Here is a 62,849-nt window from a genome sequence, read left to right on the forward strand (position 1 = left end):
TCTACTTTTTATGGCAGAACCGCCTGGAATAACACACTTTCAGAGGTGCTCGTCTTCCATTAGACACTAAGCACCCCAAAAGTGGGCTAAAATGGGCAGTTTCGTCGAGCACAGCCCACGGGAGAACTCAAAACAATCCACGTTTTACATCCAAAATCCAATAATGAGTACGAGCTTACAATACTTAGTCCATTTCATACAACATAGAGTCTTGAAAATTATTTATTACAATACCAGAGTTTAGAGTGTGATAATTAAACAACGGAAATGTAATAATCATCTAGCAGAAATGATACGCAGATCCATCTGTGTCCACCAGAAGAATCCTCCACACAAGAGCTAACTCCTCAAGCTGCACCTGCAACTGGGTAAATTAAACTCTGAGTACATAATATACTCGCAAGACTTACCCGACTAGTGGGAATAGTTTCCCAACTCGCAAGGAACATGATATGTAATATGGCCTGCTGTTTTCTTTTGTTTGAGAAAAGCATTAGTAAAAGTACATCCTTAGGGTCAAGTTTTATTAGTAGTCATGATTACTTAATTAGCTAACCATTCTAGGTAACCACCTGTTCTACTTTCTAGAAAGGGTTGAGCAATCAGAACCAATTCACCATCTTTTATCTTCTAGTTTTTACAATGGTGCTAGACCATAGCCAAGTCGTACTGTCTCACGGAAACAGCAATTTGTGAACCAATGTATCTCAGCTAGGTACCCCGAAACACATGCCTCGCTTGTACCCCAGGCACAAACGAGACCAACCCATTTCACTCCTATCGAGGGGTCCAGGTCCTCGTCCAAACTTGGACTCTAAGCCCCCACACTTGAGACCCGGTCTCAGCATGGTGCTTAGACCTCCACCTTTCCCCGCCTCCTATCAATCGGACCGAAAAGAGCCAGAATCCACGACAAGAGCGCAACGAGCCTTCCTGCTCTCATAAGCAAGTATGTGCTCAGGATAATAAGTCTGTGACCTAACTACCATCCACAGCAACGGATGGTCCTCAATTGACACGGACAGAGAAAATAGTGTAACCAAGCTAAGCCCCATGGCCACGGGACACAACTTGTTACATCCACCAATAACCCATGCCATATCCCCGCTCGATCTCCATTTTCTCTTTATCATTTTTATTATGAAAGTAATAATAATAACCTATTGTGAGTAACGGCAGGTTACTCACGCTACCGACAACCTAAGCATAGCAGCTACTCGAACCTGCACTAGTAGAACTCATAGGGTATATATATATATATATATATATATATATATATATATATATATATAGGGAGAGGCTATTCAGCAGCCGGCTACAAAATAAGTTATTCTGTAGCCACCTCTATTTACCATAATTTTATATACTAATTTACCATAATATCAATACATATTTACAATAGTTGGGTTACTATAACACATGAGAATATTTACCATAATGTTATAGTAAACCACTTAGTAAGGAGTTACTGTAAATTAACATAGTAATTATCGTAACTCAAAGTGGCTACAGAATAAGTTATTCTATGGCCAACTACAGAATAGTAGTTATATATATATATATATATATATATATATATATATATATATATATATATATATATACACACGGTGGATATGAAAAATAGAGGTTATGCACCAGGGCTTGCCTTGGGTAGGTGCAGTGTTAGCTGAGTTAGTCAGTGGCGGCTCTGGGACCTTCTCCTACATGAGAATCTCCTCGACGATCTCCTCGAACTCAGGATTGCCGGTGGTCATGATCTCCGCCGACTCGTTCTCTATATGCATGCGATGACGATGATGCAACAACTTAGTATTTATGCAACAACTCTTAAATAAGAATACACATGTTAAGCTACTAAGCTAGCTCTAATGACTAAGATACTAAGCTAACTATCATCTTCATCAAGCAAAGTGTTGTGTTCAACTAACAAGCACCTAGTTTCGCAATTCAATGGTATGCCTTTATTTCTATTAAAGATTTAATGTATATTTAAACAAAGGACATTTAACTACCCAAATGTTTAGTCTAGTCTAAGGCCACAAAAATTACAGTGAGCACATAATAATACAATGAAGCTACAGTAAAAAAATTAGGATTAAAGCTATCACCAATTTACCACAAAAAATCCTACAATAATTATCCTAATAATATTAAATGTTTTTAAACGATTTAATAGCCCTTAGTATCAACACAGATATGCATGATCTATCTATACCACTAGATAGATCACAATTTTAGGAACCTAACAAAATTTGTTTCACAATTTTTTGGACACCTAAACGAATTTATATTAATTATACAAATCTAGCTCAGAAATTGAAATGGAAAAACTATTACTAATTCCTAAGAAAAAGAAAAAGTGGATTCAACCGTACGGCCCACCTATGCGCGGCCAGCGCGAAAGCGGCCCACGCGTGAGACGGCCCATGATGGGGCAGCCTACGCGAGCTGGCGTTTTTGCAAAAGAGTCCTCGGACTTCTCCCAAACTACACCTAAGTCCTAACATTATTTCTTCCTCTCTCTGATGAATTCATTTAACCCCCTGAGTTTTTCCTAATTTCCCCGCCACACCCCCGAGCAACTCTATGCATAGCGGCACGGCGAGCAGCGGCACAGGGTGGCTACGCCGGCCACCTGGGACCTACGCGGACCCATCAAGCGGGTCGATCGCCATCCCCGACCTAAACTACTGTGCAGGGTGGCGATAAGGGGTGGTAGGGCTCACTAGTGAGGGCTACAGCGACGCGCGGCCATCCATGATGGCGGCACAACCGTTCTGGTGAAGTAGGGCAGCTCCAGCTATAGACCTAACCAGCTAGAGGGTGAGCATCAGGAGCTTACCTTCGACTCAGCCAAAGTGGTAGGTGGAGTAGAGGATGGTGGAGGAGGGCTTGATGCGTGCAACTGAGCCGTGCGGCGGTGCACCATGGTGGACACGGCCGCATCAGCGGTGCTAGGGTAGCGGTAGCGGTTCAGCTAATGAGCGTAGGGTGAAGAGGGAGTCAAAGCAGAGCTAATGGTGCAGCTGGACCGACCTCTCATGGCTTCGTTAAGGAGTTGCCACCCGCCCTAGACGAGAGCGGCCTTAATGGCCTGGCGGCGGGGAAGTGGCCAAATTGAGGCTTGGCCGGCCTCAACTCAAGGCGGGATGAGGTCGGGCGGCTCGGTGGCTTAATGGCAAGGCCGCAGACGAGTTGAATCGAGTTGAGGTGATCTCTCTCTGGAGGATTTCGTGGGCGCGGCTCAGACGGCAGAGACGGCAGGGAGGAGGGTAGGTCCAAGCTCTGGCCATCCTCGCCTTAGCGGCAAGCGGCAGGCCGAACCTAAGACAGCACCTGCGCGCATGCGTAGGTAGCTGGGGAGCGCGACATGTGCGACCACAGCGCCATTAAGGCGAGGCGATGGCGCAAGGCAGTAGGGAGCCAGCCCACGTGCATGCGGCGACGAGGCGAGCAATAGCAACACAGCACGGTGCCATAGCGGCAGCAGTAGCAGTACCAGTAGCACCGTGCGGCAGCAGGCCAGGGGCGGCTAGTGGCCCACGGCCAGCTAGGAAGGCGGTCAGCGGTAGGCGTGGCAGCCAGCAATGCGGCAGCGAGGTGGGGCAGCAGCACGGTGGCTCACAGCGTCCAAGCCACAGCCAGGCTGAGGATGGCCTCGGCCGGCCAACACGCGGCAGCACGCGGGCGCACAGGCGGCCAAACATGGCGACGTCGTGCTCCCGAGTGTGGTGACCGCGCCCACTCGGCCAACCAGCCCGAGATGATGTTCGTGCATGGATTTTAAAGCGTTTGCCAAAACTAAATCGATTTGATTGAGGCTCGACCACCTAAACCATGCTAAAGAGGGTACATCAAATTACCATATGGAACAAAAACATAGCACTGACATTTAGCTAAATTTTTCAAAATTAATTCACCAACATAGCCTTGTCACATTGTTTTCAAACTTAAGGATTTTTCTGTCTTGAGTTGGATTTGATTTCAAGTTCTATTTCTAAGCTATTAGAAATACTAGCTAGCAATATTATTTTCCTAAGACAAAAGTTGCATTGTCATCTACAAAGTTTGTACTTCAAACTTTATTTAAATGTCACATACATGTTTTATAACATTTTTGCTTAATAAAAATTGTTTTATAAGCCTACTCGATAACACACAAGCACTAGAACCTTTCGTAACTAAATCTTCGTTGGGCATTTTTAGTACAACCAAAATTCTATTTTCACTTTCCCACATGTTCTAACACATAAACATGATGCTCATGAGGTGGTTTAGTAGTTGGTTTAGGGCGTAACACCGAGAGTGTTACACTTTTGAAACATCTAGATGAAAACACTAGCAACATACGTACGGAAACAACTAAAACACTTGGAACATTCATCTCAAACACTTACAAAAATATATGCAACATCCAGATGAAACACGTGCAAACATACGTCTGGAAAAACATATGAAATATTCGAAACATACACTTGAAACATACGTGTATAGCCATTGCAACATATGAAACATCCCGATCTACTTTTGCAACATCAAAATAAAGCACTTGCAACATCCAGATGAAACATCTGAAACACTTGAAACATACACTCGCAACATGGGCTTTCAACGCAATGTCATTTTGTTGCTCGGACGAATGGAGGCTTGTCATTGTGGAGCTCGATGACGGCACTGAGGTTGACGACGGCACACGGAGCTCGACTGGACGGCTTCACACGAAGCTCACCCCATTGCCTGCTTGCTGGAGCATATGTCGTGGAGGCTCACCGGCTCGGTGGAGGCGGCCATAGGGAGCAGGCCAGCCGTGGCGAGCAGGCAACATGGAGCGTAGCCACGGCGAGCACGGCCGCTGTCGACGAAATATGGTCGGCAGTCCACCGAGGGGGGTGCCCGTGGTGGTAGATTATCGGTAGACGGTGCATGTAATCAGGAACCAGATGGTTACAGAGGCACAAGACACAAGATTTATATAGGTTCGGCCGTCGTGTTGGCGTAATACCTACGTCCTGTGTCTCATTATTCTGTATTGATTGAGGTGATCCATTGTAGATGTTCCCTGAGGGGGACCCCTGCCTCTCCTTATATAGTCTGGAGGAGGAGGGTTACAAGTAAAGTATCCTATTTGGTACTATTACAATATCTAGTACAACTTATAATCTTCCTGTGCATGCCTCAATCTTATGGGCCGGGCCACCTCTGATGGTGCGGCCCATGTCTTAGTCTTGAGGATACCAGGGGCCATACCCCCATAGCTAGTCCCCGAGCGCCTTGTATCCTTCGAGTAGCGTCGTCTTGAGCTTGCCAGAAGGATGTAAGGGGCTCAAGATAAAATTTGAAAAATATTTCCCTTGAAGTGTGCCCACTTTGACTCTGAGTCAAAAAGAGACACCATCGTCCTTGTAGAATCGAAGGTGTTTGAACCATCAGAGTGAGCACATTCACCGCAAGGTGAAGTGTGCCCACTTAGTCCCCGAGCCTGGTAGTAGGTGACGTAGGCACGTGGTGCCAGGGTCTAAAAAGAATTCCTAGTTAAGTTGAGAATCTAATCGTCGTATAGGCGATACAAGATGCACCGGCAGGTGCATCGTACCAATGTAGTCCCCGAGCTTGCTGGAAGGCGAGGTATAAGCTTTGTAGCAAGGTCTAAATGAGAAAGAATATCTCAACTGTATGCGAGTCGCCAGTCGCATGTAGTTGAGACGCAAAGTCCCTGAGCTGTGGTCGGAGAGTGGTTGAGGCAGTCCCTGAGCATAGGTCGAGAGGTGAGCGGTAGAGCCCACGAGCTGTGGTCGGAGAGTTGTCGAGGCAGTCCCCAAGCATAGGTTGAGGGGTGAGCGGTGAAGTCCTCGAGCTATGGTCGGAGAGTTGTCGAGGCAGTCCCCGAGCATAGGTTGAGGGGCGAGCGGTGAAGTCCCCGAGCTATGGTCGGAGAGTGGTCGAGGCAGTCCCTGATCACAGGTCGAGGGGCGAGCGGTGAAGTCCCCGAGCGTAGCTCAAGATCCCTGCAATATAAATACATAGAACGGTAGTACATGATGTACAAAATAATAAATTATGGAGAAAAATCAGCGGTGAAGAAATAGCGTATGACGCTCAGTAGTCATTTGCAAATGAGCATGATGTGATAAAGCAGTTGGTGCTTTGTAGACATCAGTGTTAATGTGAAGTTTGTGTTTATACTTAATATAAACTGCCCGACCAGTTAGTATGTAGTTGAGTCTCTAGCCCTAGCTAACCCGTTAACCATAACACGCGGCGCGGAGCCCGTGCACGTGTAGAAAGAACAAAGCGTCGCTAAGGAGCCGCTACCGACCACCCATAACGTAGAGGGCAGACGCTCGTGCACGTGTAGGGAGGAGCCGGAGACAGGGCCGTCTCTGGAGGCATCGAGCGTCAACATGACTGGTTGAGGATTTGCATTAAGTATAGCTATATGTTATATTTAAGATGGTATACATGGACAAACGTTATTTGAAGAATAATCATGACAAGGACGTTGTGGAGAAATGTTGTAATGAAAATTATATTAAATATAAATATTAGAAGTGTACTTATCTTTGGATAGAAATCTGGTCGATGGCGATAAAGTTGTCCGATCCTCGTACTTTTTGGCCTGTTGTGACGGTGGTCACGGTTGTCATAGCGCCGTTCTTCGTGGCGATCATCATTGCGACGTGGTCTGGTGGTTGAGGTGGTCGGAGCTCGGCGGAGCCGCTCGGGACATGGTCGACGTGGTCTGGTGGTTGAGGTGGTCGGAGCTCGGCAGAGCCGCTCGGGACGTGGTCGACGTGGTCTGGTGGTCGAAGCTCGGCGGAGCCACTCGGGATGTGGTCGACGTGGTCTGGTGGTCAGAGCTCGGCGGAGCCGCTCAGGACGTGGTCAACGTGGTCTGGTGGTCGGAGCTCGGTGGAGCCGCTCGGGACGTGGTCGACGTGGTCTGTGGTCGACGTGGCTCGCTAGACGGCTCGGTCAGCTCACTTGAAGGCTCGTCGAGACTTGCCAGACAGCTCGGATGGTTTGCTTGATGGATCGGCATGGTCGGACGGCCGCTTCCTTCCATGTAGATGTATATACGTATATACAAACTACATATGTTGTTGGCTTTTGCATGGCTTCCCTAGATCATGCACGTCTTCTATTGATCGAGTCTTCACTCTTGAGGCTATCGGACACCAGGGCATCATGCATGTAGGCATGCAGTGTGGCTCGATTGGATCTTGTTGTGTGACGACCGCAAGTGCAGTTGGAGTCCGGACAAAATAATCATACGCACATGTAGATATCTAGACACATATATCGTAGAATATTAATTTAAAGATTAAATAATTGACTTAGCTTATGTGAAGTAAAGGCATCGCCTGATCAGCACTGATGGAGAATCTCTCCATGGATGCATGCGTATATGCACCAGCCAATCAAATATCTTGGACCAAATATCTTTGATGAATTAAATCTGACTTGCATATGTATGCATGTGTACGCGTGCATGCAGCAGCTAGCCATCTGATGGATCATGAACGTGGTCGTGGTCGTGCTTGCTTGACGCGACGCCGATGCTTGTATGTCTTGATCGTCGGACTTTGATCTAGTTCGATGCTAGACCAAAACTCACGGAAGTGTGTCAAAGATGAACACAAAGTTGTAGTCGACTTGTTCCCAGTCGATGACGCATCAGCCGAAGCAAGTTGCCGTGAGGTCACGTCGTGTCGCCGCGGACGATGTTGATGAGAAAATCGCCATCTGATTCGCCGAAAGATCAGCACGCACAACCCCTAAAGGGGTCCCCTACCTGTTGCGCCACTGTCGACGAAATATGGTCGGCAGTCCACCGAGGGGGGTGCACGTGGTGGTAGATTATCGGTAGACGGTGCGTGTAATCATGAACCGGATGGTTACAGAGGCACAAGACACAAGATTTATACAGGTTCGACCGCCGTGTTGGCGTAATACCTACGTCCTATGTCTCATTATTCTATATTGATTGAGGTGATCCATTGTAGATGTTCCCTGAGGGGGACCCCTGCCTCTCCTTATATAGTCTGGAGGAGGAGTGTTACAAGTAAAGTATCCTATTTGGTACTATTACAATATCTAGTATAACTTGTAATCTTGCCGTGCACGCCTCGATCTTATGGGCCGGGCCACCTCTGATGGTGCGGCCCATGTCTTGTCTTGAGGATACCGAGGGCCATACCCCCACAACCGCGTGGTGGAGGCAACCATGAGCGACCAGGCAGTGTGGTGGAGGCGGGCAGGAGCAAGAGAGGACGCGGTGGAGAATTTTATTTTTTCGGCAGGGTGTGGACGAGAGGGAGCGAAGACGTGATAGCAAATGGGGGAGACGCGTCCGTCCGCACGGATGCCCATGTGGAATCATTATCATTGTTTGTTTGAAATTAAGTGGGCATCGCATTCATTTTTTTTGTCTGCATGTGTCTTGTATAGCTGCTCTGTAGATAAACAGCAGAGCCGTTTTTAAAAGAAGTCGAAGCCCCAAAAAAAATTGCTCCTCTTCGAGCGTTCAGCCTCCTCTGGAGAAGTACATGCGAAGGAGTTGTACTAAATGGGCCATAAAAGTGTTGTGACATCTCAGGCTTTTTTCATGTATGCCCCTCTTGAAAAAAATCTACTCCCTCCATCTCATTCAAATTGTCGTTTTTGACTTTTAGCTTCTTATTTGACCGTTCTTCTTATTCAAATTTTATATAAATGTTGAAACTGGCAGTCTCAGACAATGTGGAGGAGGTAGAGGCCTCCGCCCCTCAGACAGTATGAGGAGGTAGAGGCCTCCGCCTGCTATGCCGCACCCCACGGCGGAGGCACGGAAAACAGGCGCGACGGATGGGCGAGTAAGGGAAAGGCACGGAAAGCTATGGTTTCATTAATTCATCCACCAACCAACCCTTTACTGTTACAAGTGTTCCCTATTTATAGGGCTCAACTACCACATTCACAGAGTTTACAGTAGTATCCCTCAACTGCTACAGTACATTCTTGGGATATTCCTCTACTCGCCTTCTGTCTCAGGGGTAATCTTGCCATGCCGCCATCTAGTACTGGGCCGGCATGATCAACCGGCCCATCGGGCCTCAAGACTCGGTGATGGGCTTTAGGGCCTCCGCCATGGGTCTCTGCTCTATCCGGCCTCAGGATCCGACGATGAGCCTTCGGGCCTTCGCCTCTGGGAGTGCCAAAGCCGTAGGCCTCCGGCATCCTAGGATCGCCGATCTTTGGCTTGGGTCTTTGCCCCGATGGGTGGAGACCATGCTAGAGCACCCGCACAGTCCACGAGCGCCCTCATCTGGTTACCTGCACATACCCAAACAATGTTGGCATTTAATTAGTCTCCTGGCAGAGCGGCCTCCGCCCCATCGGCTGGAGATGCCTGCGAGCCGGCTGGGCGGAGACCGCATCAGGGCCGTCGCCCGCAACCTGCAAGCTCAATCTAACCAACCGTTCTCTTTCCTAGGTTCAGAGGCATGGGAGCACAACCTCCGTTTTGGTAACAGGTCTGAGGTGCCCTCATAACCTGCTGACTGCGCAGGTCTCCGCCACTCGCGGTGGCCATGTTACAATAGTTCCCCCCTTTTGAGACCGCGGTCTGCCTGAGCGTGCCGTGAGCTCAAAACGCCCTAAGCAAGGACGTCCGCGGGGGTAGAGACTGCGCATAGTCACGTCTCCGACCGATCTCTGCCGGTTCCCCCCTGGCCCGCTCTGGCGCGGCCGTCGGTCACGTCTCCGACCAATCTCCGCCGGTTCCCCCTGGCCCGCTCTGGCATGGCCGTTGGTCTTGTCAAAGTAGCCGTTTGGCTGCAAATATAGCCGTTGTGCATCTTGCGACTTATCCAGAGATGACCGTTGCCTGGCAGGCGAGTTCTTCGGGGACGACCGTTGTATGGCGGGAGGTGGACCGCCTGGCCACGGCCTATATAAGGGTGTTGTTGGTGGCGGGGTCCCCCCCGCCGCATTGCTCATTCGCTTTCGCTTGCTCTGAGTAATCGCTCTTTGCCCTCTTTGCTCTTGCCTTTTGCTACCCTCGCGTGTTCTGCCTGTGTCTCGCGCTTAGGCTACTGTCGCGGTGGCTTTCTTTTCCGCCTCTGCCCAAACTCGCCGGCCCGCCTTTTTCAGTCCCTATCACCACCTTCTCAACGTTAGGGCCATCGGCTCGGGCGCGCGCTTTGAGGAGTGCATGCTTGCCTCTACCTCCGCGTTGGAGCTTGAAAGGCTAGTGGAGGAGGATTTGGGGAGCGTCTCTGTGTCTGTCGGAGACCTAGTCGCCGTGGATTCCATAGATATGGCGATAAAGTCTTGGGAGTTCGGCCCCTCCTCCATTACTGAAGAGGCAATCGCGGAGATGTTGAAGGAATCGTGTTTTCCTTCCTCGAGGGTAAAAATCCCTTCGCCTGGCCAGACTGTTCCGAAACCGGAGGAAGGATATGCAGTGGTCTTTCAGGACTTCTTCACATGCGGCCTCCACCTTCCTTACATCCCCTTCCTTCGCCGGGTGTTGGAGACCTTCAATGTCTAGCTCCATCATCTGACCCCTACTGCTTTCCTCACGCTTAGCAAATTCTACTGGGCGTGCGTTTCTTACGGCGTCGAGCCAGATGTGGACACCTTCTGCACATACTATGAGCTACAGAAACAGCCGAAGAAGAAAAAGGAGGTGCAAGAGGGCAAGGAGGTGGAGGTGACCTACCAGTACGGTAGCTGCACTTTTATGTCTAAGAGGAACCAAGGCGTGGACCGCCTGGAGATCTCTTTTTGCCAGAAGGGTAAGTGGGACCGCGGCTGGCTCGAGCAATGGTTCTATGTGAAGACCTATGGGGTCTGCAGCACTACCGAGGATTGCGTGGAGCTCTCGGAGTATCCATTGACTTCTCAGATGGAGGAGATGGCGTCGCACACGCGTGTGGATCCACCGGAGGAGGTGTCTCCGACGAGGGAGGCTTGAGATTAGGCTTTTGCGGCAGTGTGCCGCTACTCTGGTGGCCGTGATCTAGTGGAGGAGATCATGGCCTCCAACTACTGGCCCTTGGGCAAAAACAACCTAGCCTTTCGGCTAGAACAGGTCAAGGTTCCCGTTTTCGGGCCAGAGGCCAGGATTTCGTTCCCCCGCTTCGGTCGGTCCTTGGGGGAGGGGGTGACGGAGGACGGTTTCATCTCCGAAGTTGAGGAAGCCGCCATAGGGTTGGTTGGCAAGATTTCCGAGCGTGAGTACACGTCTCGGATGGCCGTGGCAGGCACCATGCCGTGGCTCAATCGAGTTTATGAGGAGGTCAGGATCATCTACTGGGAGCGTGAGGTTCCCGCTGAGGTCCTGGCTTCAATTGAGAACAAGAAGAAGAAGGCCTTCGCGAAGAATGTTACAACGGAGGCCGAGTCTAAGAAGAGGAAGGGCGTCGTCGGCTCTCGGGCGCCTACAAAAAAGAAGAAGAAGAGCGGTGCTCCGTTGATCGCACCGGCCTTGTCTTCTGCTAGTAGCGTGGGCATTGCCTCTGCCGGCAGTGAAGACGTTGAGAGCTCCTCCGTCCCGTCAGCTGACGCGTGGGTTGCGAGTGGAGATGACCGTGGCTCTCCTTTAGCTCCGGTGTGCCCTGCGAGCGGTGCTATGAGCGGTGCTGGGCATCCGGAGGCCAGCGCTGCTCCTGCGCGCTCCTCGCATGGTGCTGTGAGTGTTGGCAAACAGCCAGAAGGTAGCACCATCGAGCCTATGCCCGACATTCTTGGTGGGCTATGCTCGAGCTCTAAAGAGGACACGGAGGCCATCCCGTGGCATGCTCCTTCATCCCCTGCCATTGTCACGCCTTCGCCCATGCCGGCGGCCGACGTCGGACAGGTGGAGGCCGTGCTTGCTGAGCAGGCCCCAGTGGCTCGGCCTTCTTCGAGCCCTCCGCCCACTGGGCCGCCGGCCAAGGAGATCTAGCCCTTTGGGCCTTCGCCACATGATATGGCAGAGACTTCTGCTTAGTGGGCGCAGCAAGCTGCCCAGCCTGGGCTTTTTATGAGTAAGTCAGTTTGGTGCACATTTTTGTGTTTATTGTCTTCGCCCGGTTCATTCCTTTACATATTGTGCCGCGTGCTAATACTGTGTATGTGTTGCTTTGCGGGTGATGTCATGGCTGGGCTCCTCACCCCGGAGGAGCGAGCAGCCGCTGCCGGCGCTAGGTTTAGTCCAGGGCAGCCGGGGCTGACGGCGCCGGGTCCGAGTGAGTATAGAATGTTTATTTTGATCAACATTCGGCCTGTTGTTGTTGCCAGTTTCTGATCTGCCCTCTGACCTAAGCTATTGTTGTTTTCTTTACATAGGCTCCTCCGACACCTCTATCTCAGGTTGGGAGGAGTGCTATCTTGCTATTCTTGGAGACATCGGAGGTGGTCTTTGGCTGTTGGTGTGTTTAACGTGAGATCTGCTTTTCTCACCTTATCGTTTCGTGTTTGTTTGTTCTTCTTTGAACAGATCGCTTCAAGCAGCATTTGAGGGACATGGATTTCTTCCAACTTCTCCATGTTCATCTAGAACACCAGAGCCTAGTGTGTCTCCGGCGGTTTTGCCTCTTTCCTTTTCTTTATTTTTTTGTGTATGCTCGCTTCTAGACTTGTTTTTTATTTCGCTGTCTCTCCGGTCGTAGGGGTATCACATGGGCATTGTTATGGAAGAGCGCTGTACCCGCGAGGTCTCCAACTAAGATGCTGCGATCGAAGCGCTCAAGGCGAAAATCAAGCGCCTGGAAGGTGAAAAAGGGGGTCTGTTCGACTCTCTTACAGCTCTCCGCCTGTCTCTGGCGGAGAAGGAGCGAGAAAAGGATGGCTTGAGGGCTGATCTCGCCAAGGCCCGGGATGCAGAGGTTTTGTCCGTCAAGCAGGCCCGTAGGGCGAACGAGCTGGCCAAGGGTCTCCGACAGGAGCTTGCCTCTGAAAAAGAATCCGCAGCAGCGGTGAGGGAGCAGCTGTCTTTGACGATGAGGCGTTTGGACTCGGTCAAGGGAGTCCTCGCTGCAACCGTTGGCCACTACCGGGCCACCATCGCCGAGCTCAGAGGCAAAACCTCCGCTCCTCTAGATGAAGATAGTGCGTACGCCCTCGCCTCCTGGCTAAAGCATCACCTTGCGAAGCTCCCTGGTCTGATCAACGGCTGCACGGACTACGGGGCGCTAGCGGGAGTGGCGAATTATGCCAAACTTTTGGCACGCGGCGGGTGTATGCATACTGAGAGTATTCCAGAGGGAGCGCTGCCTGGTCTGGAGGAGCTCGGTGAGACTTCTCTTGGTTTGCGAAAAACCTTAAGAAATTTCATTAGGCACTTTTGGGCTCCATTTGGGAGATCTGCTGCCCGGAAAACTGGCGGAGGACAAGAGGGCGAAGGTATTTGTAATCTTTGTAGCCGCCCCCTTTTCTTTTTGTTTTTTTTGTGAGGCTACAAAGGCTTTCATTGCTTTTTGCCCCTGACACTCTAGCCTATGCTGTACGATGCGCAGAAAAGTCTTGTGGGCAGGCCTCCGTCAGTTCCGCGCTCGGCGACTGCGGTCGGTGCCTCCACCGCTGGTGGCGCTCTAGGGGGATCTATGATCGGCGGTGGTGGTGGTCGGAGGCCGCAGGCGCCGTGCCCGCCCACAGTTGACTCGGACTCCGTTTTAGGGACTTCCGCTGCGGCCGATGCGCCGGAGGTCTAGGCTCTTTGTAGCACTTAGTTGTTTTAGCGTGTATGTTGTAGTCCAGTTGGACTCTTGTGAATAAAGTTTATTTTGTTCTGAATGGTTTTGTGGAAAACTTTAACCTTGCGCAGGTTCTGAATCGGGAGCCTGCGCAAGATGTTGCGCCTTTGACTCTCTACGATGATGGCATTTACGTGAGCGGAGAGCTTTGGGAGTATTGGCGTTTGTCCTTTCCCCACAACGTTGCACGCGACGTGTTCGAGTCGGTTAAGTTTGACATAGACGACGAGCGCGCTGGGTTTACTCGCGCGCTTGCTTGGTGTGGACCTCCACCATAATAGTTAGGATTCTATTGCAAGTTGGTGTCCTATAAGAATGCTTCTTGACGTTTTATGGAATACAAGACAGGTTCACTTTCTTGATTGTTTGTGTGGTCGCTTGAGCCTGTCGTGCTAGTTTACATATCTCGTCTAGTCCTAAGCTTGCGCACTATTATTCTTTGTTTGGGCGAACATGCGCGATACAGAGGTGGTGGCCAGGACCTTCGCCCCATTTTCTCTCCTTCTCTGTGCTCGCTTGATGGCTGGGGTAGAAGTCTCCGTAGTTTTTTGACCGGCGGAGGCGTACTTGAAGTCCGCCTGGCAAGCCTTGCCGAATCGGTGTTTGATTCGACTGGAGGTTTGGCGCAGCTTGTGCAGACGGTGGAGACTTTTGATATTTCTTTAGCTGTGTGTTTTAGCTATCTGGAGGTATGGGTCTCCGACACTACACACCCATGGGACATGGTTGATCTTTGGAGATGGCAGGTTAGGTCTCCGGCATCAGGGGGATGTTATGAGTTTTCGTGCGATATCCCCCTTCTCCCATAAGCCTTCGCTGTTCATCATTGTGTCGTAGGTCCTATCTCTTTTCCCACTGCCTCCGACTGTCTACTGTTGCCTCTGATATTATGAGTTTTCGTACAATATCTACGGCCGACTTGGATATCTAAGGAGACCCCTGCCTCCATGGCTATCACTATGGCTTTTGCCTGTGCTATGCCTTGCTCCCCCTTGCGCCCTTGCGCCTTATGCTGACTAAGTTTCTTAAGGGCATGGGGGGAATCCATTTTTATAGTGGGGTGGTGGCTTTCGGGTGTTAACATTTTTGTACGTTGATAGTTGGAACGTATCTTGGCTTTAATAGCCTGTATCATGCCTGAATTATTCGTTCCCCTTGAGATCTTTTTGAAGTAAAGAGGCCTAGCGCTGCAGTGGTGGCAGTGTTTTGTCAGGCACTTTCTATTTTTCCTATTTTGGATGGCGGAGACCTTTTTCCTGGTTCTAGTGCCACAAATTTGTTGCCCCTGATGCTAGGGGTGTTTTTTTGTTAAGGTCGGAGGCCTGTTTAGCCGAGGTTGTTTTTTCCTTGGCGCCTGAACTTGTTCAGGTCTTCTTCGAGGGTCGGAGGCCTGTTCGGCCAAAAAATTTTGCCTTGATGCCTGACTTTGGTCAGGTCTTTGTCAAGGGTCAGAGGCCTTTTTGGCCAAAAATTTTTGCCTTGATGCCTGACTTTGGTCAGGTCTTTGTTAAGGGTCGGAGGCCTTTTTGGCCAAGAGAAAATTTTGCCTTGATGCCTGACTTTGGTCAGGTCTTTGTCAAGGTCGAAGGCCTATTTGGCCATAGAGGTCGTTTCAAATTGCCCTTGTCTATGGCTGGCGCTTTGAAAGGACCTGTAGTTTTTGTTTACCAAATATTGCAGCGCCAGAGCTGGCCGCTTTTGGTTTTGGGGTTTTTTTGGGGCGTTCTTTTAGGGAATTACCTCTTTATACTTGTAGAGGATTTTTACATTGAGCCTGCCTCGTTAAAAACCTCACCTCCACTTGGAGTTCCCCTATGAGGAAAAGAGTGCAGGCTCTTTTACATTTTGTTTTGATTGAAGTAAAAAAACTAAGGTAAATGCATGGAGGGGCCTCCGCTTATATTTTGCGGAGGTTGCCCTTTGGTACATTGCCTAGATGTAGTATCTGCGAAGGCTGTCAATATTCCATGTGTGGGTTGTCGTGACACCTTCGTTGTCGGTCAAGTGGAAAGAACCAGGTCGGCCTGCTGCCGTTGCTGTGTATGGGCCTTCCCATTTTGGTTGCAACTTGCCGACAAGTTGTGCGTTGGGTTTTCTTCTGAGGACGAGGTCTCCGTGTTTTATGTCTTTCCTTACCACCTGGGAGTCTCTCTAGTTTTTGGTTTGGGACTGATATTTTGTAATGTTTTTGACTGCTTCCAGTCTTATTGCTTCTATTGTTTCTTTTGCATATTCTTCATCTTGCAACATCAGCTGACTCGTTGTGCGGAGGCTTTTGTGCTTTTATTTCTTCTGGCATCATGGCCTCTTCTCGATAAAGTAGTTTGAATCATGTGAATCCTGTTGTTCTTGAGACGGATGTATTGTGTGACCAAATAACTCTAGGTAATTCATCTATCCATTTTCCTTTGCGTAGGCCCAGCAATGTTTTTTATATTACTAAAAACACTATTCTGTTTGCTCTTTCCACAGCGCCATTAGACTCTGGGTGGTATACCGAGGCGAAGGCTAGTTTTGTCCCTATGCTTTTGCAAAATTCTTTGAAGTTCTCTGAATCGAATTGTTTTCCATTGTCTACTGTCAAAATCCTCGGTACACCGAATCTACAAATGATGTTCTGCCAGAAGAATTTTCTGATAGTTTCTGAGGTTATCTTCGCCAGTGGCTTTGCCTCTATCCATCTTGTGAAATATTCCACTGCTACTACTGCGAATCTGTTTCCTCCTTAGGACGGCGGTAATGGGCCAACCAGGTCCATACCCCATCTTTGCAGCGGCCATGTCGGAGGTATAAGCTGGGTCTCCGACGATGATTTTCACTATCCTAGAGAGAATGTTTGGCATGCTTTGCATGTTCTGACTGTCTGCTCTGCGTCTTGTATGTGTGTTGGCCAATAAAAGCCTTGCCTTATTGCCTTTGCTGATAAAGCTCTAGAGCCAATGTGCGACCCACAAATTCCTGAGTGTATTTCTTGAAGCAACTCTATGCCTTCGCTCTGCGATATGCATTTGAGGAGAGGCTGGACTACTCCTTTCTTGTACAGTACACCATATATGATTGTGTAATTTCTTGCCCTGGCCTGTATTTTTGCTGCTTTTGCTTCATCTTCTTCGGTGGTTTTGCCTTCTAGGAATTCTGTTATCGCCTTTCTCCAATCTTCATTTTGCAGGTGTAGTATGGGCTTTAGTGCCTTAGATGTCTCCGCAGTTGTCAGAGACTTCAAGATCTGGTAAAAAGTGTTTGGTGGCAGTGGCAGGTTGTTTGCTGCAGCCTTTGACAATTCATCTGCCTCTGCATTTTCTGATCTTGGGATGTGCTTCAGGGTGAAACCCTCGAATCTCCGCTCCAAATTTCTGACAACGGATAGGTATTTGATGAGTTTTGGCTCTCTTGCTGTGTATTCTTTCTCTACTTGGCCAGTGACCACTTGAGAATCTGTTTTGACTGTCAATGTTTTTGCCCCTAGGGCCTTTGCTTTGCTCAGCGCTAAGATCAGGCCTTCATATTCTACTATGTTGTTTGTTGATTTGAACTCTAGCCTTGCTGCATATTTCAGTCTGACGCCGGAGGGTGCCGTTAGGATGGTGGAGGCTCCTGCTCCAGCTTGGCCCCAGGCTCCATCTGTGAATGCTATCTAGCCTTGAGTTGTTGGTTGTACCTTAGGCTCTGTCGAAGGTGTCCAATCTGCTACAAAATCAGCTAATGCTTGTGATTTGATTGTTGTTCTGGGGACATACGAGATACCAAACTGTGATAGCTCTGTAGCCCATTTGCCTATTCTGCCGGAGGCTTCTTTGTTTCTGAGCAAGTCTTGTAGTGGCAGCGATGTTGGAACTGAGATTTTGTGGGCTTGGAAATAATGCTTTAGTTTTCTTGATGCCATCAGCACTGCGTAGGCAACTTTCTCTACCTCCGTGTAGTTTAGCTTGGCTCCGGACAGTGCTTCTGAGATGAAATAAACTAGTTTTTGAGTTTTGCCTGATTCTTTTTCCAGCTCGTGGACTAAGACTACACTGACTACATGGTTGGATGCCGCCACATACAGCAATAGGTGGCTGTCCGATTCTGGGACGGAGACCATCAGTGAGTTTGCCAGATACTCTTTCAAGTTATAAAATGCCTCCGACTGCTTGGACCCCCATTCGAAGTTGCCTCTGCCCCTCAGGGCTTGGAAGAAGGGTAGGCTGCGTTCTGCTGATTTTGAGATGAATCTGTTGAGCGCTGCTATTCTTCCCGTCAGCTTTTGCACTTCTTTCTTGTTTTTGGGCTCTGCCATTGTCATTATTGCTCTGGTTTTGTCTAGGTTCGCTTTGATGCCTTCGCTGCTTATGATATAACTGAGCATCTTCCCTTTTGTGACTCCAAATATACATTTCTCTGGGTTGAGGCGGAGGCCAGCTGTCCTGAGGTTGGCGAAGGTCTCCTATAAGTCGGAGACATGATCATTCTTATTCTTGCTCATGACCACTATGTCGTCGACGTAGGCTATGATGTTTATATCTAGTTGTGAGCCTAAAACTTCCTTTGTCATTCTGGCAAAGGTTGCTCCAGCATTTTTTAGGCCCTCTGGCATTCTGGTGTAGCAATATGTCCCGAATGGAGTGGTGAAACTTGTCTTGTCTTCGTCTTCTTTTTTCATCCAGATTTGGTGATACCCAGAGAAACAGTCGAGGAGAGAGAACCTCTGGCATCTGGCTGCCTTGTCGACGGAGGCATCTATTCTTGGCAATGGGAAAGGGTCTTTTTTGCAAGCTTTATTCAGATCTGTGAAATCTATGCACATTCTCATTTTGCCATTTTTCTTTGGTACCAGTACTACGTTTGCAAGCCATTCTGAATACTTGACTTCCCTGATCACTTTTGCATCTAGCAATCTTTGCACCTCCGCCTTTGTTGCCAGGATTCTGTCCTCTGACATTTTTCTCTATTTCTGCTTTCTTGGTCTCATGTTTTCATTGATATCCAATTCGTGTTGTATGATGTCCCTGCTGACTCCCTGGAGGTCAGAGGCTGACCAGGCGAAGATGTCCTTGTTTTTTACTAGAGTTTCCATGAGCTCTTCCTCTTTTGCCTTGCTCAATTGTGAGCTGATTGTTACTTTTTTGTCTGGTAACTCCTTTTCTAGAGGGATCAGCTTTGTCTCTTCTTGACCTGCCATATTTGTTTCTGCTCTGGGCATATCCAGAGGCTCTAGTTCTTTATTTGCCGACTCAACTACATTGATGTTTCTTTGGGCTCTGTAGATAGCTTTCTCTATGTTTCTTACTTCTTTCTGGCTACCTCGGACTGTGATAATACCATGGAGTGATGGTATTTTCATGCACAGGTAGGCCATATGCAGGGCTGCGTTGAATTTGGTTATGAATCCTCTGCCCAAGATGGCATTGTATGGGTAATACAGATCGACGACGTCGAAGGTTATGTACTCGGTTCTGGCATTCGCTTGGGTTCCGAACGACACTGGGAGTGAGATTTTTTCCTATTGCTTGTATCTGCTTGCCTCCGAATCCTATTAAAGGGGATTTGGAGGGCTGTAGTTGATTTCTGCTGAGCTTCATTTGGTCAAAGGTATTTGCAAAGATGATATCTGCTGAACTGCCGGTGTCGATCAGTATTCTGCTTATCTCGCATGCTGCTATGTTGGTCTTGATCACCATTGCGTCTGTGTGAGGGTAGCTCTCTAGCTGGAGATCTTCTTCTATGAAGGTGATTGGGACTCTAGACCAATCTGTGTGTTTCGCCGGGCCTTGGACTGCTACATTGTTTACCAGGCGGAGGTGACCCTTTTTCTGCTTTTTCGTTTGAAACTCCATTGATGATCCTCCGGCGATTGGCAATATCATGCCTATTGTTGGTAGTGCTCCATGAGGGTTGACTTGGTTTTCTGGGTTTGGCTCATTTTTTGGTGTTGGGGGTTGGTTGTGAGGTGGTGGCAGAGGCAGTTGCTGCATGTGGTGCTATGGCGGCGAAGGCTCGAACCTCATTTGGTTTTGTTCCGGTGGGTTTGTTTCGAGGTAGGTTATATGGGGAGATTTTGGGTTTATGTAGGTCAGGCTTGCCTCCGACCTATAGTTGCCTACCGAAGGCTGCTGCGAAGGCGATGACCGCCATGCTGGTAGGAAGTTTGGGTAATAGGCAGAGGCCAGTGTGGAGGGATGTATTTGGGTTGCGTTTAGCGCTGGGTACATTGGGCAGTACTGCTGGTGGCTAGTTGTGTAGGTGGTGTTGACCTCTCTTGCGCTCTGCTGTGTCGGAGGTTGGGCAGTCTGCTTGTTCTTCATCCTTTCCTGTGTTTCTTTTGTCTCCGGACAATCTTTGGTGCTGTGCCCTGCGTTTTCGCCGTGAAAAACGCAATATGACCTACGTTGTTTCTAGCTTTGGTTTCTGTTCCAGTTTTTGCCTTGGTAACCTTGCCGACCTTAGTTCCTTGTCTGGGTCTCCGGCCGTGTTGGCGCAGCCTGTTGCCCTTGCTCGGGGTGAGGTTGACCCTCGATGCTGAGCACTTGCCCCTGGCCTGGCTTCTGATTTGATACATTCTGGTTCGTATAGGTTTTCTAGAAATTTTTACTGCTGTTTTGTTGTCTGTTTTGACCTTGCTCCTCCAGCCTTTTGCGGAGGTCATTGTCTAATCTGCAGTACTTCTCGAACTCATCATACAACTGCTGTATGGAAGTTGGTTTCTTTCTTGCTAGGTGTGCTGCGAACGGCCCGATTCAGAGGCCTTTGATCGCTGCTTCAATGGCGATCTCGTCTGGGACATCTGGTGCCTTCGCCTTTAGTTGCACAAATTTTCAGAAGTAGTCGTGTAGTGTCTCTCCTTGCATTTGCTTGCACTAGAACAGATCTGTGGAAGTTAGCGACTATGCTGTTAGTCCCTTAAAGTTTGCCAATATCTTGTCCCGGAGGTTCTCCCAAGAATAGATTGTGCTTGGTTTGAGCATAGAATACCAAGTCAGCGCGTCGCCTTCGGCTGCAATGACAAATGACTTTGTCAAGACGGCGTCGTCTCCGCCGGCGGAGGCTACTGCTGCCTCATAACTCATAATGAACTAATGGGGGTCTGTCTTTCTGTTGAAATTTGGTAGTGTGATTGGCTTGTACGCTGTTGGCCATGGCGACTGTTGTATGCCTTCAGATAGTGGGGACTTGGGATCGATAGGCCTCCGCATCACCTGAGATGGCATCATCGGCTGGCTGTTCACTGGCATAGGGCCTTGTAGCATGGTTGCAGTTGGTGTTGCTACGGAGGCTGGGATTGCGGAGGTTGACGCTGGTACTGCATGCTGCATACTTAGCATCTCAGCATGTAGGACTGCCAATTGCTGCCTTATTTCTGCTGCTTGTGCTGACGCTTGAATAGCTTGCTGATTAGCTGCGAATGTTGTTGCCATTCTATCCCTCTCTTGTTGCGCTCTTTGCAACTATGCTTGCAGCTGTTGCAGTTCTTGCTCGGGTGTTGTGGCTGAGTTTGGTTGGGCCTCCGGATCTTAAATCTCTGGATCTTGGGGTTCCAGTGGTTGACCCTGGGCATCTGCTCTGGTGTCATCCTCCACTGGCGAGGTTGTGTAGGTGCTACGAATGTTGCGCCTAGGCCTTCCTCGCTGACCCGTGGTCACTGCTGCTCTGGTGGTGGTTTTTCTTTTTCCTGCCATCGTTGGTTTGCCTTGGCTAAACCACGGTGGGCGCCAATGTTGAAAGTGGCGGTCTCAGACAATGTGGAGGAGGTAGAGGCCTCCGCCCCTCAGACAGTATGAGGAGGTAGAGGCCTCCGCCTGCTATGCCGCACCCCCCGGCGGAGGCACGGGAAACAGGCGCGATGGATGGGCGAGTAAGGGAAAGGCACGTAAAGCTATGGTTTCATTAATTCATCCACCAACCAACCCTTTACTGTTACAAGTGTTCCCTATTTATAGGGCTCAACTACCACATTCACAGAGTTTACAGTAGTATCCCTCAACTGTTACAGTACATTCTTGGGATATTCCTCTACTCGCCTTCCGTCTCGGGGGTAATCTTGCCATGCCGCCATCTGGTACTGGGCCGGCATGATCAACCGGCCCATCGGGCCTCAAGACTCGACGATGGGCTTTAGGGCCTCCGCCGTGGGTCTCCGCTCTGTCCGGCCTCAGGATCCGACGATGAGCCTTCGGGCCTCCGCCTTTGGGAGTGCCAAAGCCGTAGGCCTCCGGCATTCCAGGATCGCCGATCTCCTGCTTGGGTCTTCGCCCCGACGGGCGGAGACCATGCTGGAGCACCCGCGCAGTCCACGAGCGCCCTCATCTGGTTCCCTGCACATACCCAAACAATGTTGGCATTTAATTAGTCTCCTGGCGGAGCGGCCTCCGCCCCATCGGCCAGAGACGCCTGCGAGCCGGTCGGGCGGAGACCGCGTCAGGGCCATCGCCCGCAACCTGCAAGCTCAATCTAACCAATCGTTCTCTTTCCCGGGTTCGGAGGTGTGGGAGCACAACCTCCGTTTTGGTAACAGGTCGGAGGTGCCCTCGTAACCTGCTGACTGCGCAGGTCTCCGCCACTCGCGGTGGCCATGTTACAACAATAAATAATAAAATAAATAAATTATTACTAAAGTATCTCTAATGATAAAATTAGTTATAACAAAATAAATAATATTTATATAAAAATTTTGAATAAGACGAACGGTCAAACAAGAAGCCTAGAAGTAAAAAAACAGCATTTTTGATGGGACAGAGGGAGTAGTATTGAGCATCTTGACTATACATCCTCTAGCTTGACATGACCAATGAAAACTGCCTGGTTTTAGATGTTGGCCTCATAAAAGAAATCCATAACATAGTACACCATGAAATTTCTTGAGCTACCACAACAAACATCATCACTAGGCCTTATTTAGATTGCAAGTTTTTTCACTCTCTCTTCATCACATCAAATCTTTGGATACATGCATGGAGTATTAAATATAGATAAAAAATAACTAATTACACAGTTTGATTGTAAATTACGAGACGAATCTTTTGAGCCTAATTAGACCATGATTGGACAATAATTGTCAAATATAAACGAAAGTGCTACAGTGCCAAATACTGATTCCTAAGCTCAATTTAAACAAGACGTGGCAACAGCAATGACATGACTTCTGTACCTTCCAGCCCTGACCTCCATGCTCCTTTGCCTCACAACATCCGCCGCCGGCACTGCATCTGACACGCTCAACAACGGTGGCAACGTCACCGATGGTGCAACGCTGGTCTCATCCGGCGGCACCTTCACCCTGGGCTTTTTCTCCCCGGCCGGCGTGCCAGCCAAGAGATACCTTGGCATTTGGTTCACCGCGTCCCCGGATGGCGTCTGTTGGGTGGCCAACCGCGACACCCCCCTCAACAACACCTCGGGCGTACTGGTGGTCGGCAGCACCGGGAGCCTTCGCCTTCTCGATGGCTCTGGCCACGCCGCGTGGTCTTCCAACACGACGACGAGTAGTTCCGCTCCAGCCGTGGTGCAGTTGCTTGACTCCGGCAACCTTGTCGTGCGCGAGCAGAGCAGCGGTGACGTGCTCTGGCAGTCGTTCGATCACCCATCGAACACCTTGCTCGCCGGCATGAGAATCGGCAAGGACCTGAAGACTGGCGCGGAGTGGTCCCTCACGTCGTGGCGTGCATCGAACGACCCGACGACCGGGGAGTGCAGGCGTGTGATGGACACCATGGGGCTCCCGGACATCGTCTCGTGGCAAGGAAACGCCAAGAAGCACCGAACGGGCCCTTGGAACGGCCTATGGTTCAGCGGCGTCCCGGAGATGGCGAGGGTGTCGAACTCGGATCCGTACTCCAACCAGGTCGTCGTCCGCCCCCACGAGATCGCATACATCTTCAACACCTCGGCCTACGCGCCCTTCTCCCGCCTCGTGTTGAATGAGGTCGGCGTGCTGCAGCTACTGGCGTGGGATCCGACCAACCTGGTGTGGGACGTCTTCTCGCAGTCGCCGAAGGACATCTGTGACGACTACGCCAAGTGCGGCGCTTTCGGCCTGTGCAACGTGAACTCGGCGCCCACGCTGTTCTGCAGCTGCGTCGTGGGGTTCAGCCCCGTGAACCCCTCGCAGTGGTCCTTGAGACAATACGGAGGCGGATGCCGGAGGAACGTGCCGCTGGAATGCCACGGCAACGGGACGACGACGGACGGGTTTATGGTGGTGCGGGCAGTGAAGCTCCCTGACACGGACAACGCGACGGTGGACATGGGCGCGACGGTTGAGCAGTGCAGGGCGAGGTGCCTCGCCAACTGCTCCTGCATCGCCTACGCCGCCGCCGACATCCGAGGAGACGGTGATGGCAGTGGCTGCGTCATGTGGACGAATTACATTGTTGACATCCGGTACGTAGACAAGGGGCAGGATCGTCTCTACCTGAGGTTGGCCAAGTCTGAATTTGATATAGGTAAGCACCAATTTCGTTTGTATTAAAGAGAAATCCTATATTTTTTTCTAGGTAAATATTCTTGCATAAGAAGAATCATCCAGCCTCCTAAAAGTTTCTGGCTCTGCTACTTCCTATCAGCTGTAAACCTGTTTCATCATCTGTTCAACAAATTTCTGCAGTTAAAAGGAAGAGGAGGGTTGTGGTAAAGATCGTGCTTCCAGTCACAGCATCTCTGCTAGCAGCCATGGCTGCAGGCATGTACCTTGTTTGGATATGCAAGCTTAGAGGTAAACACACTTTGCTACAAGAAAGTCTAGTCTTTAGTTTTTTGGGCGTTTTCTTTTTTCAACAGTTCTTAGAACATGGGTTTGCAAGTCTTAAGTTAGTCCCCCTGGTGGTCTCCGTTTTCAGTGCTTTCTTTCCTTTTTGTAGTTTTATATGCTTCTCCGGGGGACGGCGTGTCGCTTTGTAAATAACCTTGTCCTTTTTATTCTACTAATAAAATCTCGGCAAAGCTTTTGTTGACCCTTCCAAAAAAAAATCATAGTGCATATATTAGATAATCTCCCTGAGATTAATTGACTAGTGGAGGTCTCTGTTAGAGTAAACTAGGTGAATTCCCCGCGCATTGATGCGGGGATTTGTTGGATAATTATAGAGATAAATTATATAAATTAGAATGATAATGAAAGATACATATAGCACTATTTAGAAACTCACACAGCGAGTTATTAATAGTTGATCACTGGCGGTGGCAGATAGTAGTTTAGTAGTAGTTCTGGATAATGATTCCATGAGAACCTTCAGATTCCATTGCAAAGGATGTGAAAGTGCATAGTTATTTTGAAAAATAGTTTAGCTCATCATCCGTATGAGAACAGTTAGCGGCTGACCATATATGGGCCTGTTTGACCGGGCTCCCGTGGGCTCCGGCTCCTGCACTGTAGCGTCATGTCGGCCGCCCACGAGCCGATAGGTGCCAACGGGAGCCGGAGCCGCGGGAGTCAGAAAAACGAGCTTCTCCTTCTCCGGTGGTGTAGGAAAGGAGGAGAGAGAAAAACAGCTCCGGTGAACAGTGTAGCGTCCTGTCGGACGCCCACGAGCCGATAGGTGAACAGTGCGGGAGCCGGAGCCGCCGGAGCCCAGCCAAACGGGGCCATAGATCATGACTTGAAGTTCGAAACCTGGAACAAATCAAAGATTCAATTAAACTCTGTTGGGGATAAAAAATTATAAGATATATTATCATGGAAGAAACCTAGAAAAAGTAATACTAAACAATTATTTGTTCTGATAGGCTTAAAAACAATGAGGATCTCGTTGTCCAATGAAAAGCGAAAGTGGACAATGAATTACGACCTCAACAACTGACGGCAGCAATGGTCGACGGAATAGCAGCCATGGGCCATGGCTGGTCAATCGTGCGGATTGATCTGCAGCGTCTTCTCGTCGCCTCTCTTTCTCAAGTTCTGACGACATGCTGAGCGTGCACTCTGCGTTCCCGTCCTGCCTCCAACTCGCGACGCGGCATGCTCGTCCGCCATGCTCGCACCTTGTGAACCCCAGTAGCCCCGGCGCCGCCCGCCCGCCCGCATTGCACGCTCGGTCTCTCGCGGGAGGTGGGAGAGACCCGTCTATCGCTATGCCTCGAGCCACTAAGCCTGGCCGACCGGTGCCGGGTGGGGCAGGGCACTGACTTGGCATCTCCCAACCCCGCTGCCCACCTGCCGTCTCCGCACAGCGCTGGTTCATGCATTGGATCGCTGGATGAGCACACGGAAGCAAACACCTTGCCGGCTTGCTTGTGTATTATATACCTTGGAAAAGCCAAAGTGACGGGACTTTTCAGATCCAGCAGTGGAGCCAGTTTTGCTGCTGGTCACCCCCTAGTTATAAACACCATTGAAACACTACGGTGAAGGAATAAGCAGCGGGCAGTCTCCAATCGGCAGCGTGTAGAAAGTACTAAATTGCTGATGCTTAGTGGATGAAAACTAAATGGCTGATGCTTAGTGGAAGAAAACACAAACCTTGCATGCATGCTTAGTGGCCAGGGTGGAGGATGATGGATGGCTAGTGGGGTGTGGATGACGTGGCTTAAGGAGATGCTAGAGAAATAAGTTAGTGGGGTTTTGCTTTATAAGAGTTATATAGATAGGAATAGTACACATTATGTACCCACGTGAGGTGTTAGTCCTATGTACCCTATATAATCAGCACATAAGGCTCAATGCAATACATCCAATATTCCAGCAATTATATTCTCCTTCATGGTATCATTCGCCTAGGTTTCGATCCTAACCCTAGTCACCCCCGCTTCCGCACCGCGCGCCCCTGGGGAGAGGTCGATCTCCACTGGGGGCAGCGCCCCCGTTTAGGCGCCCGATCCTATTGATCTGGCTGCCATCGTCGTTGTCGCGCAGCAGATCGGGATCTCCCCTACGTCATCGTCGAGCCACCGCCACCTTGTCCCCAGGCTCGTCGTTGGCTGTCGCCGTCACCACCTTCCTGATCTTCATCGCATGGAGGCAGATGGATCTCGCCCCGTCCCGTGCCGCCAAGGTGGTGGCCAGGCCCAGCCACACGCCCCGACCCTGCGCTGTCATGGAGGCAGCCAGATCTGGCGTGTCGCTGCTGTCGGGCGGATCTGCCCATCTCCACCACGTCAATCCGCGTCGGCGCCTTTAACCCTGTGCGTTCGCAACCCGTCGTGTGCCTTGCGCCGCCCGATCGGGTGGCACCGCCGCCGTCGTGTCGTCTCGCTGGGTACACCCGATCCCCTGTTGTTGTATCTTTTTGGTTTGCCCAATCACTGATCGGGATTGAGTCGCCCACCGCCCGTCGACCTCACGTGTACTACTCCGGCATTGGCATCAACTGGGCCATTGGCTGCTCTAGCACGCCATCAGCTGCTCCAGCATGCCATTAGCTGGGCCTATCGGCTAGGCCATCGGCTGTGCATCAGCTGTCCTAGCACGGCTGCACGGCCTATTGGCTCGTCATCGACACCATCGCCGAGTACTACGCGCATCTTCTCCAAGCAACAGGGCTGCTGTTATGTCGCCACATCGAGCCGCAGCATCGCCGCCCGTGTGTCCGCTTTGCCGTTGCATCTACATCACCATCACCTGTGCATCGACGACTATGTTGCGCCATCTGTCTGTACAAGGTCTTCGTCCAGCTGATTGGGTCTTCGTTATCGAGCTGCCGCTACCCGCTCCATCACTGAGCCATCCTCGCCGGTTGCACTACTCACGTCGTCGCTGAGCCCTGCTCGTCGACGCATCACTACCACACTGCTTCTTCTTCTTCCAGCACAAACCACGTTGTTAGCATCACTGTGGTTGGGGCCCTCTCCCTTCTAAGCCCGTTATTGGCAACATTGATGCGTGCTTTCGTCCCCGACGCGTTCACTGCTTCTTCTTCGTCCAGCACAACCACGTCGTTAGCGTCACTGTGGTTGAGGCCATCTCCCTTGTACGCCCGGTATTGGCAACACCGATGCGTGCTTTCGTCCCTGACGCGTTGCTGGGTCTGGCAAACCCAGCCTACGCCTCGGCGCTCAGGCAGCTTGACTGCATCGACTTCGGCATCGACCGTCCCGTTCCCACTCTGTCTGCCTCGATTGCGTCGTCGCCCTTCTTCTACGTCCACGACAGCCCTAACTGCGTCGACTTTGGCATCGCCTCCTCCCAATACGACTGCCTCAATGCGTCTCCGTCATCACCATGGCGTGTGCCTGTAGCTCCATCAACACGGCAACCCAACCACGGCTACTGTGCCCTCACGCTCGGCTACCTCGACATCGGCACAAAGGGCTACCGCCTTGCATGAGGAGTCATCAGCTTCTTCTTCAGCCGCAGCATACGCGACGCATCGACTGTTATGACTGCGGGGGGGGGGGGGGGGTGTTAACTTTATCATATTCTTCTCCAGTCTCACCGTTTGCAGCGCTCCCGCTGTGACTGTGAGGGATGTTAGAGTAAATAGGAATAGTACCCCATTGTGCACCCACGTGAGGTGTTAGTCCTATGTACCCTATATAATCAGCCCATAATGCCCAATGCAATACATCCAGTATTCCACCAATTATATTCTCCTTCACTCTCCCCTAGTCCACTTTTTTTATTGGAGTGCATATGTTAACAGACCACGCTAATACGACTTTCTTGCAAGGCCCATGTCGAAACAATGGTAGTGGGGAGAAAGTAATGCTAGAGAGCACGTCAAATGAACTTGGCGACGAAGAAGATCTCGAACTTCCATTTCTTAGCTTTAGAGAAATTGTCTCTGCAACAAACAACTTTTCTGATGGTAACATGCTTGGACGAGGAGGCTTTGGGAATGTTTATAAGGTAACTATAATGAAATTCCTATACAACACAAGTGTTGTTCGAAATTTTTTATGTTTCCTGACTGATGAAATCATGCAGGGTATGTTGCCTGATAACAAAGTAGTTGCAATCAAAAGACTTAGTAAGGGCTCTAGACAAGGGGCAGAGGAATTCAGAAATGAAGTTGTTCTAATTGCCAAACTGCAACACAGAAACCTTGTCAGACTTCTTGGTTGCTGCATTCATGGAGACGAGAGGCTGCTGATTTACGAGTATTTACCAAACAAAAGCTTGGATTGCTTCATTTTTGGTAGTTAATCTCATATTTTCCAAAAATAAATAAATGTTTGCTATCATTACCATGTAAAATTTGTCTGCTTAATTATATAGTACTACTGTACATATAGATCCTGCAAGTAAAAGAGCCCTCGATTGGCCAACAAGATTCAAGATAATCAAAGGAATTTCTAGAGGACTTCTTTATCTCCAACAGGATTCAAGGTTGACTATAATTCACAGAGATATCAAAACAAGCAACATACTGTTGGATGCAGATATGAGCCCAAAGATATCAGATTTCGGTATGGCAAGAATCTTTGGTGGAGACCAACAAGAAGCAAATACTAATCGAGTTGTTGGGACATAGTGAGTAATCCATGCATCATGCTTGATATGTTTTTTATTTTGTTTTTTCCACTCTTTCAATTTGTTTATACTTAGTGCTAACTTTTTATGTAGTGGTTACATGTCTCCTGAATATGCAATGGATGGCGCCTTTTCAGTCAAGTCAGATACATATAGCTTCGGTGTCATACTCTTGGAGATTATAAGTGGTTTAAAGATCACTTCAACTCAGTTCACCAGCTTCCCTAGCTTATTAGCTCATGTAAGTGTTGTGCTATTCTTGAAATGTCCACAATTCAATAAAAACGTGCTGATATCCTATGAACTTGGTTGAATTGGTTCAGGCATGGAGCTTATGGAAAGATGGTAAAGCAATTGATCTCGTAGACTCATCAATTGTTGGGACTTGCTCACCAGTTGAAGCTTTGCGATGTATCCACATAGGACTCTTGTGTGTGCAAGACAATCCAAATAGTAGGCCACTTATGTCATCGGTTGTGTTCATGTTGGAGAACGAAACCACATTACGTTCAGTCCCAAAGCAGCCCATGTACTTCTCCCAATGGTATTTAGAAGCCCAAGGAACAGGAGAAAATACAAATAGCTCCATGAACGACGCGAGTGTGTCAGTGTTGGAGGGACGGTGAATATTGGTAAGTGGTTAAGTTACATTTGTATATTTATTAGTATATTGGGACAATAGTTTACAGTACAACTGATACGAATAGTATGTCATATTTTTAGAACAGTCATTACATGATTATTAGGACACCCTGCTCCATATTGCATGGAAATGGAACTGCACTTATTTCAACAAAGCTAAGGCTAGCTTTGGTGGCATAATATATTGCACAAGACGACGTACACCTTGTGAAACTATTATCTGTTCTGAGAATACGTTGAGCATGTACATGCTGCAATATGTTTTCGTCTGTTCTGCCACCGGGTCTTGTTTGCCGTGCGAACTTGCATTGTTCTGAATGTCCGGTGACTGATGTACAGGCTGCCATGGTGAACGCACGAGCGTTTTGTACCCGGCGCGGTGACACTGTCACACTGATTTTGTTTGTCTGACCGTGAGGTTGATTGGTCGAGTGATCGAGTCGAAGGCTCGAAACCATGAAACTTCATTGTCCAGTGACGCCTTGGCACCGTGCCGCCGTCGACGGAACGGGTTGGCTAGCTGTTGGCGCCATGGCCGCCGGGCGCGATCTGCTTCCGACGTTGTCGGCCTCTCTGTCTGGGCCTTCTCTGTCTCTCTCTTCTCTCTGTATATATGATTTCCTCTGGGCAGCTGGGCTAGGCCGAAAACACTCGGAGGTCCGAACACCGAAGCCCAGCTAAGTGGCAGTCTGGCAGAGTCGACCCGCAGTCTAGAAAGGAAGAGGAGCAAGTCCAACAAACACGATTTTTTTTTCTTTCTCGAGCATGCAAAAAACAAAAAAAAAATCACATCATCATTTTGTATTAAGGTACGAGTACAGTCTTACTAGCTACAGTAGATTGCAACAATGCGCTTTGGCAGAGACCAATCGCCCTAGGAAGTTTAGCTGATCATCGTCCTTACAACACGGTAACTTCCTAGGAAAAAGAACTCCCGGCTCAAGAAGGCTACTAATTACTCAGAAAACAAGCAGCCGAACTTGCTGCCGCCGCCGTGCCGCGTGCACCTTCTGCTCAGCTCAGTGCTTGATCGAGCGTGCAGAGGGGAAGTGTCGTGAATGTTAGATCACAGCAGTGCCTCTTAAACCGTAGATTGGGATAAGCATCTTAGAATTCCTCTAGATCGTCCTAGCGCAGCTGCGCCGTAGCCTCGTAGACGTCGGTGTCGAAGGAGCTCGGCGCAGTGGAGAGGAGGCGAGGTTCAGTGGCCCGGTAGTGACACTGCAGGGGCGATGCAGAGGTGACAGCAGAGTCGGTGGAGCTTTTCGTCGCTGGCAGCACTCACTTTAGATCGGATTAGGTTTCTCTGTGGGTGGTTACAGCGGCTCCGGTCAACCTCGTCGTCCGAGCCCTGGTCTCCACACCTCTCTTTATAGCTGTGCGACAGGAGCCCACCAACCATATTAGGGTTGGGCGTCCCCGATCAGGGCGTAGATCCAAGGGCCCTGGTGGAGATCAACTAACATTCTCCCCCTTAATCTCAATACCATCTTTTAATTTTATATCATTTACTTTTGTTCATTCCATTACAGATTAGCGCATAGAGCATGTTTCATCGTCACGGTCAATTGCCGATAGATTTAACAGCTACAACACACCACTCTGTTCTGAAATAGATACTTAACTTTGAGCCTTCTTTTGTCCAGGAATTTTAGGCTTTCCCTTAAACACATGCTAGCTACATGTTCTCTGAACACGTTGGGTGGTAAGCCTTTTGTAAGTGAATCCACGAGCATCTTTTCGATACTTATATGCTCAAGACTTATGACATGATCCCGGACTTTATCTTTCACAACAATATATTTTATGTCAATGTGTTTGGCAGCACCACTTGACTTATTGTTGTGAGCATACTGTACTGCCGGATTATTATCGCAGTATAACTTAAGTGGTTTATAGATGTCGTCAACCACCTTCAAAACCCGGGTATGAACTTTTTTAGCTAGTTCACCTGCCCCGTTGCCTAATAACACGCTACAAACCATCATATATTGTGGACGATGTAGTGATGGTTTGCTTTGAGCTTTTTCATGAAATAGCTCCCCTTACGAGAGTAAATACATATCCAGACGTGGATTTTTTATCATCTCCTGCATAATCAGAATCTGAATATCCCACTATATGGAGTGAATCAGATCTTCTATACGTCATCATGAGGCCTTTCGTTCCTTGCAAATAACGCAAGACTTTCTTTACCATTTTCTAGTGTTCTATTCCAGGATTGTTCTGGATCTGCCAAGTAATTCGGTAACAAATGCCAAGTCAGGGCACGTACATACTTAAGCATATTGCAAGCTTTCGACAGCTGAAGCATATGGAACCGTTTTCATTCAATCGATCTCATACTGGTTCCTGGGGCATTAAAATCCCCAAATCTGTCGCCCTTGACTATAGGAGCAGGTGAGGGACTACATTTGTGTAAACTGAATTTCTTTAATATTCTTTCTATGTATGCCTTTTGTGACAGTCCTAATACCCCTTTACTTCTATCTCGGTGAATCTCGATCTCTAGAACGAACGAAGCTTCACCAAGATCTTTCATATCAAATTTTGAGGACAAAAACTTCTTTGTCTCCAGTAGTAGACTGACATCACTACTACCAAGTAAGATATCATCCACATACAGGATAAGGAAGTCAAACTTCCCATTCTTAAACTTTGTATAGACACAATTGTCCTCTACATTCTCTTTAAACCCAAAATTCCTTATTGTCTAATCAAACTTTAAATATCACTGTCTTGAAGCTTGTTTTAATCCATAAATGAATTTCTTTAGGCGGCATCACATTCGTTCTTTTCCCTTCATGATAAAACCTTTCGATTGTGCTATGTAAATATTTTTCTCCAAGTCTTCGTTGAGAAATATCGTCTTTACATCTATCTGATGTAATTCTAAATCGTAATGTGCCACTAATGCCATTATGATACTGAAGGAATCCTTACATGAGACTGGAGAAAATGTCTTATTGTAATCAATCCCTTCTCTTTGAGTAAAGCCTTTTACCACAAGTCATCTCTCTATATTCCCTTGAGAGTCAAGTTTTGTTTTATAGATTCATTTTCAGCCTACTGTTTTGGCTCCTTTAGGAATTATTTCCAAGTCTTAAACTTTATTGGCATTTATAGATTTTATTTCATCTTTCATGGCCTCAAGCCACTTTGATGAATGATCACTTCTCATGGTTTCTTCAAATGAGGTGGGATCATCCTCCATTTTAAATTCCTCAGTGTTGTATACTTCATAGTCAGCAGGAATAGCTGATTTTCTAACTCTTTGAGACCTTCTAGGGGCGTCCACATTTGGCACATCTTCTGTTTAAGGCTGTTGTTGCTCCCCCTCATGTGTGGCAATAGGTTCTATAGGATCCTGAAGAATAGGTTCCTCGTCGTCATTCAATGTTGTCATAGGCGGAATAACAATAGGTGCTGGCACCACAGTATCTTACACTGTCGGTGCAGCGACAGCAGGTAGTGAGAAAAATGGCTCATGAATCATCAGAGTGGGCGCATACACTCGCTTCTCTTCAAGGTCAATTTCTTGAGCTACCATGCTCCCCCTCATCATTTCATCCTCTAGAAAGACATCGTGTCTCATTTCCATAATCTTTGTATGTCTGTCTGGAGTAGAAACAAAAACCTTTTTATTTTTCTAGGTAGCCAATGAAATGGCAACTTACTGTTTTGGGATCTTGTTTTTCAATGTTTAGGTTAAATACTTTAGCCTCAGCAGAACTCCCCCACACACGTCGGACCTGACTATCTTAATCTTTAAATTGCGTTGGTTTTCAACTTTTGCCTTAAATATCTACATTTATCCAATGCTTCTGTTCTTTCTTTGATTGGATAAATATAAACATAACGGAAGTGATCATCTGTGAATGTTATGAACAAATCATTACCATCCACACTTCTTATAGGAAATTGACCACAGATGTCTGTGTGAATAATCTGTAAAATTCCTGCGCTTTGTTTGTCATTTTCTTAATTTTCTTTACATATTTTTCTTTTATGTATTCTCTGTATTGTTCTAAATCTGAGAGCTCTAATGGAGTAAGAATATTATTCTTAACTGATCTTTCTATTCTCCTCTTTGAAAATATGGCCTAAACGCTAGTGCCATAATTTCGACGACGCATCGTGAGCTCCCTTATGCCACCACTTCTAGAGTAACTCTCTGTCACCAGCTGCTTTATCAGCTGGGTAGCATATGTCTTTGAAGAGCCAATGAACTGACTCTTTATTCTATCGAGGTACTCAATGATCGTATCACACTCTGGGATTGAGCCCACAATTGTAGACTCAATCATGTTCTTTATCACAGTCAAATATTTTTTATTGACAGTGACCCACTTCCTACATTTTTTGGGATTCAAAATCCCACTCTTTAGTTGCCTAAGCGGCGTCAGCCTCGTTTGTCTCCCTCACCGGGGCCACAGGATTAGTGAGACACGGTGAGGTGACTACCCAGTCCTCCTCAACCAAGATGAAGGCTAGGTCAGTCTTTTTCTCAACATAAAAAATAACAACAATTGCATGCCTTGATTTCAACGTTGGTCAAAATCAAAACATATAACTATTCTTATATATTAAATGTACATCACCGTTGGGTAGAAATAGAAATAATGCATAAATCATTAACTTTTATGATATTGTTATTAACAACGTTGGTCAGAAAATAACAACATCATAATCATATCAAAATCTCTTTTTCTCCAATTATACAACTGTTTTATACACTAACTCTACATCACCGTTGGGCAGAAATAGAATTAATGCATAAAATCATTAAAATTACGATATTGTTATTAACAACGTTGGTCAGAAAATAACAACATTATAATCATGTCAAAGTCTCTTTTTCTCCAATTAAATATCACTTTGGTTCAAAATAACTGGAGAATAAACAATTTCTTTAGCAGCGGAAAAACTCTCTTTTTCTCCAATTAAATATCACGTTGGTTCAAAATAACTGGAGAATAAATAATTTCTTTAGTAGCGAAAAACGTATACTCAATTTATTGAATTTTACCCACAGGAAAAATACCCTTTTTCTATTTTTCTTTTGAGCCAATTTGTATTTTTCAATTTTCTAGGAAAAAGAAAAAGAAAAATGCGGGCTCATTCTGCCTCTCTTGGCCCAAAACCGGCAAAAGGCCGGCTCGGCCCATTGCCTCCGCGCGCGCGAGCTGTCACCCAGGCCGCAACGTGGGCCTGGGCCGGTAAAGCGCCGCGGCGCGCTCGCCCGCCTGGGGCGCGACGCGGCCCGTGCATCCGACGCTGTTGGATTCAATCGAACGGTCGAGCGGCGAGATCGGGCGAACAAAACCGCTCGGCGCCGGCCTCCTCCCGAACCCTAACCCTCATTCGCGCCTCTCCTTCTCTCTCTCACTCTCTCAGCCGCATCGAGTGCACCGAGTGAGCGAAGCAGTGGAGCGGGCAGCCATGGCGCCGTCGCCGGCCCACTCACCGGCATGCGCGCTCCCCAGCGGGTGAGCGCGCCGCCGTCGAGCGGCCTAGCCGCGGTGCCCCCTTGGCCGAGCCCGGCGAGCAGCTCCTCAGCTCGGCCCTTTCTTCTCCTCGCGCGCCGGCGAGGCAGCAACACTGCTCAGCGGCGAGGTAAGCCAAAATGGCTCTTCCTCTTCTCCCTTTCCCCTTCTTTCTTCTGGGATTAACCCGATTTGGGGATGGGGTCAAAATTAGGGTTAGAGTTTTGGGATGGGCACTGTTTTTCTTCCCCAGAGGAACTCTATTGATTTTAGGGTTCGGCATCACGTGCCGAGCCCTCCTTGTCTTCTTTCTTTCACCCAATTAGGGTTAGGGTTACACCGAACCCTCTGTTCTTTTTAGATCCAAAGGGATCTAATTCGATTCTTTTCTTTTTTTAGTCTGTTTCTTCTTGGTTCTTTGTCGATTGGGGATTAGGGTTGCGTACTGTTCTTCTTCCCCGAGCTGTTTGCGCGGGTTAGGGTTCGACTCACTAGAGTCACTATTCTTCTTTCCCAGCGAGTTCTTCTTGGGCTTGAGCTCGGATTCGGGTTCTTCTTGAAGCCGAGTCCTTCTTCTTCTTACTCCTTTCCTCATATCCGAACTGGGTGAGTTCTTTTCTTGCCGTGCGCCGGTGAGGATGGCGGTGCGGCACCTTTCCCCGTGTGGTCGTGGTGGTGACCGGGAGTTCAGTGACGTCCACCACCCCCCGGTCTCTTTTCTGTTTTCTTTTACCCGGTTAGGGTTAGGGTTTAACTCCGAAACGGATCGAACCCTTGTTGATTTCTTTTCAATGCTTTACTACATACTAGATCTATACACTGGTAACCTTGGCTCTGATACCATTGTTAGATCACAGCAGTGCCTCTTAAACCGTAGATCAGGGTAAGCATCTTACTTAGAGTTCCTCTAGATCGCCCTGGCGCAGTTGCGCCGCAGCCTCGTGGACGCCGGTGTCGAAGGAGCTCGGCGCGGTGGAGAGGAGGCGAGGTCCAATGGCCCGGTAGTGACACTGCAGGGGCGATGCAGAGGTGACGGCGGAGTCGGTGGAGCTTTCCGTCGCTAGCAGCACTCACTTTAGATCGGATTATGTTTCTCTGTGGGTGGTTACAGCGGCTCCGGTCAACCTCGTTGTCCGAGCCCTGGTCCCCACACCTCTCTTTATAGTGCTGTGCGACAGGGGTCCATCAACCATATTAGGGTTAGGCGGCCCCGATCAGAGCGCAGATCCAAGGGCCTGTTGGTGGAGATCAACTAACAGCGAAAACATCTGGTGTTCCGGTCATTCCAAGGTTCCAAAGCTCCCACGAAACCAGCACGAACAAGGTGTGGAAACCGCGTGCGTGGCTGCGTTCCAGTCCAGAGGTCCCGCGGCCGCTAGCTGCATGCCACCAGTAGTCAAGGATTCACCTTACCTTCGTCCCGTTGACGGGTGGCATTGTCTTCCCGTGGACCGACCGATCGCACGTTCCACCAGATCATCTGACATTCTGACTATAGCGAACGAGCATGCAGAATACAATGATGGCCTTCTTTGCTTAATTGTGTCGTCAGGGCCTCATGCACAGGGGAGGGGACAGTGCCTCTGCTTGTGATGTGTCCACTGGCCATTGGATTGGCATGCATGCAATCAGAGCTCAAAGAGAAGAGGAGGACGACAACGGGGAGCTACACGTGCACGTTCGCTTCAGGCCTTTCTCCTAGCGTCATACAGATCGAAACGTACTCCCTCGGCAGAAAGCACATTGAAGGTTGGAAGATGGAGCATTAACAACTTGGAAAGCGACGGGCCAAAACATGGACGACCTGGTCCAAAGCAATGGAGACCTGTTGGACTTGGACGGCGTCACAGGGTCAGAGGGAGATAACGATGTATCGCCAGCTATATCCGCCACCATCGCTGGATGGACGCCGTAATTTAATTACCTTGGACCACGGCGACAGGGAGTGTCGGGCAAGACCGCAAGAGTATATGCTGTGTTCACAAGCAAGCTCACAGCACCTACTACATATATACAGCTGATTGCTAGGCCTACTCGGCACCAGACCAGACGACTTGCATGTCGGTCACGGCCGGGAGCCCGGCCGGCGGCGCTGGATGCATGGTAAGGTATGCCAAGAACTGAGGGAGCCAGCACTGCGGATCCGGCGGAGGAATGGAAAGGTGCGTGGCGTGCGTCAGCGCGTGCCTTGTTTGAGAGCTTCCGATCCGCTGAAACATGCAAGTCCTCTCGCCCCGGTTCTGTTCGGCTGATACATAAGCCACCGACTCAAGCTGTTTTACTAAGCTGATAAACCGACTGATAAGCGTTTCCGATCGAGACGGGATCACTGTAATGCGTCTAACACGCGCGCGCGCGCACCGCGGTACACAAGGGACTAGACCGTCACGTCGTCACCCGGCCCATGTACCATCACATCATGCATGACAACTTGCGATTAATAGCTAGCGGAGGCGCGGGGAGCGCACAGGTGAGATTCGGGCCTTGTTTAGATTCTAAGTTTTTTCACTCTCTCTTTATCACATCAAATCTTTGGACATATGCATAAGTATTAAATGTGGATAAAAAAATAACTAATTACACAGTTTGATTGTAAATTACGAGACGAATCTTTTAAGCCTAGTTAGACCATAATTGGACAATAATTGTCAAATACAAACGAAAGTACTACGATACCAAATGCTGATTCCTAACCCTCATCTAAACAAGGCCTCGATTAATGCTCAGCGTCGGCGGGGCCCAGTCAGCGTCAAGCCCTTGTTCAGCCATGGCGGCTGGGTGCTGGCTGGCCACGGCAACAGGTGATTGTCAACCGATGCAGTCTTTCGTCTCCTCCTGCTTCTCTAGTAGTACAGCAAGTACGCAACGCAGGTTTGTTTGTATGGATCCCTCTGCTATGCACCCAAGAACAATGTGTAACCTTTCTCTTCTCCACTACTGCATTGGCAAGATTTTATTTCAGCGCAGGATCGATGCTCTGTGGCTTTGTCTCCGAATATCGATCCAGGTGGAGGTGGCGTCGGTGCTATTAACAGAGACAGTAGCAGTGCATCAACTCAGTTGTAAACTCCAGTGTCGAGCTCATCGTTTTCCTATATACGATGCCTTCACAAGTTTCTTCATATTTACTTTTACATGGAAAATAGACCCTATAGGCCATTAAGTTGGATTTTGATGCTTGATAAACAACGTGACTATTTAGATTAGTGTTGTTTGCTACTACCTCCATTCTCTTTTATAAGGCGCCGCTGGACATGACACAGTCTCTTAAACTATATTTTGACCATTTATTTATGATATGTTATATTATCTATATTTATAATTTATGATATTTGGATAGTACATTTAATCACCAATCTAACCATATCAAAGTTTATAGTATAATAATTAAAATTGTTAGCTGAATTATTAGTCAAAGATTTTGAAGTTTGACTCTTGATATTTGTGTGCGCCTTATAAAAGAGAATTGAGGTATATATAAGGTATAGTTCAAATGGATATAAAGTGAACTTAGACTGAGGCAACATGATGATCCGGATGATCAACACCTTAAACAATACATTAGAAGACTCATGGAAGGCCTACAAGTGATACTAAAAGCCCAAGAACGTCTGGTGGGACTGGGCTAGGCGTAGGGTGCACCGAAGTAGCAGGAAGGGCTTTGATTCGCTACTCATGCTAACCTGCTGGGTGCTTTGGAAGGAACGCAACGCACGGACGTTCACGAATGAAGCCAAGGACGCTCGAGAGCTGTGTTTGGAGATCCGACAGGAGGCCGACTTGTGGTTGAGGGCCGGGTATTCGACCCTGTCGTCGCTCACTTCGTTCATGTAATTGGTCACTTGTGTGCTCGCTGCCGGCTAACGCTGGTTTTTCTTTTGCTGCTCGGTTTTATGTTTGTGTTACTCGACGGGGCAACCTTTGGTTACCTTACGTCGACGTTGCAGTTGTTTGTTTGGATGTTCTCTACTTCCTCTTAATGAAATACGTGCTGTCGGTGTTTTGGAACCGGGGGTCCCTCAACCAACGAGTGAATTTGTACTGCGTGTCCCTAATCCCGGATGGTGATGCAAAGAGACACAAGGTTTATACTGGTTCGGGCAGTCGAGGCCCTACGTCCAGTCTGAGAGATTGATCTTGTATTCCTTGCACCGGAGTGCTCGTGGTAGGGGGTTACAAGCTGAGTGAGAGAGGGAGCTAGCCCCAGGTCTCGGCGAGGGTGGTGCGAACTGCTTGGGACGTTGCTCCCAAGCAGCGTGGAAATGCGTGATTCTATCGGTGTGTTTGTCCTTCTGCCCCCCCAGAAATGGCCCTGGCTACCTCCTTTTATAGTTACAAGGAGGAAGCGAGAGGTACATGAGAAGGCTACTATTTGCTGACGTATTCCGCTCCCTGAAGCAGTATGGCGTCGTGGGAGTTCCAGTCGATGTCTAGTCGGTATGGTCTTCAAGGCTGACGACATGCTGCGTTCTTGTACTTTTGTTGACTTGGTGAAATGCCGAGGCCTGGTGGCTGCTGTAGTAGGCTGTGTCGAGACCTATCGCGCTGAGGCCGAGACCCACTGTGCTGAGGCCTGCTGTGCCGAGGCCTTTAGCGGGTGGCAATGTGAGGTCTGGGCGGCCATCGCCGATAGTTGATTTGGGCGGAACAGTGCCGAACATGCGTCTACAGGATACGGTGCCCTGTATCGTTAGTAAGGGATGGTAAAAAGGCGATTTGACCGTTGTCCTGTCGCGGCATACTGCCGATCGTGACCTTCGTAGTGAGGGCAGCTGGGTGCATTAATTGGATGCGATAGCCTGCCAGAGTGACTTTTGAGGTGGAGGTGACGAGATTGCGGGACGAGTCCAGCCTCGGGCGAGGCGGAGCATGGCCAGTTCGCCCGAGGCCCTACCGGGAGTCTCGGGCGAGGCGGAATCCGAGGCTCATCGGGGGTCTCGAGCGGGGCGGAGCGGTCGGTTCGCTGGCCCCGAGGTCACAGGAACCCGGTTCTGACTCCCCACGTCGTGTCCGTCCTTGGTGCAGGAGTTTAGGCAGCACAGTAGCCGGTAACCCTTGCACAGTCCCGTCGTGGATGGCAGGGTGCTGACGTGACGGACGTCTGGTCTGCCACGTCGCTGCACTGCGCCGTCGTGTGATTTGTCGGAGTGGTTGAGCGCCTCGATGGGACGTGCGGAAGTGACATGCTGGTCGTACTCGGTCTTGTGCGTCGTGGGGCTCCAGTACGGCTTGAGGCAGGACATGGCGGGCGACGTGCGGGTTGCCGTGTAATGACGTCGTAGGCGGCAGCGGCTATGCCGAGGCCGAGCCATCGCGGGGGGCTCGGTGGTCATGGACCCTCAGGCTGCCGAGCCCGTGAAGCAAACTGTCGAGGTCCTTGGGGGGAGTTATTGGCCTTGGGTACTGATTCCGAGGCTACAGTAGCCCAGATGTGGCTCCCCACGCTGCATCGTCCTCGGTGCAGGAGTTGGCAGCATAGTGAGGCATGGGCGTCACGGTGGTTAGTACAGTGGCGGGTAACCCCTGCCCAGTCCTGCCTCCTGTCCCATCGGCCATTCTGCTGTACTGTGCCGGGCGTGCGGCTGTTGTCAGGGGCAGCAGTTGGCTGAGTTGTCGTGACACGACGTTTTGCCAGAGGGACGGGAGAAGGAAGAGGTGGCGGAGTGCTGCCGAGTCCGCCTTGCGCGAGACAGAGGGTCGGTGGCCCGGCCGAGGCCTTTGACGGGGAATCGGCCGAGGCCCGTGGTGAGGGGCCTCGGGCGAAGCGGAGGGTCGGCCGAGGCTCGCGGCGATGGGGCCTCGGGCGAGTCGGACAATTGGCCGAGGCCGGCAGCGTTTAGCTGGTTTCGATCTTTACGAAGTCTAAGCAGTCGTTTTTTGGATCTTGTTTAGGGTACCCCTTCTCGCGGTATCTGACACGTGCTACCATGCACGTTCGAGAAAAATAAAATAGAAGAAGTCAAATGAACGAATGAAGCCGGTTGCACACTTTCTATGTGCACCAGATTGAGCCAAAGGGGAGGCCGGACTATGCGCGTGCACTGTCCGAGGGGCTACGGCAACAGTAGCACCGGATTATGCAAGGAAAAGAGATGCACCAGATGTTAAGGTGCAGGCCAGTGAAGGAAATAGTGTCCGCCAACTCATCGGATTAGTCTACTGACCGCACCGGATTGCTCACCAAAGCATTCTACTAGAGAGGGTTGCAACGAGGTTGAAATGAAGATCAACGCACCGGATTAGTCCCGTGACCTACCGAATCAAGCACTGAATCATTCAACCTCCAACGGTCAGCAACCACTAGTTTGGCCAACGGCTAGTCAAAGTGGACGCGCTGGATTGCTCTGGTGTCACCACCGGACCTGTCCGGTGAGCGCAAAAGCAGGAATCTACCCTCTCCCAACTGCTAGTTTTGGATTAGGGGTCATATATATGGCAATGTATCAGGTGCAAGCCAACCAACTTATGTAAATTTGGAAAACTATCAATCAGGACCACTAGATGCTGATCCAATAGATGGGGTGAGGGGGCTTAAGCGCAAAAAAAATGCCAGTGGGTGGGGGGCTTAAGCGTAAACAAATTCCACCTCTCATCACATCCATTGGATCAGCATCTAGTGGTCCTGATCGGTAGTTTTCAAGTTTACATAGGTTGATTGGTTTATACCTGATACGTTGCCCATATATATTCCCCTTGGCTAGCCGTTTCGTGTGTGTAGAGCTCAAGGAAGTAAAGTGTGAGTTGAGACTCATCTGTAGTTGCACTAGCCACTACAAAGTGCTTAATAGAAAATTAGATTATTAGTATAGGTACTTTGCAAAGTGCTTAAGGTAGTTAGACATCGTATTTGTGCTTGCTCTAGGTTTAGGTCTAACGTTTAGTGATGTTTGCATACCTCTTACCATTAGATGCTTGCACGCACCATTATTGTACTCGGAGATGTTTGTAGTCTTGCGAGATCACACCAACTACGTTTGTGGTGTGACTGTCATCGATGTATTAGAGGGAACGAGGCCCGCAACATTTTATCCGGAAGCTTAATAGTGAAGACGACGGAGAGCCGTCTAGAAGAGGCTATCTTCGAGACACAAATCCATTTTAGCGGTCGTTCACCAGGACGCTCTTGAGCGAACGATGACGGCCCACCCTCATTTCTCCACTCCCTTTCCCTATTGCTGACATCACCTAAAAAAAGCAAAATATTTATTTCAAGTTGTTATAACTTTTGAATGGTGTATCTATTTTTAATTCCGTCTGCAGCACCTACAGACGGAATTAAAAATAGATGCACCATTCAGAAGTTATAGCATTTTAAAATAAATATATTCCCTTTTTTATGACATCAGCACTGACGTGACAGCTTGAGAGTGCGCGCAAGGAGTACCGCGCGCTGCTGCTATCCAAATGAACTAACAGGTGGGATTTTTTCTTTTCCAGAAAAAAGAAATTAATGATATCAGAAAATTATTCGCTCATCACGTTTCGGGTGAGCGTTCGCTCGTTAGTGCGACCGTCTCCGAGACCCACAGGCAACCGGCAGCAGGCAACATCCTAGATGTGGTATTACGTATATTAGATTAATCGTAGAATGTGTTTTTATAATAAATTAGAGTTACACATATTTATATTATTTTCTATAAAGTTAAACTTGAAAATGTTTAAATCATTACAAAGTGACGTGAATTTACTTTTGGATGAAGACGTGTGGAGGGAGTAGATATGACGTGACTGGTCTAGTATGCGTTAATTGCGCAAATGCGATGGTGTAACAGTTCCATTTTTCGTATAATATCTAGCAGCCTCCCCAAGCTGATTTCGTGTGCAAGGACAAAGATACATCGCACATGGCGGTTCTCAACCTCGTCGCCCTGATTTTTGCGACGCTACTACTGCTTCTCAGAAGAAGCTCCGGCGCCGGCATTTCGTCGGACACGCTGAACAGCGGGGGCAACATCACCGATGGAGAGACGCTGCTCTCCGCCGGTGGCTCATTCACCCTGGGTTTCTTCTCCCCGTCGACCACGGTGCCAACCAAGAGGTACCTCGGGATCTGGTTTACGGCGTCTGGTACGGACGCCGTCTTGTGGGTGGCCAACCGCGACACCCCGCTAAACAGCTCCTCCGGCGTCCTGGTGATGAGTAGCCGGGTGGGCCTTCGCCTTCTCGACGGCTCTGGCCAGACCGCCTGGTCCTCGAACACGACCGGCGCCTCTGCCTCTTCGGTGGCACAGCTGCTCGAGTCCGGCAACCTCGTCGTGCGCAAGCAGAGCAGCAGCGCCAGCGCCGCCTTCCAGTGGCAGTCGTTCGACCACCCGTCGAACACCTTGCTCGCCGGCATGAGGTTCGGCAAGAACCTGAAGACCGGCCTGGAGTGGTCCCTCACGTCGTGGCGGGCGAAGGACGACCCTGCGACGGGGGCCTACCGTCGGGTCATGGACACAAGGGGCCTGCCGGACATCGTCACATGGCAAGGCAGCGCCAAGAAGTACCGCGCCGGCCCGTGGAACGGTCGCTGGTTCAGCGGCGTGCCGGAGATGGATTCACAGTACAAGTTGTTTTACGTCCAGATGGTGGACGGCCCCGACGAGGTCACCTACGTCCTCAACACCACGGCCGGCACGCCCTTCACCCGCATCGTGCTGGACGAGGTTGGCAAGGTGCAGGTCCTGTTGTGGATCCAGTCCAGACGGGTGTGGAAGGAGTTCCCATGGTTGCCTCGCGACGCCTGCGATGACTACGCGTCGTGCGGCGCGTTCGGCCTGTGCAACGTCGACGCCGCGTCGGCGCCGTCCTGCAGCTGCGCCGTGGGGTTCAGCCCCTTGAACGCGTCGGAGTCGTTCAGGAAGGCAGCCTCCGGCGGGTGCCAGAGGGACGTGCCGCTGGAGTGCGACCGCAACGGGACGGTGACGACGGACCGGTTCACGCCTGTGCACGGCGTGAAGCTCCCTGACACGGACAACGCGACGGTGGACAAGGGCGCGACGCTGGAGCAGTGCAGGGCGAGGTGCCTCGCCAACTGCTCTTGCGTGGCCTACGCCGCCGCTGACATCCGAGGCGGAGGCGGTGGCCATGGCTGCGTCATGTGGAAGGATAACATCGTTGATGTCAGGTACATAGAAAATGGGCAGGATATCTATCTGAGGTTGGCCAAGTCTGAATCAGGTAAGGAAAAACTGAAGCAGTAACCTACTATCTCAGTCAAGATTCTGAGGCAAAATCCATCATCTTATCAGCTACGATTAATACTTCCTGTAATACATTTCTGCCGCTACAGGGAAGAGGGGGCATGTGGCAAAAATCTTGGTTCCGGTGATGGCGTCTGTGCTTGTACTCACGGCCGCTGGCCTGTACCTTGTTTGGATATGCAAGCTTAGAGGTACAATCAGACTATCAGAGAGAGCAACTTCACCACGAAGAGCAATTCAGGCACAATATTTCTGCACTAGTGTAAGGTTTATTAATAACAATTGGAATTGTTTTTCCTGTCAGCCAAACGTCGGAACAAGGATAATTTGAGGAAAGCGATCCTAGGATACTCGACTGCGCCATACGAACTCGGTGATGAAAATGTAGAGCTTCCATTTGTCAGCTTTGAAGACATTGCAGCTGCAACAAACAATTTTTCTGAGGACAATATGCTCGGGCAAGGTGGCTTTGGGAAGGTTTATAAGGTTAGGAAAGAAATACATCTTTTAAATAAACTGTAGAAATGTGAGAATTATGGCACTGCTTGTTCAATTTAATAATGGTGAAACAATTCAGGGTACGCTGGGACAGAACATAGAAGTTGCAGTCAAAAGGCTCGGTCAAAGTTCAGGACAAGGTGTAGAGGAATTCAGAAATGAAGTTGTTCTGATTGCAAAATTGCAGCACAGGAACCTGGTTAGGCTTCTTGGATGCTGCATCGATGGAGATGAGAAGTTGCTGATTATGAATACTTACCAAACAGAAGCTTGGATTCCATTATTTTTGGTATGTATGAACTTATATTTTCGAGTATTTTTTTAGAAAAAACATTCTTTTCGCAAAAAGAAAAAAGAAAAGAGAAACATGTGACATGGTTACCTTTGGAACTGCTTAATTTAGATGCTGCAAGTAAGTATCTCCTTGATTGGCCAACACGTTTCAAGATAATCAAAGGAGTATCTAGAGGGCTTCTTTATCTCCACCAGGATTCAAGGTTGACTATAATTCACAGAGATCTTAAAACAAGCAACATACTGTTGGACGCGGATATGAGCCCGAAGATATCAGATTTTGGTATGGCAAGAATCTTTGGTGGAAACCAGCATGAGGCAAATACTAATCGTGTTGTGGGACATAGTGAGTAATCATAGACTTGGCTTTCAAAGTGAATTCTTTTTCCCTATATACTTACTCAGATCGTTTATTTCTTTTGAGCAGTGGTTACATGTCTCCTGAATATGCAATGGATGGCGCGTTTTCTGTCAAGTCAGATACATATAGTTTCGGAGTCATAGTCTTGGAGATTTTAAGTGGCTTGAAGATCAGTTTAAACTCACTGCAAGGGCTTCCCTAACCTACTGGCTTATGTAAGTGCGCGCTTATGCTTAATTTTTTTGTCACAATTCAAACAAAGCTTTCTAATTTCTTTAAGATTTGATCCCATTGGTTCATCAGGCATGGAGCTTATGGATAAACGACAGAGCGAAAGATCTTGTGGACTCATCCCTGGCTAAGAGTTGTTCCTACAGTGAAGCTTTACGGTGTATCCAGATAGGGCTATTGTGTGTGCAAGACAATCCTGACAGTAGACCACTTATATCGTCGGTGGTGACCATGCTTGAGAATGAAACCACACCAGTTCCGGTATAGGCGTGGCAGCCAGCAATGCGGCAGCGAGGTGGGGCAGCAGCACGGGCTCACAGCGTCCAAGCCACAGCCAGGCTGAGGATGGCCTCGGCCGGCCAACACGCGGCAGCACGCGGGCGCACAGGCGGCCAAACATGGCGACGTCGTGCTCCCGAGTGTGGTGACCGCGCCCACTCGGCCAACCAGCCCGAGATGATGTTCGTGCATGGATTTTAAAGCGTTTGCCAAAACTAAATCGATTTGATTGAGGCTCGACCACCTAAACCATGCTAAAGAGGGTACATCAAATTACCATATGGAACAAAAACATAGCACTGACATTTAGCTAAATTTTTCAAAATTAATTCACCAACATAGCCTTGTCACATTGTTTTCAAACTTAAGGATTTTTCTGTCTTGAGTTGGATTTGATTTCAAGTTCTATTTCTAAGCTATTAGAAATACTAGCTAGCAATATTATTTTCCTAAGACAAAAGTTGCATTGTCATCTACAAAGTTTGTACTTCAAACTTTATTTAAATGTCACATACATGTTTTATAACATTTTTGCTTAATAAAAATTGTTTTATAAGCCTACTCGATAACACACAAGCACTAGAACCTTTCGTAACTAAATCTTCGTTGGGCATTTTTAGTACAACCAAAATTCTATTTTCACTTTCCCACATGTTCTAACACATAAACATGATGCTCATGAGGTGGTTTAGTAGTTGGTTTAGGGCGTAACACCGAGAGTGTTACACTTTTGAAACATCTAGATGAAAACACTAGCAACATACGTACGGAAACAACTAAAACACTTGGAACATTCATCTCAAACACTTACAAAAATATATGCAACATCCAGATGAAACACGTGCAAACATACGTCTGGAAAAACATATGAAATATTCGAAACATACACTTGAAACATACGTGTATAGCCATTGCAACATATGAAACATCCCGATCTACTTTTGCAACATCAAAATAAAGCACTTGCAACATCCAGATGAAACATCTGAAACACTTGAAACATACACTCGCAACATGGGCTTTCAACGCAATGTCATTTTGTTGCTCGGACGAATGGAGGCTTGTCATTGTGGAGCTCGATGACGGCACTGAGGTTGACGACGGCACACGGAGCTCGACTGGACGGCTTCACACGAAGCTCACCCCATTGCCTGCTTGCTGGAGCATAGTCGTGGAGGCTCACCGGCTCGGTGGAGGCGGCCATAGGAGCAGGCCAGCCGTGGCGAGCAGGCAACATGGAGCGCAGCCACGGCGAGCACGGCCGCTGTCGACGAAATATGGTCGCAGTCCACCGAGGGGGGTGCCCTGGTGGTAGATTATCGGTAGATGGTGCATGTAATCAGGAACCAGATGGTTACAGAGGCACAAGACACAAGATTTATACTAGGTTCGGCCCCCAGTGTTGGCGTAATACCTACGTCCTGTGTCTCATTATTCTGTATTGATTGAGGTGATCCATTGTAGATGTCCCCTGAGGGGGACCCCTGCCTCTCCTTATATAGTCTGGAGGAGGAGGGTTACAAGTAAAGTATCATATTTGGTACTATTACTAATATCTAGTACAACTTGTAATCTTGCCGTGCACGCCTCGATCTTATGGGCCGGGCCACGTCTGATGGTGCGGCCCATGTCTTGTCTTGAGGATACCGGGGCCATACCCCCACAGCTAGTCCCCGAGCGCCTTGTATCCTTCGAGTAGCGTCGTCTTGAGCTTGCCAGAAGGAATGTAAGGGGCTCAAGATAAAATTTGAAAAATATTTCCCTCGAAGTGTGCCCACTTTGACTCTGAGTCAAAAAGAGACACATCGTCCTTGTAGAATCGGAGGTGTTTGAACCATCAGAGCGAGCACATTCACCGCAAGGTGAAGTATGCCCACTTAGTCCCCGAGCCTGGTAGTAGGTGACAGTAGGCACGTGGTGCCAGGGTCTAAAAAGAATTCCCAGTTAAGTTGAGAATTCAATCATCGTATAGGCGATACAAGATGCACCGGCAGGTGCATCGTACCGATGTAGTCCCCGAGCTTGCTGGAAGGCGAGGTATGAGCCTTGTAGCAAGGTCTAAACGAGAAAGAATATCCCAACTGTATGCGAGTCGCCAGTCGCATGTAGTTGAGACGCAAAGTCCCCGAGCTGTGGTCGGAGAGTGGTCGAGGCAGTCCCCGAGCACAGGTCGAGGGGCGAGCGGTAGAGTCCACGAGTTGTGGTTGGAGAGTTCTCGAGGCAGTCCCCAAGCACAGGTTGAGGGGCGAGCGCAAAGTCCCCGAGCTATGGTCGGAGAGTTGTCGAGACAGTCCCCGATAACAGGTCGAGGGTGAGCGGCGAAGTCCCCGAGCATAGCTCGAAATCCCTGCAATATAAATACATAGAACAGTAGTACATGATATACAAAATAATAAATTATGGAGAAAAATCAACGGTGAAGAAATAGCGTATGACGCTCAGTAGTCATTTGCAAATGAGCATGATGTGATAAAGCAGTTGGTGCTTTGTAGACATCAGTGTTAATAGTGAAGTTTGTGTTTATACTTAATATAAACTACCCGACCAGTTAGTATGTAGCTGAGTCTCCAGCCTAGCTAAGCCCGTTAACCATAACGCGAGGCGCGGAGCCCGTGCACGTGTAGGAAAGAACAAAGCGTCGCTAAGGAGCCGCTGCCGACCACCCATAACGCAGAGGGCAGACGCTCGTGCACGTGTAGGGAGGAGCCGGAGACAGGGCCCGTCTCTAGAGGCATCGAGCGTCAACATGACTGGTCGAGGATTTGCATTAAGTATAGCTTGTATGTTATATTTAAGATGGTATACATGGACAAACGTTATTTGAAGAATAATCATGACAAGGACGTTGTGGAGAAACGTCGTAATGAAAATTATATTAAATATAAATATTAGAAGTGTACTTATCTTTGGATAGAAATCTGGTCGATGGCGATAAAGTTGTCCGTCCTCGTACTTTTTGGCCTGTTGTGACGGTGGTCGCGGTTGTCATAGCGCCGTTCTTCGTGGCGATCATCATTGCAACGTGGTCTGGTGGTCGAGGTGGTCCGGAGCTCGGCGGAGCCGCTCGGGACATGGTCGACGTGGTCTAGTGGTCGAGGTGGTCGGAGCTCGGCGGAGCCCGCTCGGGACGTGGTCGACGTGGTCTGGTGGTCGGAGCTCGGCGGAGCCGTCTCGGGACGTGGTCGACGTGGTCTGGTGGTCGGAGCTCGGCAGAGCCACTCGGGACATGGTCGACGTGGCTCGCTAGAACGGCTTCGGTCAGCTCACTTGAAGGCTCGTCAAGACTTGCCAGACAGCTCGGATGGTTTGCTTGATGGATCGGCGTGGTCGGACGGCCCGCTTCCTTCCATGTAGATGTATATACCTATATACAAACTACATATGTTGTTGGCTTTTGCATGGCTTCCCTAGATCATGCACGTCTTCTATTGATCGAGTCTTCACTCTTGAGGCTATCGGACACCAGGGCATCATGCATGTAGGCATGCAGTGTGGCTCGATTGGATCTTGTCGTGTGACGACCGCAAGTGCAGTCGGAGTCCGGACAAAATAATCATACGCACATGTAGATATCTAGACACATATATCGTAGAATATTAATTTAAAGATTAAATAATTGACTTAGCTTATGTGAAGTCAAGGCATCGCCTGATCAGCACTGATGGAGAATCTCTCCATGGATGCATGCGTATATGCACCAGCCAATCAAATATCTTGGACCAAATATCTTTGATGAATTAAATCTGACTTGCATATGTATGCATGTGTACGCGTGCATGCAGCAGCTAGCCATCTGATGGATCATGAACGTGGTCGTGGTCGTGCTTGCTTGACGCGACGCCGATGCTTGTATGTCTTGATCGTCGGACTTTGATCTAGTTCGATGCTAGACCAAAACTCACGGAAGTGTGTCAAAGATGAACACAAAGTTGTAGTCGACTTGTTCCCAGTCGATGACGCATCAGCCGAAGCAAGTTGCCGTGAGGTCACGTCGTGTCGCCGCGGACGATGTTGATGAGAAAATCGCCATCTGATTCGCCTGAAGATCAGCACACACAACCCCTAAAGGGGTCCCCTACCTGTTGCGCCACTGTCGACTGAAATATGGTCGGCAGTCCACCGAGAGGGGTGCCCGTGGTGGTAGATTATCGGTAGACGAGTGCGTGTAATTATGAACCGGATGGTTACAGAGGCACAGGACACAAGATTTATACAGGTTCGGCCACCGTGTTGGCGTAATACCTACGTCCTATGTCTCATTATTCTATATTGATTGAGGTGATCCATTGTAGATGTTCCCTGAGGGGGACCCCTGCCTCTCCTTATATAGTCTGGAGGAGGAGTGTTACAAGTAAAGTATCCTATTTGGTACTATTATAATATCTAGTATAACTTGTAATCTTGCCGTGCACGCCTCGATCTTATGGGCCGGGCCACCTCTGATGGTGCGGCCTATGTCTTGTCTTGAGGATACCGGGGGCCATACCCCCACAACCGCATGGTGGAGGCAACCGTGCGTGACCAGGCAGTGTGGTGGAGGCAGGCAGGAGCAAGAGAGGACGCGGTGGAGAATTTTATTTTTTCGGCAGGGTGTGTGACGAGAGGGAGCGAAGACGTGATAGCAAGTGGGGGAGACGCGTCCGTCCGCACGGACGCCCGTGTGGAATCATTATCATTGTTTGTTTGAAATTAAGTGGGCATCACATTCATTTTTTTGTCTGCATGTGTCTTGTATAGCTGCTCTGTAGATAAACAGCAGAGCCGTTTTTAAAAGAAGTCGAAGCCCCCAAAAAAATTGCTCCTCTTCGAGCGTTCAGCCTCCTCTGGAGAAGTACATGCGAAGGAGTTGTACTAAATGGGCCATAAAAGTGTTGTGACATCTCAGGCTTTTTTCATGTATGCCCCTCTTGAAAAAAATCTACTCCCTCCATCTCATTCAATTTGTCATTTTTGACTTTTAGCTTCTTATTTGACCGTTCTTCTTATTCAAATTTTATATAAATGTTGAAACTGGCGGTCTCAAACAATGTGGAGGAGGTAGAGGCCTCCGCCCCTCAGACAGTATGAGGAGGTAGAGGCCTCCGCCTGCTATGCCGCACCCCCCGGCGGAGGCACGGAAAACAGGCGCGATGGATGGGCGAGTAAGGGAAAGGCACGGAAAGCTATGGTTTCATTAATTCATCCACCAACCAACCCTTTACCGTTACAAGTGTTCCCTATTTATAGGGCTCAACTACCACATTCATAGAGTTTACAGTAGTATCCCTCAACTGCTACAGTACATTCTTGGGATATTCCTCTACTCGTCTTCCGTCTCGGGGGTAATCTTGCCATGCCGCCATCTAGTACTGGGCCGGCATGATCAATCGGCCCATCGGGCCTCAAGACTCGGTGATGGGCTTTAGGGCCTCCGCCATGGGTCTCTGCTTTGTCCGGCCTCAGGATCCGACGATGAGCCTTCGGGCCTTCGCCTCTAGGAGTGCCAAAGCCATAGGCCTCCAGCATCCTAGGATCGTCGATCTCCGGCTTGGGTCTTCGCCCTGACGGGTGGAGACCATACTGGAGCACCCGCACAGTCCACGAGCGCCCTCATTTGGTTACCTGCACATACCCAAACAATGTTGGCATTTAATTAGTCTCCTAGCGGAGCGGCCTCCGCCCCATCGGCTGGAGATGCCTGCGAGCCGGCTGGGCGGAGACCGCATTAGGGCCGTCGCCCGCAACTTGCAAGCTCAATCTAACCAACCGTTCTCTTTCCTGGGTTCGGAGGCATGGGAGCACAACCTCCGTTTTGGTAACAGGTCTGAGGTGCCCTCGTAACCTGCTGACTGCGCAGGTCTCCGCCACTCACGGTGGCCATGTTACAATAGTTCCCCCCTTTTGAGACCGCGGTCTGCCTGAGTGTGCCGTGAGCTCAAAACGCCCTAAGCAAGGACGTCCACGGGGGTAGAGACTGCGCATAGTCACATCTCCGACCGATCTCTGCCGGTTCCCCCCTGGCCCGCTCTGGCACGGCCATCGGTCATGTCTCCGACCGATCTCCGCCGGTTCCCCCCTGGCCCGCTCTGGCATGGCCGTTGGTCTTGTCAAAGTAGCCGTTTGGCTGCAAATATAGCCGTTGTGCATCTTGCGACTTATCCAGAGATGACCGTTGCCTGGCAGGCGAGTTCTTCAGGGACGACCGTTGTATGGCGGGAGGCGAACCGCCTGGCCACGGCCTATATAAGGGTGTTGTTGGTGGCGGGGTCCCCCCCCGCCGCATTGCTCATTCGCTTTCGCTTGCTCTGAGTAATCGCTCTTTGCCCTCTTTGCTCTCGCCTTTTGCTACCCTCGCGTGTTCTGCCTGCGTCTCGCGCTTAGGCTACTGTTGCGGTGGCTTTCTTTTCCGCCTCTGCCCAAACTCGCCGGCCCACCTTTTTCAGTCCCTATCACCACCTTCTCAACGTTAGGTCCGTCGGCTCGGGCGCGCGCTTTGAGGAGTGCATGCTTGCCTCTGCCTCCGCGTTGGAGCTTGAAAGGCTAGTGGAGGAGGATTTGGGGAGCGTCTCTATGTCTGTCGGAGACCTGGTCGCCATGGATTCCATAGATATGGCAATAAAGTCTTGGGAGTTCAGCCCCTCCTCCATTACTGAAGAGGCAATCGCGGAGATGTTGAAGGAATCGTGTTTTCCTTCCTCGAGGGTAAAAATCCCTTCGCCTGGCTAGACTGTTCCGGAACCGGAGGAAGGATATGCAGTGGTCTTTCAAAACTTCTTCACCTGCGGCCTCCGCCTTCCTTACATCCCCTTCCTTTGCCGGGTGTTGGAGACCTTCAATGTCTAGCTCCATCATCTGACCCCTACTGCTTTCCTCACGCTTAGCAAATTCTACTGGGCGTGTGTTTCTTACGGCGTCGAGCCAGATGTGGACACCTTCTGCACGTACTATGAGCTACAGAAACAGCCGAAGAAGAAAAAGGAGGTGTGAGAGGGCAAGGAGGTGGAGGTGACCTACCAGTACGGTAGCTGCACTTTTATGTCTAAGAGGAACCAAGGCGTGGACCGCCTGGAGATCTCTTTTTGCCAGAAGGGTAAGTGGGACCGCGGCTGGCTCGAGCAATGGTTCTATGTGAAGACCTACGGGGTCTGCAGCACTACCGAGGATTGCGTGGAGCTCTCGGAGTATCCATTGACTTCTCGGATGGAGGAGATGGCGTCGCACACGCGCGTGGATCCACCGAAGGAGGTGTCTCCGACGAGGGAGGCTTGAGATCAGGCTTTTGTGGCAGCGTGCCGCTACTCTGGTGGTCGTGATCTGGTGGAGGAGATCATGGCCTCCAAACTACTGGCCCTTGGGCAAAAACAACCTAGCCTTTCGGCTGGAACAGGTCAAGGTTCCCGTTTTCGGGCTAGAGGCCAGGATTTTGTTCCCCCGCTTCGGTCGGTCCTTGGGGGAGGGGGTGACAGAGGACGGTTTCATCTCCGAAGTTGAGGAAGCCGCCATAGGATTGGTTGGCAAGATTTCCGAGCGTGAGTACACGTCTCGGATGGCCGTGGCAGGCACCTTGCCGTGGCTCAATCGAGTTTTTGAGGAGGTCAGGATCGTCTACTAGGAGCGTGAGGTTCCTGCCGAGGTCCTGGCTTCAATTGAGAACAAGAAGAAGAAGGCCTTCACAAAGAATGTTACAACGGAGGCCGAGTCTAAGAAGAGGAAGGGCGTCGTCGGCTCTCGGGCGCCTACAAAAAAGAAGAAGAAGAGCGGTGCTCCGTTGATCGCGCCGGCCTTGTCTTCTGCTAGTAGCGCGGGCGTTGCCTCTGCCGGCAGTGAAGACGTTGAGAGCTCCTCCATCCCGTCAGCTGACGCGTGGGTTGCGAGTGGAGATGACCGCAGCTCTCCTTTAGCTCCGATGTGCCCTGCGAGCGGTGCTATGAGCGGTGCTGGGCATCCGGAGGCCAGCGCTGCTCCTGCGCGCTCCTCGCATGGTGCTGTGAGTGTCGGCGAACAGCCGGAAGGTAGCACCATCGAGCCTATGCCCGACATTCTTGGTGGGCTATGCTCGAGCTCTAAAGAGGACATGGAGGCCATCCCGTGGCATGCTCCTTCATCCCCTGCCATTGTCACGCCTTCGCCCATGCCGGTGGCCGACGTCGGACAGGTGGAGGCCGTGCTTGCTGAGCAGGCCCCAGTGGCTCGGCCTTCTTCGAGCCCTCCGCCCACCGGGCCACCGGCCAAGGAGATCTGGCCCTTTGGGCTTTCGCCACATGATATGGCAGAGACTTCTGCTCAGTGGGCGCAGCAAGCTGCCCAGCCTGGGCTTTTTATGAGTAAGTCAGTTTGGTGCACATTTTTGTGTTTATTGTCTTCGCCCGGTTCATTCCTTTACATATTGTGCCGAGTGCTAATACTGTGTATGTGTTGCTTTGCAGGTGATGTCATGGCTGGGCTCCTCACCCCGGAGGAGCGAGCAGCCGCTGCCGGCGCTAGGTTTAGTCCGGGGCAGCCGGGGCTGACGGCGCCGGGTCCGAGTGAGTATAGAATGTTTATTTTGATCAACATTCGGCCTGTTGTTGTTGCCAGTTTCTGATCTGCCCTCTGACCTGAGTTGTTGTTGTTTTCTTTACATAGGCTCCTCCGACACCTCTATCTCAGGTTGGGAGGAGTGCTATCTTGCTGTTCTTGGAGACATCGGAGGTGGTCTTTGGCTGTTGGTGTGTTTAACGTGAGATCTGCTTTTCTCACCTTATCGTTTCGTGTTTGTTTGTTCTTCTTTGAACAGATCGCTTCAAGCAGCGTTTGAGGGACATGGATTTCTTCCAACTTCTCCATGTTCATCTAGAACACCAGAGCCTGGTGTGTCTCCGGCGGTTTTGCCTCTTTCCTTTTCTTTATTTTTTTGTGTATGCTCGCTTCTAGACTTGTTTTTTATTCCGCTGTCTCTTCGGTCGTAGGGGTATCACATGGGCATTGTTATGGAAGAGCACTGTACCCACGAGGTCTCCAACTAAGATGCTGCGATCGAAGCGCTCAAGGCAAAAATCAAGCGCCTAGAAGGTGAAAAAGGGGGTCTGTTCGACTCTCTTACAACTCTCCACCTGTCTCTGGCGGAGAAGGAGCGAGAAAAGGATGGCTTGAGGGCTGATCTCGCCAAGGCCTGGGATGCAGAGGTTTTGTCCGTCGAGCAGGCCCGTAGGGCGAACGAGCTGGCCAAGGGTCTCCGATAGGAGCTTGCCTCTGAAAAAGAATCCGCAGCAACGGTGAGGGAGCAGCTGTCTTTGACGACGAGGCGTTTGGACTCGGTCAAGGGAGTCCTCGCTGCAACCGTTGGCCACTACCGGGCCACCATCGCCGAGCTCAAAGGCGAAACCTCCGCTCCTCCAGATGAAGATAGTGCGTACGCCCTCGCCTCCTGGCTAAAGCATCACCTTGCGAAGCTCCCTGGTCTGATCAACGGCTGCACGGACTACGGGGCGCTAGCGGGAGTGGTGAATTATGCCAAACTTTTGGCACGCGGCGGGTGTATGCATACTGAGAGTATTCCAGAGGGAGCGCTGCCTGGTCTGCAGGAGCTCGGTGAGACTTCTCTTGGTTTGTGAAAAACCTTGAGAAATTTCATTAGGCACTTTTGGGCTCCATTTGGGAGATCTGCTGCCCGGAAACTGGCGGAGGGCAAGAGGGCGAAGGTATTTGTAATCTTTGTAGCCGCCCCCTTTTCTTTTTGTTTTTTTTGTGAGGCTGCAAAGGCTTTCATTGCTTTTTGCCCCTGACACTCTAGCCTATGCTGTAGGATGCGCAGAAAAGTCTTGTGGGCAGGCCTCCGTCAGTTCCGCGCTCGGCGACTGCGGTCGGTGCCTCCACCGCTGGTGGCGCTCTAGGGGGATCTACGATCGGCGGTGGTGGTGGTCGGAGGCCGCAGGCGCCGTGCCCGCCCACAGTTGACTCAGACTCCGTTTCAGGGACTTCCGCTGCGGCCGATGCGCCGGAGGTCTAGGCTCTTTGTAGCACTTAGTTGTTTTAGCGTGTAAGTTGTAGTCCAGTTGGACTCTTGTGAATAAAGTTTATTTTGTTCTGAATGGTTTTGTGGAAAACTTTAACCTTGCGCAGGTTCCGAATCGGGAGCCTGCGCAAGATGTTGCGCCTTTGACTCTCTACGATGATGGCATTTACGTGAGCGGAGAGCTTTGGGAGTATTGGCGTTTGGCCTTTCCCCACAACGTTGCACGCGACATGTTCGAGTCGGTTAAGTTTGACATAGACGACGAGCGCGCTGGGTTTACTCGCGCGCTTGCTTGGTGCGGACCTCCACCACAATAGTTAGGATTCTATTGCAAGTTGGTGTCCTATAAGAATGCTTCTTGACGTTTTATGGAATACAAGACAGGTTCACTTTCTTGATTGTTTGTGTGGTCGCTTGAGCCTGTCGTGCTAGTTTACATATCTCGTCTAGTCCTAAGCTTGCGCACTATTGTTCTTTGTTTGGGCGAACGTGCGCGATACAGAGGTGGTGGCCAGGACCTTCGCCCCATTTTCTCTCCTTCTCTGTGCTCGCTTGATGGCTGGGGTAGAAGTCTCCGCAGTTTTTTGACCGGCGGAGGCGTACTTGAAGTCCGCCTGGCAAGCCTTGCCGAATCGGTGTTTGATTCGACTGGAGGTTTGGCGCAGCTTGTGCAGATGGTGGAGACTTTTGATATTTCTTTAGCTGGGTGTTTTAGCTATCTGCAGGTATGGGTCTCCGACACTGCACACCCATGGGACATGGTTGATCTTTGGAGATGGCAGGTTAGGTCTCCGGCATCAGGGGGATGTTACGAGTTTTCGTGCGATATCCCCCTTCTCCCATAGGCCTTCGCTGTTCATCATCGTGTCGTAGGTCCTATCTCTTTTCCCACTGCCTCCGACTGTCTACTGTTGCCTCCGATATTACGAGTTTTCGTACAATATCTACGGCCGACTTGGATATCTAAGGAGACCCCTACCTCCATGGCTATCACTATGGCTTTTGCCTGTGCTATGCCTTGCTCCCCCTTGCGCCCTTGCGCCTTATGCTGACTGAGTTTCTTAAGGGCATGGGGGGAATCCATTTTTATAGTGGGGTGGTGGCTTTCGGGTGTTAACATTTTTGTACGTTGATAGTTGGAACGTATCTTGGCTTTAATAGCCTGTATCATGCCTGAATTATTCGTTCCCCTTGAGATCTTTTTGAAGTAAAGAGGCCTGGCGCCGCAGTGGTGGCAGTGTTTTGTCAGGCACTTTCTATTTTTCTTGTTTTGGATGGCGGAGACCTTTTTCCTGGTTCTAGTGCCACAAATTTGTTGCCCCTGATGCTAGGGGTGTTTTTTTGTTAAGGTCGGAGGCCTGTTTAGCCGAGGTTGTTTTTTCCTTGGCGCCTGAACTTGTTCAGGTCTTCTTCGAGGGTCGGAGGCCTGTTCGGCCAAAAAATTTTGCCTTGATGCCTAACTTTGGTCAGGTCTTTGTCAAGGGTCGGAGGCCTTTTTGGCCAAAAATTTTTGCCTTGATGCCTGACTTTGGTCAGGTCTTTGTTAAGGGTCGGAGGCCTTTTTGGCCAAGAGAAAATTTTGCCTTGATGCCTGACTTTGGTCAGGTCTTTGTCAAGGTCGAAGGCCTATTTGGCCATAGAGGTCGTTTCAAATTGCCCTTGTCTATGGCTAGCGCTTTGAAAGGACCTGTAGTTTTTGTTTACCAAATATTGCAGCGCCAGAGCTGGCCGCTTTTGGTTTTGGGGTTTTTTTTGGGGCGTTCTTTTAGGGAATTACCTCTTTATACTTGTAGAGGATTTTTACATTGAGCCTGCCTCGTTAAAAACCTCACCTCCACTTGGAGTTCCCCTATGAGGAAAAGAGTGCAGGCTCTTTTACATTTTGTTTTGATTGAAGTAAAAAAACTAAGGTAAATGCATGGAGGGGCCTCCGCTTATATTTTGCGGAGGTTGCCCTTTGGTACATTGCCTAGATGTAGTATCTGCGAAGGCTGTCAATATTCCATGTGTGGGTTGTCGTGACACCTTTGTTGTCAGTCAAGTGGAAAGAACCAGGTCGGCCTGCTGCCGTTGCTGTGTATGGGCCTTCCCATTTTGGTTGCAACTTGCCGACAAGTTGTGCGTTGGGTTTTCTTCTGAGTACGAGGTCTCCATGTTTTATGTCTTTCCTTACCACCAGGGAGTCTCTCTAGTTTTTGGTTTGGGACTGATATTTTGTAATGTTTTCGACTGCTTCCAGTCTTATTGCTTCTATTGTTTCTTTTGCATATTCTTCATCTTGCAACATCAGCTGACTCGTTGTGCGGAGGCTTTCGTGCTTTATTTCTTCTGGCATCATGGCCTCTTCTCGATAAAGTAGTTTGAATCATGTGAATCCTGTTGTTCTTGAGACGGATGTATTGTGTGACCAAATAACTCTAGGTAATTCATCTATCCATTTTCCTTTGCGTAGGCCCAGCAATGTTTTTTATATTACTAAAAACACTATTTTGTTTGCTCTTTCCACAGCGCCATTAGACTCTGGGTGGTATACCGAGGCGAAGGCTAGTTTTGTCCCTATGCTTTTGCAAAATTCTTTGAAGTTCTCTGAATCGAATTGTTTTCCACTGTCTACTGTCAAAATCCTCGGTACACCGAATCTGCAAATGATGTTCTGCCAGAAGAATTTTCTGATAGTTTCTGAGGTTATCTTCGCCAGTAGCTTTGCCTCTATCCATCTTGTGAAATATTCCACTGCTACTACTGCGAATCAGTTTCCTCCTTAGGACGGCGGTAATGGGCCAACTAGGTCCATACCCCATCTTTGCAGCGGCCATGTCGGAGGTATAAGTTGGGTCTCCGACGATGGTTTTCACTGTCCTAGAGAGAATGTTTGGCATGCTTTGCATGTTCTGACTATCTGCTCTGCGTCTTGTATGTGTGTTGGCCAATAAAAGCCTTGCCTTATTGCCTTTGCTGATAAAGCTCTAGAGCCAATGTGCGACCCACAAATTCCTGAGTGTATTTCTTGAAGCAACTCTATGCCTTCGCTCTGCGATATGCATTTGAGGAGAGGCTGGACTACTCCTTTCTTGTATAGTACACCATATATAATTATGTAATTTCTTGCCCTGGCCTGTATTTTTGCTGCTTTTGCTTTATCTTCTTCGGTGGTTTTGCCTTCTAGGAATTCTGTTATCGCCTTTCTCCAATCTTCATTTTGCAGGTGTAGTATGGGCTTTAGTGCCTTAGATGTCTCCGCAGTTGTCAGAGACTTCAAGATCTGGTAAAAAGTGTTTGGTGGCAGTGGCAGGTTGTTTGCTGCAGCCTTTGACAATTCATCTGCCTCTGCATTTTCTGATCTTGGGATGTGCTTCAGGGTGAAACCCTCGAATCTCCGCTCCAAATTTCTGACAACGGATAGGTATTTGATGAGTTTTGGCTCTCTTGCTGTGTATTCTTTCTCTACTTGGCCAGTGACCACTTGAGAATCTGTTTTGACTGTCAATGTTTTTGCCCCTAGGGCCTTTGCTTTGCTCAGCGCTAAGATCAGGCCTTCATATTCTACTATGTTGTTTGTTGATTTGAACTCTAGCCTTGCTGCGTATTTCAGTCTGACGTCGAAGGGTGCCGTTAGGATGGCGGAGGCTCCTGCTCCAGCTTGGCCCCAGGCTCCATCTGTGAATGCTATCCAGCCTTGAGTTGTTGGTTGTACCTTAGGCTCTGTCGAAGGTGTCCAATCTGCTACAAAATCAGCTAATGCTTGTGATTTGATTGCTGTTCTGGGGACATACGAGATACCAAACTGTGATAGCTCTGTAGCCCATTTGCCTATTCTGCCGGAGGCTTCTTTGTTTCTGAGCAAGTCTTGTAGTGGCAGTGATGTTGGAACTGAGATTTCGTGGGCTTGGAAATAATGCTTTAGTTTTCTTGATGCCATCAGCACTGCGTAGGCAACTTTCTCTACCTCCGTGTAGTTTAGCTTGGCTCCGGACAGTGCTTCTGAGATGAAATAAACTAGTTTTTGAGTTTTGCCTGATTCTTTTTCCAGCTCGTGGACTAAGACTACACTGACTGCATGGTCGGATGCCGCCACATACAGCAATAGGTGGCTGTCCGATTCTGGGACGGAGACCATCAGTGAGTTTGCCAGATACTCTTTCAAGTTATAAAATGCCTCCGACTGCTTGGACCCCCATTCGAAGTTGCCTCTACCCCTCAGGGCTTGGAAGAAGGGTAGGCTGCGTTCTGCTGATTTTGAGATGAATCTATTGAGCGCTGCTATTCTTCCCGTTAGCTTTTGCACTTCTTTCTTGTTTTTGGGCTCTGCCATTGTCATTATTGCTCTGGTTTTGTCTGGGTTCGCTTTGATGCCTTCGCTGCTTATGATATAACTGAGCATCTTCCCTTTTGTGACTCCAAATATACATTTCTCTGGGTTGAGGCGGAGGCCAGCTGTCCTGAGGTTGGCGAAGGTCTCCTATAAGTCGGAGACATGATCATTCTTGTTCTTGCTCATGACCACTATGTCGTCGACGTAGGCTATGATGTTTATATCTAGTTGTGAGCCTAAAACTTCCTTTGTCATTCTGGCAAAGGTTGCTCCAGCATTTTTAGGCCCTCTAGCATTCTGGTGTAGCAATATGTCCCGAATGGAGTGGTGAAACTTGTCTTGTCTTCGTCTTCTTTTTTCATCCAGATTTGGTGATACCCAGAGAAACAGTCGAGGAGAGAGAACCTCTGGCATCTGGCTGCCTTGTCGACGGAGGCATCTATTCTTGGCAATGGGAAAGGGTCTTTTTTGCAAGCTTTATTCAGATCTGTGAAATCTATGCACATTCTCATTTTGCCATTTTTCTTTGGTACCAGTACTACGTTTGCAAGCCATTCTGAATACTTGACTTCCCTGATCACTTTTGCATCTAGCAATCTTTGCACCTCCGCCTTTGCTGCCAGGATTCTGTCCTCTGACATTTTTCTCTATTTCTGCTTTCTTGGTCTCATGTTTTCATTGATATCCAGTTCGTGTTGTATGATGTCCCTGCTGACTCCCTGGAGGTCAGAGGCTGACCAGGCGAAGATGTCCTTGTTTTTTACTAGAGTTTCCATGAGCTCTTCCTCTTTTGCCTTGCTCAATTGTGAGCTGATTGTTACTTTTTTGTCTGGTAACTCCTTTTCTAGAGGGATCAGCTTTGTCTCTTCTTGACCTGCCATATTTGTTTCTCCTCTGGGCATATCCAGAGGCTCTAGTTCTTTATTTGCCGACTCAACTGCATTGATGTTTCTTTGGGCTCTGTAGATAGCTTTCTCTATGTTTCTTGCTTCTTTCTGGCTGCCTCGGACTGTGATAATACCATGGAGTGATGGTATTTTCATGCACAGGTAGGCCATATGCAGGGCTGCGTTGAATTTGGTTATGAATCCTCTGCCCAAGATGGCATTGTATGGGTAATACAGATCGACGACGTCGAAGGTTATGTACTCGGTTCTGGCATTCGCTTGGGTTCCGAACGACACTGGGAGTGAGATTTTTTCCTAATGCTTGTATCTGCTTGCCTCCGAATCCTATTAAAGGGGATTTGGAGGGCTGTAGTTGATTTCTACTGAGCTTCATTTGGTCAAAGGTATTTGCGAAGATGATATCTGCTGAACTGCCGGTGTCGATCAGTATTCTGCTTATCTCCCATGCTGCTATGTTGGTCTTGATCACCATTGCGTCTGTGTGAGGGTAGCTCTCTAGCTGGAGATCTTCTTCTATTAAGGTGATTGGGACTCTAGACCAATCTGTGTGTTTCGCCGGGCCTTGGACTGCTACATTGTTTACCAGGCGGAGGTGACCCTTTTTCTGCTTTTTCGTTTGAAACTCCATTGATGATCCTCTGGCGATTGGCAATATCATGCCTATTGTTGGTAGTGCTCCATGAGGGTTGACTTGGTTTTCTGGGTTTGGCTCATTTTTTGGTGTTGGGGGTTGGTTGTGAGGTGGTGGCAGAGGCAGTTGCTGCATGTGGTGCTATGGCGGCGAAGGCTCGAACCTCATTCGGTTTTGTTCTGGTGGGTTTGTTTCGAGGTAGGTTATATGGGGAGATTTTGGGTTTATGTAGGTCAGGCTTGCCTCCGACCTATAGTTGCCTACCGAAGGCTGCTGCGAAGGCGATGACCGCCATGCTGGTAGGAAGTTTGGGTAATAGGCAGATGCCAGTGTGGAGGGATGTATTTGGGTTGCGTTTAGTGCTGGGTACATTGGGCAGTACTGCTGGTGGCTAGTTGTGTAGGTGGTGTTGACCTCTCTTGCGCTCTGCTGTGTCGGAGGTTGGGCAGTCTGCTTGTTCTTCATCCTTTCCTGTGTTTCTTTTGTCTCTGGACAATCTTTGGTGCTGTGCCCTGCGTTTTCGCCGTGAAAAACGCAATATGGCCTACGTTGTTTCTGGCTTTGGTTTCTGTTCCAGTTTTTGCCTTGGTAACCTTGCCGACCTTAGTTCCTTGTCTGGGTCTCCGACCGTGTTGGCGCAGCCTGTTGCCCTTGCTCAGGGTGAGGTTGACCCTCGATGCTGAGCACTTGCCCCTGGCCTGGCTTCTGATTTGATACATTCTGGTTCGTATAGGTTTTCTAGGAATTTTTACTACTGTTTTGTTGTCTGTTTTGACCTTGCTCCTCCAGCCTTTTGCGGAGGTCATTGTCTGATCTGCAGTACTTCTCGAACTCATCATACAACTGTTGTATGGAAGTTGGTTTCTTTCTTGCTAGGTGTGCTGCGAACGGCCCGATTCGGAGGCCTTTGATCGCTGCTTCAATGGCGATCTCGTCTGGGACATCTGGTGCC

At 49.3% G+C, this 62,849-nt stretch overlaps 2 pseudogenes; both read left to right on the forward strand.

Moving 5' to 3' along the window:
* Positions 1-22,824: 22,824 nt before the first annotated feature.
* LOC136497628 (G-type lectin S-receptor-like serine/threonine-protein kinase At4g27290) lies at positions 22,825-29,992 on the forward strand (annotated as a pseudogene).
* Positions 29,993-42,980: 12,988 nt separating this feature from the next.
* LOC136497629 (receptor-like serine/threonine-protein kinase SD1-8) lies at positions 42,981-46,061 on the forward strand (annotated as a pseudogene).
* The last annotated feature ends 16,788 nt before the right edge of the window (positions 46,062-62,849 follow it).

Source organism: Miscanthus floridulus, chromosome 12 (genome assembly GCF_019320115.1).
Source record: "Miscanthus floridulus cultivar M001 chromosome 12, ASM1932011v1, whole genome shotgun sequence".
In the NCBI taxonomy this organism is placed as follows: domain Eukaryota; kingdom Viridiplantae; phylum Streptophyta; class Magnoliopsida; order Poales; family Poaceae; genus Miscanthus; species Miscanthus floridulus.